Below are 69,200 nucleotides of genomic sequence, written 5' to 3' on the forward strand. Positions count from 1 at the left end.
CATTGAAATGACCTTGACTATAGCCTTTCAATATAATAAATAAAATTCACCCATTCAAAACATTCTGAATAGAGTAAAGAGCCACATATAACTCTTTATAATACATCCCTATCTTAATCACATGTAGATTCAAGTATTCAGGCCAATTTTCCAAAACATTAATGATCTCGATGGAACTGCAGATCTTAAGAACTTAATCACTAGCAGGAAATTGAAGATAATGAACAATATAGAAAATCCTTCTTTTAATTAACAAGAACTTGCAGGCTAACAAAGCCACCACCAGACTTGCTATATAGATCAGCAAACATGATATTAAAGTACAAATTTCGAAAATAATAATAAGGTGCATGAGGAAAAGGATAACTACCTCAAAGCGTTCATTGCATCTTTGAAGGCGAGAGAACAGTTTCTCAGCGAAACCCTAAAGCAGCACCAAAAGAAAAAATTGTCAAGGAAGCATAAGGATTTAATTTACTGAACTATCATGCAAGGACCAACCAACCTGTGCATCTTTTAAATGAGTAAGAGGTGAATAGTAACTGGAGCTGTTACTTTGTGATGTTATTCGTTGCTGCCTTTTCATGTTGCGTATCACACGCTGCAACTTTGCCTTCTTTTTTTTCTTGCTGGCAACCGTACCTTTATGATTTGCCTAGAAGTAAAATAAGAAATAGTCAATTGAACAAGTTCCTAACTTTTTTTTAAAAAAATTGCTATGGTCTCACCACTCAAAAGAAACACAATGTTTACATGATCTAGATTAAATTTCAGCTGATGAGTTGCATGTGATGGAAACCAATTTCCAGACATGCATACAAAGAAAATCACAATATATTAAAATGCAAGTGATATCCACAGTTGCATACTTAACTTTTCTAATGCATAACCAAATTTGCATAACTGAAACTTGTGTTATTTATTAACAAGAAGGGAGACAAAGTTTATCTTTTAAAGTAAAGGTGGGGTTCTGCACATGACTGCATTCCCTGAAATCAACTAATAACCCACCCAAATAACCACTTACCCTTTGCAAAACCAAAAAAAACTAATAACCCCCTCCCAAATAGGGTTTTCAGATTATCAACAAGCACCACAATATTTTGGGTATAACTTGACAAGCAAAAGTTAGATTCATTTTGAATAACTCCATGAATAGTGATTAATAATTCCAGAAGATTTATTTCTGTTATTTGTCTCAGTTCTTTAACATGGTTTACTTCAGGTTACCCTCGGTCAGCTTCAGTACTAAAATTTACAATCTAACCACTAGAACAATTTATTTTAATTGACTGTAGGAAACAGATACAGTGCTTCCATATGATCAAAAGAATAAAACCTGAACTACTTAAGCATGCAAGACCTTGTAAATAGCTTCTCGGCTAAGAGTAATAGGCTGTTGACTAGTTGTATCATCTTCACTGCTTGAGGCTTCACTGTCATCCTCCTCTTCAATTTGTTCATAACCAAGAAGAAATGAGAGAGCAGATATCATAATCCTGAACACATAAAAGCTCCCTATAAGTTAAAGATGTATAAGTGTAAAAAGAAGAAAAGAATAAGCTAAAATTGGCAACAAAGTGCACGAGGATTTTCCCAATGTAGAATCTGCGCTTAACTAAATGCACAAAGAAATATTTTTGTTGTGAAACAATAATGCTGAGGTTTAACAAAGCCAAGATTCGTCGAGGCTGTAAAGGCTCAAAGTGGATATGACTTAATTACAAGCCTAAAGATTATGTAGAATCTGATCAGACTCTTGTTGAAACTGATCAAGATTATGTCAAAGTTCAGACAACCAGAGTTAGGACTTACAAGAAGTTTTACAACCTAAAATCATGCCTATCTCAAGACTAACATGAGCCTTATTTGAAGCTTGATTAAATATACTTCAATTGATCTCAACTTTTAAACTTTACATATATCAATTTTTATTTAATTTATGCCATATATTTAAATCTTTTACCAGTTCATAGGTTATACATGAGTAATGACTCATGGATGCCAACAGATTGTGGAATTAAAAATTATTTTAATGAACACAAAACATCTCTTTGACACCCCATATCAAACTACATCAATCATTCATGAAATTTTATTTATTTAAAAAAATATGAAATATATATTTGAACAATTAGAGTCCAGTTTGACAGAACCCAACTAATTGCAAGCCCAGTTTGGCTTGAATTTGATTCAGGCCCGCACTTAGCTGTTTTGTTTCCGATGCTGGCTTAATTGAGCTCAATTCAGCTTGAATCAGAATGAGTTTGAGCTGTTTATCAACAGCTACATTAAATTAACAGTCCTATATAGCACCACAGGTGCAGACTTGACCAAACTACATACCTTGAAGATGAATGGAAACAGGCAGTGCAAATGGCATTAGCTGTACGATCATCAAACCACACCCTCCGTCTGTGCAGATCACAAAGAATAACAAGAGACCTTTTGGCCCTCTGTTCCTCGTCCCCCTACAAAAGGAAAACTTAATGATGTTGGTACAAGGTCATGATTATAGATCTCAACGGGAATAGAATAGAGAGAAGATTAAAGAATCAGAAGTCTAAAAGGCAGTTAACGGCATCCAATAAACCAAGATCATCACAAGCTAAAATATTTAAAAAATAAAATACATACCTGCAGCATCAAAAAAAGAGTATTCTGCAGTTTGCGATTCTTGGCTTCGTTCTTGTGTTTCTGGTTCATGCGTCGAATGTTATGTACTACATGTGAAAAGGCCAGTTTTCTTAAGGTCCGATCACCAAGAATCTGAAGGTCCATAAACAATTCGAGAGTTTCTTCAATATCAATGATCTGGAAACAAAAAAAAAAGTAACCAATGTGATGTTAAAGTCCGTCGAAGATTAAAACAAGAACAGAATTATTTCCAATCAAAACAAGAAAAATTCAAGATGTCATCAATTCTTCAAACAATCATTCACACAATTTGTAAATCCCATATTCCAAAAAGAAAAAGAATTCAGCGTTCCAACCTTTCTATTGACGAGGAGGATCAGGGCTTGCGCAAGATGGCACCTCAACGACGACGGAAGGCCCCGGGAGTCGACACGAAGGAGGTCGGCGATCTGTCGGGGGAAGTTTGCAAGCTTCTCTGGGTAGAAAGGGGTGACATGGGCGAGAAACATGGCAAAGTCCCCGAGATCCTTGGCTAGGGAGAGGTCGGAGGAGGGCCTGAGGGCGGACTGGTGGCGGAAGAGGTGGAGGGAGGACTCGAAGTGGCGGTAGAGGAGTTGGAGCTCCGCCTCGTACCCATCGGGATCGCACTTCATCTTGGACTGCAGCGCCGGGAGGCTCAGCTTGTCCGCTGTCCGACCGGCAGCCGAGAGGGACTCCGGCGAGAGGAGAATAGCGGAAGCGGCGGCCGGCGTCGACATCTTGGAAACCAAGGAGAGATCGAAGCAGCCCGCTCCGCCCCAAAAACCCTAAGCAGTTGACCGGTCACCTACCATTTAAAGCGGCCTTTCTCTCACAAAAATAAATATACTAAATAATATTTTTATCCATTAAAGCTATTTTTTTATGTATAATTAACTTATAAAAAGAAAATGATAAAAAATGTCCTATAAAAATTTATCAGATACTAATATATTTAATTTAAAAATAAATATAAAATTGTTTCAATTTTTTGAAAGATACTGACTATTAAGTGGTTAACACTTTTTTGAATTATTGAAATATTTTATTTCGATTATTTTTAAGTCATAAAGACTTACAGATTATTGGAATATTTTGCAATGCATTAGGTACTATTGATATGTATAGATGAAGATATCATGTTAATATATTTCGTACTCAAATTTTATCGATCCAAATCAGTCGATAACAATACAATCTTAAATAAAGTTTCAAATTTTTCTTTAATTAAAATATCAAACATGTTCAAAATGTATAATTTAAGTGTAATATTTCACTGATGATTAGTAAAATCTGAGTTGACCTAATATTTTGCAAAGTACAGTGACCTTTATCTTTGTTTATAAATAATCACATCGAATCTTCCTTATTTTTTTTGAGCATTCATCCCAAATGGATACTCTGTTTTCCTCTTCTCATTCTTATGCCGGTCGAGAAGTTTGATAGGGTGCTTAATTACTCATGCGATCACCTCTGACACAAAATTGACGAGTTGATATGACAGTTGAATGGAAACACTGCCATTGCTGAATGCTTACTTACATACTGGGAGAGAGAAGATGCTTATACCAAGAACTACAAAGCAGCAGACAACGTATGTGCATGCGTGGCTACCAACGATCCAGAACTATGATGTTGCTTCTCACGTTGCGGGTGCCATCCGACCACGTGATGTACCCAAGAACGTTGATGGGTTTCTGATTGGGTTTGTTCGGCTTCGCCTCCACGGTGTACGTCTTCTCCTCCCCGACGCTCTTGAACTCGAGGATCGACGGAGTCACCGACAGTGTGATCCCGACGGGCTGCGTGACCTGCACCTTGTACGTGCCAGGCGGGCCGACGTTCTTCACGGTGCGCGTCGCGGTCGCCGTCGTCGTGGGGTAGCGGATGGCTATCATGGGGTAGTTCAGGTTGTGCTCCTCGATCTTCTGCTTCGGGCACGCATAGGGCGGGTCGGTGAAGTGGGCGAGCTGAGTTGAGTTATATCCCATCGAGCACAGCAGGTCCAAGAAGTCGGTGGGCTTCAGGTCGTACACCAAACCCGGATCCATCGCACTGTTCGGCTGAATGTTCCCAGCTCCGAATCTCCATGGATCGGTTTGTGATCCCATAAAGTTCTTAATCGGATTCCCTGCGTCGTCCAGAATTGTTGCTGCCAAAGGAAGACTAACCATTCAGCATCAAAACTACAAACACAGAGAGAGAGTGAGTGAGAGTGAGAGAGAGAGAGAGAGTCATACCGGTAGTTAAAATTGCGGATTTAATGGCAGCAGGGCTCCAATCTGGATGGAGAGTTTTGAGGAGACCGACGACGCCGGCAACATGAGGGCACGCCATCGAAGTGCCAGATAACAGATGATAAGGAACGGAAGGATTGAGAAAATCCTTATCTTTCTTTGGAGCTTGACTGTAGGCAGCAAGAATGTTCACTCCCGGTGCAGCGACGTCGGGCTACGCAAGAAACTACGATGAGCAACGAGGGTTACGGACGAGATCAAACGAACAAGCAAAAAGCGACACCTTTGTGATCAGTGGGTTATGGTAATTGGGTCCAGGAGAAGAGAAGTAGGCCACCGCAGGCGCCTGCCGGCCCGTCTTTAGCTCCGTCGTCGGCCCGGAGATCGAAAGGTCATTTGATCTACAGTCATCCATCGACATGTTACGAGGACGTATACGGAAGAGATGATAAGAAGTCGAGTGTTCCTCTGTACTTGGAGTCACGGATGTTCGATTGAAGAGCTTGACCATCTTTTTCGGAGATCAGCAGATGCGCCTGGTCCATGAAGGCGGTCATCAGGAAGTTGTCGCCGCGTTTATTGTTGTCGATGACAATCGTTCCGGCGGCGCCAGGCACCTGAGGGAAGTCGTCTAGTAGAGGCGGCGGAGGACCACGCTGGCACAAGACGATCTTGCCCTCCACCTTTGCAGCATCGATGGAATGCGGCTCGCACAACGTGCTACAGATGATGACCAACAGTTCTCGCTTCAACTCTCGGAAACGGTACATGGAATGCATGAATTTAAGTGCTTACGCGTCATCCTCGGAAGCATTAGCAGCTATGACGTCGACAGCTCTGATCAATGTGTATTTCTTCCCTGTATCAAGAGATTTCAGCGTGAAGCTCCTCCCCTGAGAAGAAGATCCATTGATTAGAATTGTTTCCTACGTTTTCTGAGCTTAGATCAGCACGAGAAAGTAGAGGAAGGAAGGAGATGGAATCCGACCTGTATCTGCTTGTTGTTGGTGGAAGTAATGGTCTGTTTGAAGTCCCTGTCGATGGTGCTGGCGGCCACGGTGATCACCCAGGGGGCGGCGTTGTTCACGGCCCCTAAAAGGAAAGGACCGCTGTTGCCGGCTGAGCACGCCACGGTGATGCCTTTGGCAACAGCGTGAAACGCACCGATCGCGGAGCTGTCGCTGAAGTAATCCACGCTTCCCGCGCCGCCTCCGAGAGAGACGGAGATGACGTCGACGCCGTCTTGGATGGCGGCGTCGAAGGCCGCGAGCAAGTCGGCGCCGTTGCACTGACCACTGCAGCTGGCGGTGGGAGGCGCGTTGGGCTCGTCGCACAGGTTCCAGCACACTTTGTATGCCGCGACGCGGGCGTGCGAGGAGCCGCCCTTGGCCGTTCCCTTGGCGTTGCCGAGGACCTCAACGTCGGGGACGAAGTTGCCGGCGGCGGTGGAGAGGGTGTGGGTGCCGTGCCCGTTGTGGTCGCGCGGGGACGTCACATTGAGCGTCACGTTGTTTGCGGCCTCGAAGCCGTGATAGAATGACTTCGCTCCGATGAGTTTCCTGCATCAACCGGAAGAACACAACGTTGGATTCCCACCATACCATGAATCCCAAACTGATCTGAAAACTAAGATATCCTCTGATAGATTGCATTCACTTGTTGCAAGTAACTCCATCTGTCGGATCTTTTTGGCACTCTCCTTTCCACCTCGTTGGGACGTCGCCGAAGCCATCGTCTTTGAAGCTCGCCGACTCAGGCCACACACCTGAAGCATCAGGGATTAAGGAGATGAAGAAGGAGCAAACAAGATCACACTGCTCGAAAGGGTTAGGAAGCGCACCGGAGTCGATATTAGCGATGATGGAGTCGCTGCCATACTTCGCTGCGGTCCAAATGGACGAATTCGACACACTACCGTCGTCTCCTTCCACGTGAAGGAAGGCCCATGACCGTGTAGTCTGCAGCTCGTAGTTGATGCTCTCAAACACGGATAAAACACCAGGATGCTCTGCAAACAAGAAGTTGATTCATGAAAGCACTTGTTTCAGCATGAAAGAGATGGACAGGGTACTGACCTCTGATCAGAGTCGCTTCTTCTTCTTCCAGTGTTGCGGCAAACCCATTGATATGCTTGTTGTAGGAGTAGAAGATGGTTTCCCCAGCCTTCTCCTTGCTACAGAAAACTCGAGCATGAATATGAGACATCTACAAGATCAATATAAGGCAAATCTGCCTGCCTGTAACTCTTAGGTACCTTCCCAGCAGAGATCCCAGCAGCTCGTAGTGAGAGTCTGTGGCTCGAGCGTAATCTTCTACAGTAGCTTGGGGGCCATGAGAGTGTGCACCAAGGTACACAATATAAGGCTGCAATGGAGCAGAACACAAAATGAGGAGTTGCTTTACTGGAAATCACATTATGTAGCGAATTGCTGCACTGCACTGCTAACCTTCTTGCCGGCGACCACTGCATTCTGAAACAACGAGAGAACAAGAGTTGCAGAAAGAAGAAAGAGTGATCTGCTTGTTTGAATCCCCATGATTCTGTTCCTCGATCGACACTTGGTTCGCTGAAGGCCTAAGGCTCTTATAGCAGGAAGAATTTGTTACGCAACCTTAGAATGAGTTTTTGTTGTAATGGTATTATAGCCTCATCCTGGAATCTTATCCTATTGATTAAGGATGCAATTTTTAACAAAGAATATATTTGATAAGGAATATTCTAACAACTAATCTCATCCTTCGTTGACCCTTATAGATACCATACCCTTTGGACAAAACGTCAAAGTTTTACTATCATTACAGACTTGTTTTCCCTCATGATGGAACGCTAGATAGAAGGTATTATAATCATTGCAAATAATTCTCTCGATCCAACATGTATAAAAGCCGACCCACGGTGCCAGCCCAGAAGTTCAATCTCTTGAGAATAGTCCCTTTAGACTGTAAACTATCCCAAAGCTAACTTAAGCATCGAAGGAGTTGGGTAAAGAAACACCCTTCATGAACACATCAATGAGCCATAATCCACTTCGGCCCAGTCTCGAGCCCACCTCGGATGCTCGGACTTCACCTGACATTTGCCTCAGTGCCACCTCACACACCATAAGCCTCCATTAATCACCTCCTAATTATTAGGGAACCTTATCATATAGATATTTTGTTGTAATCGTGTTTTTGATGATAACCTTATCCTATAGATTAAGGATGCAATCTTCTCCAAAAATTTATGATAACTTTGGATTAAGGATGCAATCTTCTCTAGAAATTTCTAAACACAAAATCTATCTGATAGAAAATATTTTGATAACTAATCTAATTTTATCAGTTGGTTGTCATAGGGGTGCCAATGTAAAAAATGAGGGCCTAGTCACCTCCCATGAGGCCATGACATGGAGGCAGCTATAGCTTGCTGACCCTCGTGGATGATAGTTTATAGGGGCCATTTGGGTCGGCCCTATCGGCCTCTGTGGATAGCAATCTATGAGCGACTGTTCGGATCTACCCCCCTCGATCGACCCCCATGGATAAAATGCCAAAGGAAGGCATCATGTTACAGTCATTATAGGTATGCCACCCTCGTGGACAGAACATTAGAGGGATGACATTATAATCGTTATAGACCTATCACTAATGTGGATGGAATACTAAAGGGAAGGTGTTATGATCGTTACAAATGATTTACTCAATCAGACAAGTATAAAAGTTGACTCTTAATGCTAGCCGAAGGGTTGGATCTATTAGGAAACCTAAGGCAGCATCATATGTACAATGAAAGAATAAAAAATAAAAATATCATATTTCTCGTAGAAAAAAGTTTCTCATTATCTTGCGAAGATTTGTGTGTAAAAAAATTTGTAAAACTAAAAACTACGCATATATAAAAGATTCATTACCTAAGGAGATCATATATCCCTGAAAACTTATAGATTTATATGAGAGGAAAGGAGGTCAGATGTCCCCATCTCTAGCGGTGATGAACATGGTAGATGTATGAGATTTCTCTTAGAATTTTTCATGCCAAATCTTTTGACCATGGTATCTATGTACCTGGACTGAGACAAGCCAATCAACCACTTGGATATATCTCTATAAATCTGAATCTCTAAGATATAGGATGATTCTCCTAAGTCCTATATGGAGAAATGTCTAGATAGATAGACTTTACTATAAAGAGCATTCATTCATACATATAGTACCAAGAAGGTGATAGCGCTCCATCTTACCTTTCTGTATACACAAGGCTCATCTTCATTCTTAACGAAGTCATAAGATTTGATCATCTCATCAAATCTTATGTTCCAACTTCGGGAAGCTTACTTTAGTCCATAGATGAACTTAACAACCTGCATACCTTATCTAAACTTTCTTTAGACATAAATCCCTTAGGTTGTATCATATACACCTCTTCCTCGAGGTTGTCATTGAGGAACATAGTTTTCACGTCCATCTGTCAGATCTCATAATCATGGTGTGCTACAATAGCCAATATAATTTTGATGGATTTTAGCATAACTACGGATGATAAGATTTCGTCATAATCAACACCTTGCATTTGACAATACCCCTTAGCCACTAGCCTTGCTTTATAGGTCACACATTTCCATCTACTTCGATCTTCTTCTTGAAGAGTCACTTGAAACCAATGGGTACGATACTTTCAGGTGCATCAACTAGGTTCTAAACCTTATTAGAGTCCATGAAATCCAACTCAGAATCCATGGCTTCTTGCCACTTCCTAGAGTCTATACTTGTAATAGTCTTCTCATAAGTATGAGAATCAATATCCTAAACATCATCTCTTCTGATATGTCTCACATATCTCTCAGGAGGATGGAGTACTCTATCGAACATATGTAAAGTCAAAACTTAGTGTGCTAGATACTTGAACAAAGTCGGGTTGTGGAATGATGTTTGAGCTAGGTTCTCCAACTTCGTTCAACTCTATCATACTCCTATTGTCTCCACCAAGAATGTATTCCTTCTTAAGGAACACCACTTTCTTGGCTACAAAGATCTTTTGATCATCGTGGTGATAGAAATAACATCCACAAGTTTTCTTGGGATATCCCACGAACTTATACCATTCTATCATGGATTCCAACTTATAAGTATTGTGTCTCTTGTCGTGGGCGAGATAGCCTCAAATTTTAACGATATTGATATCAACATTTTTTCTTTTCCATATATTATATTATATAGACATTACCGACTTAGTTGAACTCTGTTCGGAAGATAAACTGCATACTTTATGGTGTATCCCCAGAATATGATAGGTAGGTTGGCGAAACTCATCATGGATCGCACCATGTCTAATAGCATGCGATTGCTCTTTTTCGATATAATATTTTAATTTTAATAAAATTTAATTTAAAAATTAAAATCATGAGAAAAAGTTGATAATTAGGTTACCTCAATCTTAGTTTTAGGTGGGGATGTTCAAATCTTAGTTTTAGGTAGGGGTGTTCAAATTGGTTCAAATCATTTTTTTAGCTCAAATTAAAACTGATTTGAATTAATTCAAAATTAATTAATCTGGTTCGATGAATCAATTAATCATTTTAACTTAATCAAATTAATATTTTATAAATTTAAAATGATTTAGTTTAGTTTAAATTGGTTAATCACATAAAAAAGATAGTTATAGCTTTCAAAATCAAACTATTGGTGAATAAGTTTAGATCGAATCAACTTTGAATTAGTTTAAATTTAGTTTCGATTTAATTTTATTTTCTAATTCAATTTGAACACTCCTAGTTTCAGTTTAGTTGTAGACTAGTATAAATAATTTCAACAAATTTTAAAATTAAAATTAAATTTAAAATCATAAGAATATAAAATGAGTGGGGTCTATAGGGTATATTTCTTAATTAATTATATTTTAATTTTAATAAAATTTAAATTGATAATTAGATTACTTTAATCTTAGTTTTTTTAAGGTGTGTTCAAATCAGTTCTAATTAATTTAAATCGATTAAAAATCAATTAATTTGGTTCAGTTAATCGGTTAATCAATTGAACTCAATCGAATTAATATCTTCTAAATTCAAATTGATTAATCAAATAAAAAAATTAAATTGAAATTAAAATCAATTAACTAGGTTACTTCAATATTAGTTTTAGGCAAGGGTGTTGGAATTCTTTCAAATCATTTTTTTAGTTTGAATCAAAACTGATTTAAATCGATTCAAAATTAATTAATCTAATTCAATTAATTAGTTAATCAGTTGATTTCAATCGAATTAATATATTCTAAATTAATCTAAAACTAATTAGTTTAACTTTAAAATCAAACTACTGGTGATTCAATTCAGTTTGGATTCAATTTAATTTTCTAATTCGATTTGAACACCCATAGTTTTAGATTAGTGATAGACCACATAAATAATTTTAATAAATTCATATTTTAAATTAATTTTAAATTTAACAATTAAAATAATAAGAAAACAAAATGAGTAGGGTTCGTAGCTTAGTGGTAGAGCATTCAGCTGTAGAAATCAACACCAACAATCCCTAAAATTAAAATTGAAGTAACCTAATTATAACCTTTTAATTACTTTTTTCTTATGATTTTAAATTTAAATTTAATATAAATTTAAAATTTATTAAAATTATTTATGCTGGTTTATCAGACCCAATTCGAATCAATTCGGATCCAATTTGAATTTTCTTGTCTTTGTTTTATGTTAGCATCTTTGCTTTAAGAGAATAATATTTTATAAAATATTTTTTATATGGTAATTTCATACATTTGAACGTGTGTTTTTATGGTAATCTCTTTTATTATGTTGATGATGCTAACATGCATATCATTGTCTTGCATTTACAAAAGCTTGGGCCCATTTATTAACTGCGTTCATCATACCGATATATGTCACCTCATAAAATTATTGTTCCATTTGTTAGATAAATCCAACGAAATTATTAAAATATTCATAAATAATTGCCTGTTTGATTTTTTCTTATTCTAGTTTACTAATATATATATATATATATATATAATTTTGGTAGATTTTTACGAAACTTATGAGAAGTCTTATCATATATGTTGGTGTAAACAACTTTAAGCCGTGGCCTCGGGGTCGATGTGGCCTGGTTCAGGTTCGAATGATGGGGGATTTCCCTGGGATGTTCCTCGAGACTGCTGAGGTGGCCGGTCACGGGGGTCGACCGGGACGGGGTCGTCGTTTCCTCGGGGAAGGGGACTCCCCGCTTGGGCATTCAGTGGGGACCCTCAGCTTCGCACCTGTACAAAGGTCGGGTCAGGGAGCTTGGCCCGACCCCTCCGACGATCAAGTTAGTGGTGAAGGGGGTTTCTTTAGCTGAGTTGTCTCTTTTTCTCCCCCCCCCCCCTCCTCGTTCCGTTTAGCATGCGAGGGTATTTATAGGGAAGCTTACTATGCCCGCTTGCAGGGGCAGGCTCATACTCCTGATAGCATCTGACACTGGCGTTGACGTGGTGTGAAGGACTGAGCCTGAACAAGTCATTAATGCACCTCGACCGGCGTTCCGGTTCGTTTGACTAGGTGTTGTCGGGTCGATCGAGGCGTGAGGCGTTATCTGGGGCAGCTGACATCAGTCCGAGTCATTATTATCCTCATCAATATACATTTTATTTATAAAATATTAATATAATGATAATATATCGTGTGTTTAGTTATCAAATATTTTTTTTTCTCATTATTAATATAACTTTATATCTGTGCTTTGGCAATACCGTCTTCGTCCTGATTCATTTGTACTTCACTGTCTCAGATGTTGAACACTCGTTTCCACCTCCCAAATTGGGCACCAAACTTGTCACGATTAGAGATTGAATACGCGTCACCACCAATCAAACCCCCTTCATCTCCAAATTGCTTGGCCACAGGAGGAGGACATAATAAACAATTTGACCTGCACAGTAGTCTATGAACCCTAAATTCCTGCGACCATTGGACCATCGAAAAGTGCATCATAAATGCATTGCAAAGACCTACAACTCAGGAGCAGCACTTCCCCTCTTTCGATCACCACTTCATCCTTCCCTGGCTTGCCCTGCTCCCCCAAACAGGTCTCTCGCTCTCTGTTTCTCTCCATTGGTCTCAGCACCATGTCCATCGTTCCCATTCTCACCTCTTTCCAGAATTCTAGAGATCCATGATATGTTGATGTCTTGCTTTCTCCACTCTGTGTCTTAAAGATCCCATTTTTATCATGCAGAACTGATCCAGATCCCTCACTTTTCTCTCCCCACTAAATCTAACCATCAAAACTGGAAATTTCTCCCCTTCTCCTCGATAAGTTTGGATTTTGATTTGGTTTTTATGTAAAAGATCAGATTTTGACCTGTGTTTTGCCTTGTTTCTTTTTTGGGTTCTGATCAGAGTGGATGGATCAACCGGGCCAGACCGCGCCGCCGATGATCGGCGTCGCCACCGGGGTTCCCTACGCCGCCGCTGCCGCAGCGTCCGCCGGCGGCCCCTACCAGGCCTACCAGCATCTCTACCAGCAGCAGCAGCAACAGCAGCAGCAGCAGCTCCAGATGTTCTGGGCCGACCAGTACCGCGAGATCGAGCAGACCACCGACTTCAAGAACCACAGCCTGCCGCTCGCGCGGATCAAGAAGATCATGAAGGCCGACGAGGACGTGCGCATGATCGCCGCCGAGGCCCCCGTGGTCTTCGCCAGGGCCTGCGAGATGTTCATCCTCGAGCTCACGCACCGGTCCTGGGCCCACGCCGAGGAGAACAAGCGCCGCACCCTGCAGAAGAATGACATAGCCGCCGCCGTCTCCCGCACCGACGTCTTCGACTTCCTCATCGATATCGTGCCGAGGGAGGAGGGTAAGGAAGACGTGGCACGCCCGCTCGGGGCCCCGCCGACCGACCCCATGTCCTACTACTATGTCCAGCAGTAGCAGCATCCACACCGTGAGCTCCCTGCCAGGCTCTCCTTCTCGTGTTCCTTGCCTCTATAATCTATCAGCTCTGGTTACTCTTATGGAGAGAGTGGCTGGTTCTGAGAAGGACTTGCTTGCCATGTTCTTTGTATGGTTTGCAACACTATATTCCATGTCAGGCACTGTTATTAAGCTTAATTGTGGTGTTAAAATGCTTAATTCCGATTGATTACATGTTCGATTTAGCGAGAAAGGGATCACGAGAGTTTCCATGCTTATGTTTGCGGAATTTACAGGGGGATTTCGAAGCCTCAGTGATTACTTAGCGAGCAATTCGCTTATCCGAGTTGTTGGAATTCGGCTTTTGCTTGATGTATATTTTTGTTTGTGTAGTGATTGTAATTAGTATTAGAACCAATAATCGATCAAATTGAATCTGAATATTCTGTAGTTTGTTTTGGTTGGAAAGTTTAGCTGTGGTTGTGAATTTGGTAGGACATATTGATGTCATAGTTAAATGATCCTTTAGTGACAAAAGAATGTAGCTTATGGAGACTAAGATGAAGAAAAGTTTCCAGTGCCAGTTGGTGAGGAAACAGGGACAAAACCTATAGCTAGTCAATCAAATCTGTATGTTTCTTCTCCTAGTTTTAGAACTTGTTTCTTTCCATCTGTTTCAGTTGGATGCTGATTTCTGCTGCCAAGAAATATTTTTCTGCAATTATGACTTGCCTTCTATGTTTGTCTCTACAATCCATTTGACTATCTTGGAATAGGAAGGAATACAAAGCAACCATTCCTGTGGAGCAGAATGATGATGGTTGAATGTTTCATATGAAGTTTCAGACTGATAAGCTTTTCTTTCCTTGTTAAGACATGGTAGTGATATTATCCTCCATAGATCCCAGTGGCAAGGAAAAGTTGCATGTTACTTGGGATCTCATGGCTTGTTGTGAAGGTAGGATTTTGGTTAGGGAGATGGTTCTATTGACAGTAACTTGATGTGGGGAAACCAGTAATCTAAGAGATGTAATTAGATGGTTAACATGATCTTTTTTTCATGTTACTTTGATCATGATTCAGGCTTCATTGGTTTTTCTGATAACATATCTTCAGCATCAAAGAAGTGTTCTGCATCTAGCAAACTAATGATGGAAAGTAGAGGTTGTCTGTTGTTTAGATAAGCAACAAATGATAGAAAACCTGCATTAATACAGGATTAAGGCAAGAAATTGGTTGATCAATTCAATCAAGAAGATAAACAACCTAACAGTCTGAATAGAAACCACAAAAGTCATCATCATGCATTGATGGAATTGATGAGTAGATCACACCAATAATTAGTGGTTAACAATAGAACTGCCCAACTCATCATGATGGATAGTTTTCATTGTGAAAATGACAGCCATTCTCAGTCAATCATTAGTTTCATGCTAATTTCTTTATGAGCACTTACCACCAAGTGAACCTGGAAGCAGGCTTAAAGATATGTTTCTAGCTTAATTTAGTATGAACAATTAGGTTTAGTCAAAGGATAGATTTTTACAATTATTCATCCAATGAAATTCATGAATATTTCACAAAAAAATATTTTGTGATTAATAAATCAAGTCGCCAAAACATTTTTTATTGTCGTTAAAAGACGATATACATTTATCCTCCTCAGATCCTGAATTTTAAGAAAAAAAAATCTCAAGTATTTATAACAAGTTCCAATGGAATCAACAAACAAAAATAATTCATCAAATATATATATATATATATATATATATATATATATATATATTTAATAAGATCAATGATGATCACAGAGTCCAAAACCTTCATATGCCTCACTTCAAGAAAGACAATAGATACACCTCCAGTGTACAGTTCCTCTTCAATTAACACATAGGAAACATGTAGAAGATAAGCCAAAAAAGTGTCTGATGAAGAATGCAAATGAAGTTGATGAGACTTCAATTTCTCTTCCTTTTCGTTTTATCCTTCTTCGGCTGAGCATAGTAGTCAACAGAGGAATAGGGAGAGCACTTCCTTCACATCTCTCGCCTCCCAATTTTTGGTCTTTACCAGCTCTTCTGAGGACACATCTCAATCAGTAGAAAGCTCCAAGCTTTCCTCTATTGGTCCAAAGCGTTAATGGGGACAAATCCCAATTCACATTGAGACACCGGAGACGATGGTGTAATAACCAGCACCAAAGAGCCAATAAGCACCCGCCTCCTCCTCCTCCTCCTCCTCCCTCTCTGCTTCCTACTGGGTTTGATCTTTCCGGGTTTCGCCTTTCCGCTGGAAAGGAGGATGTTTTCTGGCTTGATCCACGGATCGGAAGCTTCGATTCCACCGGAGGAGGCCCGCGGCCCGAGCCTAGTCCTGACGGCGGACCCTAAGCCGCGCCTCCGATGGACGGCCGACCTCCACGAGCGCTTCGTCGACGCCGTCGCCCAGCTCGGAGGTCCCGAAAGTTCGTACCTTTTTGCCCTTCGTTGCAAGCATTGAAGCGATTTCTGCGTCCTTTGTGATCGTTTCACGAACCCTTCTGCTTCCGCTGCTTGTTGCTTTTCCCCCCTCTTAAATCGCGTACCAAGTGTTTGTCTTTTTGTCTTTGTTGTTACTAGAATTCTGTTGGTACTCTCTCGTGAACAAGAATTAACTCCTGGTTTATTTGGTGATCCAATCAGGAGATATTTGGTGGTGTTGCCTCTTTGTCCCTCTAAAGACTGATCCTTCCAAATTACTCTCATATTTTGCCTCTACAATTGTCGTGTCCGTTGGAAGTTTCTCCCTTAAATGCTTAGTATCTTCCAAATGCTAACTTGTCGATCGTTGGGAACTCTTCAAGCTTTAAGTCGGTTTTGATTTTTTCGTGGGCATTCAATACCGGCTATAACTCATCTTTCAACAGTTTCTCTTTGCCACTTTCTTGTTGGCTTTACTACGGTTTACTTAACATGCTGAAAACTCTAATTGGATCTTTCATGATGTTTCTGGTTAGCTTGTTCCGATCATATGCATGCGGCCATTTTCTATCTGGAGTCCACTGTTTTTTCCCTCTACTCATTGGTGATCACTGCAGTATATGAATCATCAATAGATGACTTTTATGGATCATAAAGTGATTCCGGAACTACCAACTTTTATGGATCAAAATATTAGACAACTTAAATATAACATGCCAAAATAGTTTGAACTACTTGAGGAGAACTTCAATTTTGCTGTCTGATTGATTACCTTATTCACTTTTTGACATGTAGGTGTGCTTGTTATTATTGCAATGCTGTTTCTCTTATAGTAAGCTATGCATGTGCTTTTTTGCTTCAGCATTATCAGGTTTGATGAATGCTGATACATATCTTTAGATAAATTGGTATCTTTGGGCTGGTTTTAGACCACTTTCGGTTGTTGAAGATGTGCCTTAGATCTATGGCTTTTTTCCTTATATTAACTCTTCTATATGCTTCCGTGTAAATGGTCTTAATCACTTTGTATTATAGGTGTCGAGTATATATTATTTCTTTTTCTATTTTAGTATAAAATTGGCATTTTATGAAAATGGATAATTATTTTTTTCTTTTGTAGCATTTAATACTGATGCTATGACTAGGGAACAAAGGTAGAAGTAGAGCCCTAAATATCTCCCCAAGTTAGTCTCATATTTTAGGATTTTATTTTTTACGTAAATTGTTGGTTCTAAATACCATATGTATGTCACACGGTGCGTCGGTGCCTAATGCAGAGGCAACTCCAAAGGCTATCATGCGAACAATGGGTGTTAAAGGACTTACTCTTTTTCACTTGAAAAGTCACCTCCAGGTTAAACTTCATGTTATAGTACTCCCTTAAACTCTTTGTTGCTAAAATCTGAATGACATTTACACTGGAATAATTGCTTTTCCCTGTTAATGTTTCCAGAAATACCGACAAGGAAAGCAATCAGGCAAAGAATTAACTGAGCAGTCAAAGGATGGTGAGTTTATAGATTCAACTTCCTTTTTCTATTATCCGTGCTTAATCCATTGTATCAACATGTTATTTGAGCCTCCAAAAGTTTGTGAAAACTTGATAAAACTAATGTTATATTTAGACATTCCACATTCTATCTTCATAAGACAGAGGCTGTCTTCTAAAGAAAATTTTAGCTGGAGTCTGTCTAAGTTCATGCTTCATTATCTGGTCTTATTTTATCGGGCATCTTGGGTCATGGAGCTCTTCCTAGTTCTCTCTTAAACTCTCAATGTTGTCGATGAACCTTGTCATGAAAACTTCTTTTCTATAAGGTACTACATAAGACAATTGATAGTGAATACAAAGTGAAACTTATACTAAACTCTGGAGTGAGTTTTTTTCTTATTACAAAGAGGAATACATAAATTCTTGAGCAAGATCGTATTTTGTCTTCCTTTTGGCATTGCCCATCCTACAAGTAGATTTTGGCATGATTAATTTTTTACAAGATGAAGTTGTCATGATTTGACTTGATGAAATAACTAATCTGTAAATTTCATTGAGTGTGAACTACTAACCTAAATATTTGAGCCTAAATTAATGGTAGCAGACTCTAGTATGATGCATGTGAGGCTTGAGTGATGGCTTCATGCGGTGGCGCATCTTCTAGCCCCATCTACACTTAGTCTTTTCCTACTCAAGCCCGTCACTATGCCCAATATTAGGCCGTGCTTTTTGATGCCATCTCTTCTCTGTCATGACCTAACTTGATGAATAATTGATCCATTAACTTTGTCGAGCCTGAACTGCTTAAAATATTTGGGTCCAAACTTAATACCCCAAATTTAATTTGAGAACCTAGTTGTAAATATAGAATTTGCAGGGACTAAATTGCTTAAGTACATAAAAAATAATAAGTGTTTTCTTCTCACTGCCTCTCTTAACTGCCACTCCCTCATGAGGAAACAGAGGCTGCGTGGGAGCGGGTGGGAGAGAAAGAGGGAAACAGAGAGGGAATTGGAGGAGAAGAAGAAGAGAGGAAGAACAGAGGAGGGAGAAGAGGAAGGAAAGAGAAGGAGAAGGGAAAGAAAAGGGAGAAAGGAGAGAAAGAGGAAATAGGTCTCGGCTGCGAGAAGAAGCAAAAGGAGAAGAGGAGAGGGAAGAAGAAGAAGAGGGGAAAGAGAAGAAGAAGTGAAGAAGATTTTTTAAGAGGAGATACGCTTCTGCGGTGGGAGAAGAAAAGTGAGAGAGGATCGAAGGGAAGGAGAGAAAGAAAGAAAAAGGAATAAAAAATAGAAAAGAAAAAAATAAATGAGAGGAGATAGGCTTCTGTTGAAGGAGAGAAAAAAAAAAGAAAGAAAGAGAATAAGAAAAAGAAAAATAAAAGAAAAATCAAGGAAAATATATTGAGGACTCGTTTTGATGTCGAATGGATTCAGATCAAGCTTGGGAAAATAATATTAGCTATGGTTTTGAACTCTCTTGTATTCTCATTAATTAGATTTATGTTTTGGATTATAGATTGATGAACCATGATGTTCTTAGTTAATTGGATATTCATATTATAAAGTAAATAAAAAGGAAGAAAATGGTGATATTGGAAGAATAAGGAAATGAAAGATCATAATATGTTGTATCAAGGATATATGACCAGGGTAAGTGTCTGATAACTCGTCTGTTTTCGAAAGTATTAACGCATGTCTTTAGAAATTATAAATACATATGATTTACATGATTTAAAGGTTCTTTTATTATGTAAACGCCTTACAAAAGAACCTAGATGTTTACCATTTGGAAAAGCACATGATTTGAATAGTTATTTGTTATGTTATAAGCATTTGTTGATTTATGTTATTTGATTCCTATGAAATTGTCTGTTCAGCCATTATATTTGAAAAGCATTGAAAAATATATGAATATTATTAGTTTTGAAATGATGCATCAGTTTTAGAAAAATATGCAAAAGGATTTGCTAAAACACCTAGTTTTGTATGAAAGTAATTAATATATTATTTTTAGTAACATGATAGTTGTCTGGTCAGTATGGCTATAATCTGGACCCTACCAATAAGGGTTATACATTGGTATTTGTTCAGAAACTAGTTTCTTCTAGGCCCTAACACAGGGAGATATGTGTCACTTATATGAGTTAAACATGGTTCTAGGCATAAAACCTTGTGGGTTAAACATGATTTTGGGCCTTGTCAAGAGGATCTAACGTGACCGTAGCCGTTGATACTACTATGACTTCTGAACTGATTGTACACCTTAGCTATATTAATATTTGTGAACTCTTAGCTATATTTATATGAATGATATTCTTTGCACTACAATGTTTATGCTTTGATATGTGGCATTAGCTATACCTATGCTTACTTTATGAACATACATTTAAATGTATTTTGTTTTGAAAAGTATTATTAAGAAGACATGATTGAAACATATATGAAACCGATGTTTTGTAAACTTTATGAGCATGAAGAAAGTATTTGATGTTTATGTATATTTCGAAAGCACGTGTTAAATGTATAAAGAATTCATTTGTTTAAAAAAAAACTCATTTATGATAAGTTTTGACTAGCACGAGTCATAGTGTTTACTAAGCAGTGGTTTGCTCATAAGATTATCTCTAATTTTTTCAGAGTGCACAGTGAAAGCATGGTGGAATCGGTTATTGGTTGAATTATACTATCATTCTATGGAGATCACTGTACATTGAGATTACTCTGTATATATGTTATTTGGATTGAAATGTTATAAATTCTTAAGTCTTATGGGTGGATTGATTATTGATTGAATTATGTTATTAATGTCTTGTGAGTTTAATTATGAACTGGATTATGTAATAATTATTCTGAGAAAGCTATTTGTTCTGGTTCTGGCCTTGCATTCTTATAGGGAAACCTATAGGATTGTCGCATTATACCATTCTCAGTTTTCCATTGGGTTGGGGGCATTACAAAACTAATGGTTATAGGCCCATTTAGTTTTTCAACCCACTTCCGATGTGGGACTATATATGGTATTATAAAAGTAGTCGTAGCCAATTGTTGGAGCACTATTTTTCTAGTAGACCTTAAGAATGGTCTTGCATTAGCTAAAAATGTTTAAGATCTATACAAAATTTCCATTATCACTTGGTAATAACTTAATTTTAATAATTTAATTTTGTTACAACTTATCTGATCATTCTTTCTTCTTTTTAATTTTTTGAATCTCAAATTTCAGCTTCCTACGTTTTAGAGAATCCAAGCAGCAGTGCTTTATCTCCAAGAGTGCCTGCTCCTGACGTCAACGAGTATGATATCACTATCAAATCTTCCTTCTGGTCAAGTTTTAAGTTATTATACATGGATTAGTAGTTTTAATATTAGTATATATTATATGGTGCATGATATATACATATATGTTTCAGAAAACATTAACATGGTCAGTTTTTCTGCTTTTAGGGGTCAGGAAGTCAAAGAGGCATTGAGGGTACAGATGGAAGTGCAAAGAAGACTTCATGAACAACTTGAGGTGACTAAATCTTTGTCTCTTCAATTTTGTTTTGGTTCTTTAACCTCCTTCAACATGTTCTTTTTGGCATAACCTAACAATTTGTCATCTCCAATCTCCTGTTTGTATGATAACGCTGGGCCCTTTGAACTACATACTTTTTACTAAGCATACTGTTATCTGTAACAAATTTCTCCTGCTTTCTACCTATTATATGTATACATACCTATATGCATGGTTTAGAAAACAGTCCAGACCAGTAGTACCAAATGGTAAATCTGGTCCTACAAAGAATTGGTGGGATGCAGATCAGTCAATTTTGAGCGATTCAGGACTGATTCGCTCGGTACTTACCTAAAAATAGAGAGTAAGCCTTTTTTTAATCTATCATATGTAGGGTTTAGAATGATATAATCTATCGCTCTCCCTTTCTCGGAGAAAGTCCACACTCCCTATCCCCGTTCGCCACTGCAGGTTGCTTGCAGCTGCCGTCTGCTGTTCGTCATTTGGTACTTCTCTCCTCCTCTTCCTCCATGTTATTCTCCTTCTCATCCTTATCTTTCACCCTTCTCCTTGGCAACTGTAAGCAACATACTGTGTTTCTGCATACTGGTACGTATTGGACTCGTATAGGTCCAGCCAATGATTGGTATGGGTCCAAAATACCAATTTTTAAACCATGCCTATATCTTTGTTGCTTTAGTTATATGCATTATATGTGTGAGAAGATGCAATAGTGTCTGGGCATGTCTATGGTCATCTATCTTTCATAGATAAACTAGCATTTAATTCGGTCTTCAATCTAAATCCATTGCAAGAATTTTTCCATCTGCTGCTCGAACTCAATCTAATCCACCTCGAGCCTACATCGTGCTTCAACAAACAGTCATAAGCTCCCACTAAAAGTTGTTCTTTGCTGCTCGATCAGGTTCAGAAGCATGTGCAAATCCGAATGGACGCTTATCAGAGGTACGTCGATTCCCTAATCGCAATGGCATACAAGATAGCATCAGATCAAATTGCTTCAAGCAGTTTCGGCATGACCGAGCATGAGCTCACGGAAGGCACCTGAACTAAAAACCAGACCATGTTGAAAGATCAAGGGATTCATCCTCTCGTGTAAACCAACCTTGTTTACAAGAGATGTACTGGTTGATGATGTACCATGTTCCATGACTCAAAATTGCATGATTATGTGGTGTTTTGACTGAGGTTTATACCGAACTATACCGGTCATGGCTTAGACCAGTAATATACTGCCCTTATCAGAATACCAAGTGTTGCTTTGTGCTAGTTCTTATTTGATCACGTATAATGTTCTATGACTCAAAATTGCATTATTATGTTGTGTTGATTAGGTATGGAGTTTTAGAGAAAAATCTTAAAATATTGAAAAATAATATTATCAGAAGGACCAAACAGTGTAGATTCTGAGTATTGTCCGATCTCAAGAAATAATCCTATCAGATGTGCCAAAGATCCTAAGCATTGTCCTATCTATCCTGATTCACGTACTGAAATGAAATACTGGGCAGGATCGCAAACCTTAAGAAATTTCATCAATCACAAGGAATAATATAAACTGCATACAATAATCCAATATCGACTAATTTAGGTAATAAAGTTTCTAACATATTATGTTCCAATCCTACTTTCGTCCCTTACTCATTATAAGAAAATAAAAGTAAAAAAAATCATCCAGAAAAAAATAAAGAAAGAAAAAAGGGAAAAGATATCCAATAAGCTGCGATCAATGGTAAATATATATTTCCAGAAGAAAAAAGCCACCTGCAGCCAATAACAAGAACACTTCAACCAAAATAGTTCCAAGTTAAAAGTAGGCCAACAACAGAAACTGTTGAATAAGCCACGGGATTGCATCAACAAGGAAACGAAGATTTCAGATTGAGGTTTTCAGTAGAGCAAACAAACTTAGAAACTTCATGGATCCAATGGATCATGACAAGGAACAAACTTTTGGTTACACTGAGATAAGAATCAAAGGACTTCTAAATCAGAAGGCTACTGCCACAAACACAAACATGTTCCCTATGGTACAAGTGGTGAAAGAGGTCAGGTTGATCGATGTCGTCTGTGGTTGGCTCGCCCCAGGATGCAAAGACGCAACCGCTGACTTAGTGTTTCACCCTTCTCCAGCTTCTCACGCTTTGGTTTCTTGGATACCGCCGTGCCCTTTTTCTTATTCTTCGGCTTAGCAGAAGATTTCCGTTGTATCCGTCTCAGCGGTGTGGCTAGGGCTCTCAGTGTCATCTGAAACAAAAGAATAGATGCTCATACAGGTAGAATGGATCTAGTTGGACAAGCAAGTGTTTTATAACTTAGGCCACACTAGAACACGAAATTGCAATTAGACATCAGATTCAAAGCAGAGAATATGAAAAGTTTTAAGGTAAAACTTCTTATCACAGTTGACAGATGACAGATTGCTGTGGGACAAATCAAAGAACACTGGCCATGGGAAAGAGAAAAGGACCTGGTGTTTGCTGGTGGTACTTGCTGTGCACTCTGCAGAGGATGACCCATCACTATTGCCTCCCAAAGACGAGCACCTGCCCCAGCTCTCTCTATTGGAACTCGAATAGGAGCAGCATTCCTCATCTCGTCCAGTTCTTTTCTCCTGTAAAATGTCATCAACAATTATAACAGGAAAATTTACTATGCAATCCATTACTTTACAGAGCAACAAAAATCTCACATGGGCATAACTATTCAAAAAATTGGAGGTAAAAAAAAAAAAATCCAGGATGCTCCTCGGAGCTAGAAATTGTACATATACATGTAGAAAGAATATCCAAAAGATGTTCAAAAAATATCCAGGAGATATTCTTTTTATCCAAACCACCAAAAGGAGCAAATACAGAGAAAGAATGGAGCTGGAACCAGAGTAAAAGCGCTTAAGAATATACTTTGCAACAAAAATAGGATGTGGTACATATGTGAAAAACGAAATGTCCGCCTTGTGTCAAGCAAAGGTTAAAAGGGTCGGAAAAGCAATCCTGTATAGAAGCATATCCCAAAGTCAACTGTATACTAGATGTCCTTGAATTAGTGGACCAACTGACAGTTCAATAAGGTGCAAATAATAGACTGCATGACACGAGTGAACAACAGTATCTTAGAAACAGAAGCACAACTCTCAAACCGTTAGCCCTAATGAGTAATACAGGAATACAACTGATGATTTAGCAATAGATGAGCATCAGGAAACAGATGCAGCAATTCAGACTCAGAAGGTCCTGTCGTTCTTCCAAGAACTTTTGATCTTTAAAATACAAAGCTCAAGCCTTCAGATGAAACCATTCAATCCTAACAAAAGTCAATAATCAACTAGTGGTACAGAAACAGAACTAAAGGAACTAAACAGGTGTAACATTCAAAACAAAATTCCAGAAGTCAGATAAAACAATCACCAGATGTAAAAAGAAAAATATATTACCTGCATATTGGGTTCTTCGGCACTGTTACCTCCCATGTTGGTAGCCATATTATCTTTATCAACAACGAAATCCTGAGTATATCAAAATAAGTGGTTTAGTTTGTGTCACACAAAGGTTAAAAGGGTAAGGGTAGCATATCCTGTATAGAAGGATCCCAAAATCGACTGTATACTAGATATTCTCTTATTACTGGACCAACTAATAGTTCAATAGGAATTAATAAACGAGAATGAACAACAGTACTGCCATAATAGAAGCACAACTCTCTAACAGCTACTAGCCACAGGTAAGTTCTGTTGCTAATTGTAGAGAGTAGCAGAGCAATACAGCAGATAATTTAACAACAGATGAGCATCAAAGAACAGATACAATAATAATTCAGACTCTGTGTCCTGTCGTTCTTCCAAGAAATTTTGATCTTCAAAAAACAAAGTTCAAGCTTTCAAATAAGCTGCAAAATAGACAAAACCTTTCAATCCCAACAAAAGTCGATATCAACCAGTGGTACAGGAACAAAACCAAAGAAACTAAATAGGTATCACATGTGAAACAAAATTCCATTAATTTGATAAAACAATCAACAGCTGTAACTAACAAAATGAATTACCTGTAAATTAGATTCATTGACACTGTTACCTCCTATGTTGGTAATCATATTGTCTTCATCAACAAGGAAATCCTACATAAAGTAAAACTAAGAACTTAAGCCCCTACAGGCCTCAACCTCGCTTTTCTTTACGCAGAAGGAAAAATAATTTGGTGCAACAGGCATACCAAGTCATTATCGATGGATATATGAGCTACGCTTTCTGATAACAGTTCACTGACTGATTTTGCAGTTGAACCTATGATTCAGCCAAACAACTAATATAAAGACATAAGTTAACTACAAAGCAATGCTTGTGAGTACTACTGTTGATCCAACCTGCACCATTTGAATTCCCAGGAGCTGATGAGGAACATGCTGCATCGGTATTAACCGCACGGAGGCTAGTGATGATTTCGTACAGCAAACTCTGAACCCAGACACTTCAACATTAAAATATTGATAAATGATTTGTATTACAGGATCAAAGTAATGAAGTTATATAAAAGTTGAATGTTATTTTTCTGAGCAGTCCTCTTGCAGAATGACTGCATGCCATTGTTTTCTTTTCCCATTTTACCAATATTATCTCCTTCACTAAAATTTTCCTCTTTTTCCTTCAGTAGTTAGTTTAAAATAAAAAGATGCAGGAAATCACCTCATCTGTGCCTGCACCAGCCTTTAGTTCTCCTAGATCATAGTACCTCTGAAAGTTACTCGTGCAACTTGAAGGAATTTGCGGGGGTTGTAAGACATTATAGAAGAAAATAGAAACAGAATCATAATAGAACTGCGGTCTGGGTGAGTTGTGATCACCCTCAAATTTGATAATATTCTTGTCACCCTGCAAAGTAACCCAAAATTTGGATGTAATAATAGTCAGAATGGAATGCTTGCATCCAAAAACTGCAGTTCTATCAGATCGAGAAATTGAGTGAGATGCTCTCAACCCAATTTCAAGGTACATAGAAGATGATCACTTACCGCATATGCCTCGTATATCAGATCCGAGTGATGGGGCTGAATAAATATGTCATCAGAAGCATGTCCAAACAATGCTGGAATAAAGGTCTTCGGTGCAAACTGCAGACAAATGTATGAAGTCTAAATTTGAAGTTTCAAGGTGCCAACAAAGCTTTTACTTGCATGAACAAAGCATAAATTTAGACAATAGCAGTGTATCATGGAAGTCCAAGGAGCACTTAGTGAAGTTTTCTAAGGCATTCAACTGCATTAACATTTAACATGATATTGCTTAACATTAAACTCTAAGAAGATCTTTAGTAAGTCCCATTGCTTAGAACTCTAATAAAAGAACCTGAAAAGAATTTGACTCTAAAAAATGTTCAAATCCTATGTACACTTTACTAAATCGGATCAGTTCTATTCAATTGACAATAATTCGAAAAATCACAAGAACTGATGGACGGTTAAAGGAAGAAATGTAACACAAGTAAGTTCAACACCTGTACAGCATTTAGATCCATGATATCAAATTTAGCCCTCTTCTGAATAATCCGTCGCATGTACTGAACAGCCATTCTGATCTGTGTCAAATCATTCGATATAGTAAGTTAAAGCAGGCACCAAAAGACTTCATAAACAGCAGCAGCAGCAACAATAACAACAACAACAATTCCAAGTTACTAACAACAGTAGCTATTTGGAACAGCTACATGGACACTCCTACCACAGAGCAGCTCTAGTGACAGCAATGTTACTATATATTTCAAAAGCCATGTATTCTTTTGTGATTAGCCTTTCTCTACTTTACCTAGAAGCTTTAATCTGAATTGCCTCACAGCGCCCACTTCACTGTACCAGTGAACTTACAGGTCATCTTTAGTTATTTATACATCTCCCTAAAGAATCATAGATAAGCACCATTTTCCAAATGTGCAAAATGAATATAATTTCATTTTCAACTAACTTATATGGATGACATATTTGTTAATATTTGTTAATTAAGCTGTTACCATTATAATCAAATTGTCTGTGTTACAGACAGATGGTCCAGCAGCAAGGATGGAATTTTGGTGTCATTACCCAGAAGTCCTCACATTTTAGCAGTAATCCAGATTGATTGTTTGCAGATGCTTCAATTCCAGTTCCTTTCCATAAGTAGTTCAAATTTATCAATTAATGTAACTAGTCTTTTACAGAGCTTGATTTTCCTTTTCCCAATTGGTTCTGGATAACTTTGTTTAATTTCTGATGCCTTTTTTGTTCATCATGATCAGCATTTGCTAGTTCTTATTGTGATGGTGTTTAAGGTTCTATACCTTCGCAGCAATTTTTATTAGAATAATTTCAAATAAACAATTCATTGTTCGAGAAGGGTCATACCGTAAACTTAGGAAGCCGGATTTTATAAACATCTACAAGCTCCATCATAAGATCATATAAGTTGGAAAAGGCACTATCTAACACCATGCCAGCGATAGAGGGGTCTTCTGCTCCATAAAGAAGGCTGTTGTTAACAAAACCAATGAATCAAGATTAAGTGAAGGCCTTTTAAAATTCACTTTGGAAAAACTGATCTTATCTAGATAATCAACTAGATGTCCAAAATAAATAGGATGATGTTTATGATAATCAGACAAGACAAACTAGTGGCATCTGTAATAGCTTTATGAGAAGTTGTAGTTTCAGCAACAAGTAAAGCACATGCTTGAAATTTACATCACCACAAATATTCCTACACATAAGTTCAAATGCCATAATAGAAAAAGCAATCAGACAGAAAGGTGTTCCTTATTTGGAAACTTAAAAGGTAAAATTTGAAGGGCAACAAAAACTATTGGATGTGTATGACCTCTTTTCAGAGTTTCCAGTATAAATGGAGATAATTTATCATAACCTATTGCAGCCATATATCCTACAATAGCTGAAAGGCAATATGGCTATCACAAACACAACTGCCATAACCAGATTATACACAGAGATCCATATAGGGAGACAGATGCACCCATGCATGCCTGTACAAGCACGCATCAGAATGTGCACCTACAACATGCATTGACTGCAGATGATAAATCTACAGTAAAGACATACCTTGTAACAGCACCCATAGATCGCCCCCAAAGTCCAATACAAGAAACTTGTTTGTTGCTCCGAAGAAAAGAAACCGCAGTTTTAAGATCATCTTTCTGGCAGGTGCATCGATGAAATTCAATTGTTACAAAATTGGAAAATTAATTGATGGTAGCCAGTGAAAGAAATAGAATACTTTCAGACATCTAAGCCCATTACAAAGTCGAGTTATTATATTATACAGTTAGCAAACACTGCAGTCAGCAGAAACTATACTAAGTTACCTCATGCCAACCAAGGCTGACATAGTCACCCCCGGATAGACCTGAGCCTGAAAAGTCAAGAGTGAAGACAGTAATATTTGAAGGAAGAAGGATTACAGCGGCTTCATTTGCATCAGCTCTACATCCACTGCAATTTTCATGAAAAAGATGAACATAATTAAGGTTCCAGTGGGCCAAAACAATTACAAAAAGAATTGAATCAAATGGCTATAACTAACTGACAAGCATGACCATTATTGTTTTGAATAACTTGCTTGAGGCTAGCTCTGCTTCATCCCCTGAAGTGAGACCTCCCCAAAAAATGGCTTCACACTTATGCTCACAGAAAATTTTACTAGTCATAAAAAAGATCTTGAAAATTTTCATGACCTCATTAACATTGTGTTAGCGCATATTACAATCAAGATCAGATTGGAACCCCAATGTTGGTGGTTCCTTTCTAGCTAAAACCAAACTTCTAAGAAAAAAGCATAACAAATGTCTTCAATATTACAACAAAAGGCATGAACATATTGTAACAACTCAGATAATCTAAGAACTTACAGGAGACAAGCATAGAAGGATAAAGTCATACCTATTCCCATGGCAGTATATGACACAAGGAAGAGCAGTACTTTCTGGTACAAAAGAGGGAACATAGTGACTGCACTGCAAGGTGTGACCACGTCCATTTGTAAGCTGCCAGGTTACAAAGGCGTTAGCAAATAGTACAAATTAGATCTCCACAGAAGTCTCGTCATAAGATGCAGAAAAGACAGAAAAAACCTCGATAATTGATCTCCGTACTTGCCTCCAAGTCTAGGCGTTTGTATTTTCGGCCTGCAAGAGTGAATTCTGATTCCCATAGGTATTGATCTGGATTATACTCCGCCCTATTTAGCATTGTACCAGAAAATGCAAAAAAAAAGAGTTGAAAGACCATAATAAATAAATGCTGCTCAAAATCCTACAAAGTAAATGCTAAAGATATAATATAGGGTATTGAACGAGAACATTATCAAACTATATCTGCAGTAAGACATGGAAAAAAATGACACTAATATGAAAATTAGTCATATTAAAGAGTGGTAAAGGGAGGCCCCAGAAGAGTCTAAAGGTAGTTCTGTCACATCCAAGGAGAATTGGGGATCATGTGATAGAGTTTCAAACCATGTATTCTAAAAAAGAACATGTTAAGGACAAGGTTATAAATCTCACTCCGATACCAGATTCTGTCATCTCCAGGACCAAAATATGGTACCAGTGTACTCAATGGCACATCAACCTGTACTGTTTAGTCCCAATAAAGAAAACAATAAGAAAAACATTGACTGGTACCAGATTATATGATCCAAAACTGGTTCGTTTTCACACCGATAAACACTGGTTGGTGCAGGCTACCAACCAGTATTTGAAACTTTGTTCGAGGAGATGACAATAATATGTATGTGGCAGATATAAAAAGCAAGAAAACCAGCTAAAAACAGTATGCTGAGCAAAGCTTATATATAATAGCTTTTGGAGTAAGTTAAGGACTGCTTGATAAGGGAAAATAGGGCATTTATAATATTATGTGTCCAAGAGGTAAAACCAAGAGGTGATTGTAAAAGTTAGGGGAATTAATCTCACAACTATTTATAATGGGTAACGCAATTTTAGAACTAGAAAATTGTTTTACAGTAAGACTTTCAGGTATGTCCAACAAGTTAGTACAAGTGACTTAAAAAGCATTAAACGGACGGAAGATGCAATAGTGTAAAGCACATCGTTTAAGGTATGAAATGATCTAAGAGATTCTGAGGTAGCTAAGCAAATTTGTTTTTTAAACTTTTGAAATAAGCAAATATATGCTGAATGGAGAATAAGCACGTTAAAACTGATGTATGCAGGAGATATTCAAAACTGTACAAACTACAAACTGTCAACCCAAAACCATGCTAATAAAATCTTGCATATAAAAACCAACAAATTTGATGTCCCTGGAAGCCCCTTGAATAACTAGTGATAATGTCCTGAATGAAATTTAATAACAGGAAAGGATTGATGTAGCTGACTCAAATATAGATGATAAGTAAGACATGCTGTTATTGTGGTCTACCAAAGTAACAAAGATTTGAGATTTCATGCAAGTATGACAAGATATAGTAGTCTGATCATATAAGTAAGAAAAGATAATCCTGTTAATAAAGTCGAGAGAATTTGCTTAGATGCAAAATAGCTGGTATATAAGACATAATATATCTCCTTATTATCCTACTAAGCTTGTATGGACTACTTTTGCATAAGCAAAAGTGTAAATGATCTGTCACTGACATAGTAGTGCAAGGTAATTTTGGTAGAACCACAGTCCATGAACAAAGTTTTGAACAGGTTATATATCAATTAGCAGAAACATGATGGCATTCACTCAAAGTGTGACTGCTTCTTAAGATAAACACTTGGAATCACAACCAGAAAAACAAGTGGTACAAGAGCATCTTCAGTTCTCCAAGAAAGTAGAGAAATTATTTTAAGTTCCAATTAAAATTTTGAGATCAAAAGTATTTAACAAATAAGAACCAATAAGGAATGAATCTAAAGCTAAAAAAGGTGCATGTGCTTTCCCAAAGAGCAAAATATCAATAATTTATCATTTTGATGACATGATTTTAGAATAATTCAAGCTATAAAAATAAGCAAAAAAAAAGCCTAGAAAAGGATTCTGCTTCAAGAGGTTTTAATAATCAACTATTGGAATGACAGTATAAACTATGGTGGTATAATGGTAGAGCACCAATCCACAATCGAACTTTTCAACATATCACATATCAATTAACAGGAACAAGATGATATGTGCTCTCATTGAAAATCTGACTGCTAGTTAAGATCAAATTTTGGAGCCACAACAAAATATGGTAAAAAATTTCCAGATTTTACAAGAAAATAGTGCAACTACTAATGTGGTACTTCAATTTTTTGAGACCAAAGGTATAATTAAAAAAGAAATGTTTTTCAAAATTGCATACGTAAATTTCCAAATAGCAAAAGAGGAGTAAAATTTCATTTTCCAGGAGAGGTAGTCGTCTACTATCAGAAAGATTATGTAATGCCCCCTCAAAATTCATATGTAAATTTTTAAAAGAATAACTAATGTATGTAGAAATCAAAATATCTGATCTGAGCGATGCTAGCTGCATTAGCACAATGGGCATGGACAACGAGTCTTGGAATCATAAACGATTTATAAGTAACAAAAATAAAAAAGATCAAAAACTCGATAGAAATATTAACATACCTAGGAGGCCGTATCACAAAGTTGATGAATTGTTCAATCATCCCCTTCCCCACACACCTCTGAGCTACAACAAGTCAGGGTGTTACAGAAGAAGGAAGCCTCCGAGAACATTAACAATCCTATTAACTTCTCAACGTTCCTCTCCAGAAGGTCACTTGGATCTCAAGAATAATAACAGGATAACCAATTTCTCAGAGCAAAAAACAGAAGCAACCACACCAGCTGCTTCAAAACCAAAGGTTCCTGCTCTGCTGGTTCTGTCCTGCTCCAGCGTATAACACTAACTTGGTTCTTAAACCATTCAATACAACCACAAGCCAACCCTAGAATTTAAGCTAGAGATAATGCTTGAGAATTAGTTAAACGCAACGCCGACCTGCGTTCACCAAAATTTTAAATACAAGGGCACGAGATTCCAGTAACCCCGAGCCCTCCATCCAGGAGGAAACCCTAAGTTCGATCACGGGGTTTCCTCAAGCGTCATTTTCACCAAAAAGATCGTGTGGAACCTATCATCTGCTCGTTAAAACCACGCCTTTCCTAGATCCTCGACCTCGTGGGCTCCAAAAACAGTCGAACCCCCCCTCAAAAGCACCTCGTTACTCGATCCCCAGGACAAGGCCACACGGAATAAAGGGGAATTTGAGATCCGGACACCGTAGAACTCCTCCAGGCGGGCAATCGCAGCAGCAGAACCCTAAAGCTCAAAGCCGGTACCTCGAATCGGGAAGAAAGATCGGACGGCGTGGCTTGACGGCTCGATCCTTCACCGTTCCGCAGATCCGTCGGTCGCACCGCTCCGGGGTGGGAACGGGGCCCAAGATTCGATGGAACCGCAGGAAAACCCTAGCGATCTGGGAGCAAAGTAAGGATTCGCGGGGCCGGAAGCATCCAAGGCCGAAACCAAGATAAAAGGGAATCCGGAGGCGGAGGGCGAGCGAGATGCCGACAAGTCTTGGTTGCGTAGCGTGGGACTTGACTACGTTGTTTTCAACCCGTTGAGAGAGTGAGTGAGAGAGAGAGAGAGAGAGAGAGGTACCGAATAATAATAATAATAATAGTGGCAAAGAATGCGTTATTTATTCAGTTAAAAATAAAAAAATTATCGAGGTGGAGACCGAGGAGGACCGAAGTGCACATCACATGAATAAAACTTTGCCGCGTCCGTGCGTAACCCGACTCCCGTACCGGTCCCTCTATTGGAGCCACAGCTGGTAAAAACGAAACATGAGGTAAGCGTAGAAACGGGTTCCAAAAGGGTTATCGATTCTTTATTTTTCCTGAAAAGAGGACGCGACCGGGAAGTCATACGCATGCGTACGCGAGAGGTGGGCTCCACCCTGGCCTGTCCACACGCCATCGCCGTCCTGCAAAGCGGGAGGGGGTTTGGGGTGTCGGACTCTCGCTGCGATGGTTTCGCTTGACCCGCCCAGGGGAGTACAAAAAGCAGTAGAGGGCATTTTGGTCATCCCAGGAAAAAGCAGTTTCCGTGGGGCCTCGAGGCATCGAGTCGGTGTAGGATGCCAGCTCAGACTGATTTGGAAGACCATATCTTAATTAGCAACTGTTTCGGATCAACTAAACAATGGGTTGCCGTTTGCCTCTATCTCCTCCTAATCATGCACATCCCAGCTTCGACACCACGTCATCTGCCACGTCATAATATCACCCGTCCTTGCCTACTCGTTAAGTTTTAACTGGGGAAAATTCCCATAAAAAAATCGTATTTTTTGAAAAATTCTCACCCCTTTTTTTAAAATTATCATATAATGTATTTTTTTCAATATTGATATTGCTTAACTTCTACTTGTCCATCGAAGGTCTCTTCTTTTCTCTTTTTTTATTATTATCGATGAAATATAACAACAAGGATGAGAGTTATCAATGAAATATAACAACAAGGATGAGAGTCATAGCGACAACAAAATGGTCATAAGTCTTCATTAATAACGATTAAGGGGATTGAGGCGACCACTTAAAGGCTTGACGTCCTCGTCAAGACCCAACATAACTCAGATCAGACTCTAGCATAGTACATGTGAGGCGTAGCCCAATGGTGGCTCCACGCCGTGACGAGTGACTCCGTCTACGGGTAGCCTTTTCCTAATCGAGAGGGTTGGCTCTGATACCAAATATTATGACCTGAGCCTGATGGGCTAACTAACCTATTAACTTCGTTTGATCTAAATCACTGACCAAAATACTTAAACTGAAGTTGATAGTAGTTCACTCATCAGACCCTTATAAGTCAATCTTAATATTACCCACTTTCGATGTGAGACTAATCATGGGTATTACAAATAATATGCCAAATTGAAAACCCTTGTGCTGAATCCAAACTGAAATTTGGTTAATTTGATAATATAATCGAACACATGCATGATAATCAAAGATTATTTATGTAAAAAAAATGAATGGTTATGAATCTGATTGTTAAATGCATTAGTACTCAAATATTCTCAATTTGATCCATGAGATTGCACTAAATAAAGCTTAATTGTTGGGAAATACTCTACAATTTCATCTTATAGCGATCAACAAATACATATATGATACACTGTATTACTCCAATAATAAATCTTAAAACATATGTATTTATTCACTACAATTTCTTTGAATTCTTACCTTCAAGTAAACAAGAGCACCTAAACCAACCAATCAAGGGGCAAAAATATTGAGTGGCTAATGTATGTCATCTATCATTATTATTACAACAATGTCAGATTGATCTCTTTGGCAAATGTAGAGCTGTCATAAGATGATATCCACAAACATTTTACTTACAAGGGTATTTCCTTGTTAGAGATTGAGATTAAATCTAACAGAGCAGGAAGCAGTCAAGGCACCATTGCTGAGACTTGCTGCATCAACGAGGCAAACAACCCCTTTCCAACAGATGTACAAAGTCCACGATCAACAGGTTCAAAAGAATCACCACGCCATATTGCGTCGGAACCTCTGACGGAACTGTTTCTTTGAAATACACCATGCATTAGCGAAGGTGCTCACCTGTATCCAGGCCATGTGAAAAGTCAATACTATGGTATAAATCAGCCCATGACTTACTAATTTGTCATGACGGTGGGAAAGTTGGATACTAGAGAATGTTAATCTAACATAATTGCACTCATGTAGTTTTACTGAGCAGAGCAGATGATATAAAAGAGTAGAGAAAAACTAGGAAGTATCATGTGATTAATAAAATCACACTGTCAGCACTTATTCATTTGATTGGCTGCAGTCAGAACACCAAATTGATTCTTGTCATTTACAATCCAATCTCAGTTCCTGCCACATTGCAGTGGTTGTGGCAAACATTCAACATAATTTTAGCATTTTATTTGACACAGACAACACAAAAAAATTATTCCAGTGGCTGTGGCGAACACTAAATGTAAGTAATTTTAGGATTTTACTTGACACCATGGTAACATAAATTACTTCAATCAGCATGCTTCAGAATGACTGTTGGTGTTAATATGTCCAAAAACATGCCAATACATAAGCAAGGAAAAGGAGGATCAAGTGATGAGAGAATATATACACACATTGAGATAAAAGTAAGTGGTATTAAAAGGATAAAAGATCTAATCCTGAATTTGTTGATGTGATGCTTGATCCAATATTGGAAGCAGCCCGATGTGACAGTGAAGTTAGACAAACAATCCATTCTACAGAATATGGAAGTGAAATGGCTGCCTCAGCTGCCCAACCATCAAAATTTCTAGGAGTTGCTGCACTAGCTGCATGATCTCAACCCCAAATAGTGTCAGTTGCTACAACCACTCAGTACTTCTGTATATAGCCTAATCAGAATTTCTCTTTATCATCATTTTCGATGTCGTATGTCATGAATAATAATTGTTTTATTTTTAGGAGGAAAATAATTGCTGAAATAAAATAGCTATTGAGGATGTGGTTGCTTGTAACTTACATTGCTGATGATCTTTGCTCCATACCAAGCAGAATCAGCACCAAATGGTGGAGGCATGACCTTAACTCCTTCAGACATTGACGGTGAAAGAATTTTATGAAGCTCTTTCTCTAGCCTCTCTGAGAAGTACCATTTATAAAATATAAAACATATTCAAATTATTACATTCATAAAAGTACACTTCTAATTCATGCAGAACATGTAAATAACAAATAAATGACTCCATCACACCACTTATGGAGTGTGTGACCCAGAATATCCATTCAACGATATGAGTGCAACATACCTGGCAATCCAGGTAGACAAGCACTTCCACCAGCCAAAACCACAGTTTTAAACCATGTGTCATCACTGGCCACTTCTGCAGCCAAGCAATGATCCATACAGAGAGCTACAGCTCGATGCAAACCCATTGTGCGCCTGTAAGGACAGAGATAGCACATGGCGATGTGTTAGACTTGTGGCTCCTTGTCCATCTTCCACAATAAAAGGAAACAAATATATCTAACAACATTTTTCAAGCAAACTGGTGATCATTACATAAATATAAGAAATCTCATTACTGCCAGAGCTGTCTTTCTTACTAACCATTAAAAAAAATAACCACAACCATAATAAGTTATTTGCAATTCACAAGAATAGGAGAGCTCAGATAGTAACAATGTGCTTTTACAAAGTATGTTGAGAAAAATTGATGAATTCCATAATAAATCATTGTGTAGACAATTATGAACACCCACTGTTCATATTAGTTCCATCCATGGTATGCAATTTCGAATGGTACCGCCCGGTATGGACAGTACATACCAATCTAACGGCATACCGGTACGCGGACAGTGCTACAGTGCTACAGTGCTACAGTAATACACTATGATAGTGCTACAGTGTAAATGTTAGACTAGAAGTGAGAAGTAATCAGCAATGTTTCCAAAATTCTGATTTAAATACAAATTTCATTAAATATGTTAGTTATAGGATCTGCATAGAAACTATATTGAAATCTTTGAATCTTCTAGGATAAATGATCTTACCACGATTTTAAAAATTCATGTAAATTTTTCTATTGTTAAATGTTAGACTAGAAAGGAATAGATACCCATAGATAATCATGCAGACTAACCTGTAGTTACTCTTTTGCAACTCATTAGACTAATCATCTTTTAGTAGAATAAAATAGGATACAAAATCAGAATTTCAAGAGAAACAAAGATATTATGCCAAGTTAACAGCTAGTGAAGGAAAGAACTTACACCCCACCAATATGTGGTTGAAAAAGAATCTCTCCAGTTTGGAAGCGTTCCTTTGAAAGAGTGAACCAACCCTCACCAGCAACCTCGCATGAACCTTGAGTATTTTTACGTAACTCTGCATCATAATCAGCAGCTATGTAGCATAATTTCTGCATACTCAATAAAGAACTTTTCAGGCCATCATCACCATCAAGTGTTCAAAGCTGAAGAACATCTAAAAATAATCTGATCAATCAGGTCAATAAATATGCACATGAATGTCTAACGCATGTCAATGCATACTTATTCATCAAAGGAAGACCGCAAGTAATACATGTATAGTACAACCTTGAAGTTTACTCTGATCGAAACATCCTTCTTTTACAGTCCACATATTTGTATCCAAAGTTTTACAAAATTAAGGCACTATTACCTGTCTTGATTAAAATATCTGTAACATGTCAAAGTAGAATGTTTATGATGATTGCATAATCAATATTATACCAACCCACTCAAAAATAAATTACTACATTAAACATGTTAATAGGCGATATATAGTAGACTTATATGGAAGCTAAGGATTTAAATTTCAGTCTGTTACCAGTTTCAGTAACCTACAGGATTGGTCTAGTGCCAGTACGCAAACTGATATGCCAACTTGTACCAGCATCATCGAATAAAATAATAAAATATTTGAATAGTATTGTACTATTATAAAGCTGTACAGTACTTGGACCTGTAAATGTTGGTTCATACTTCATACCAACAGATACGGTTGAGATTTTTAACCCTGGTGGAAGCAACAAGCAGTTGTCACTATAGGCCAAATACTCCAACTACATAGATATAAGACATCCCCACACAATAGCAAACACTGAATATAGTGCACAAAGCACATGTAACACATACACAAAGATGCCTATATGCAACTGATGCCTGTATCTGTCAACCTATGCATGAGCATAATTAGAGAAGTTTTGGATATCATATAGCATATACTAAGTAAAACTTTCTAGTCTTCCTATATATGACAAAGGAATTTGTTTGACAATTGGAGGTATATCAAAGAGCTGAACAGAATGGGGCTGGTGTTCCACATTCAATGGCCACACACATGGGAAAAAGGGGTTCTGTGGTAAATGAAGCAATTATTTTTTATAGCCTAGGAGAACAAAATTGCATCAAGACAAGCTGATACACATGCCCAAGAGACTGAGGAATAGATAAAAAACCGAACTAAAAGGAATTATTAATTACCTTGGAAGAAAGCATGAAAAGAGTGACCACCATGAAATAGTATCAAATTATAGATATCATCTTGTATTTCGCTAGAACAATATTGGATCAATTTTCGCATGAAAAAGGCTGTTCTTGTGATCCAAAAAGATGTACAAAGACTTCCCAAGAGAATATTAAAATTTTAGATTTACAGTTGAAGTTCATGACAAAGAGTTCCAAACCAGGAAACACACAAAGAATATCAACATTAGTTGAACTTTCAGATATTTTAACACTTCAGCTTGTTCCTGTCCCCTTCCAAGTAGAATTTTGTCTCTACATGTCCGCATCAAGACATATGCTGCATGAATATGCATACAAGGATGCACCAAATACTGATGCAGTTTTCAGAACTATACACGAGGGATGCCTTTACAGGAATCCCTAGATGATGGAACAATTGATTTGCTTGGCAGATTGTGCAAATGCCCTACTCATCATAAGTCTCCATCAGTTGCTGAATGTGAACAGTAACTTATTACCTCTGGAGTGTCTATTCATACCTCCTTGATTGTTCTAACAGTGTATAGTGACTCAAAATTTATACTTCGTTGCTGCATTAATTCCCTGAGAAATCCAGTAAGCCTTAAAGCACCTTGTCCCAGAATTTCGATACCAACATCATGCATCACCTTACCTCTTAGAACTGTAAAATAAAATCCTCTATTAGAGAATTGAATGAAAAATTCAGGAAGCTTATGCAATTTATAGGTAGCATAGGCAAGTAAGCAACAAGGCCAGAATTTAACACAACTAGTCCATTAAAAGCCAGTTTTAAAACCATATTTTAATAGAATATGCTACTAATAAATAGATACAAGGAGAATCTGTAAATTGACTTGATAACTAAAAAACAAATGCAAAAGACATACATCAAAGAAATAACATATCAACAGTTGATGTGATCAATCACATATTGAACAGTAAAAGCAATGGCAGGGAGCATGTTACCTGAGTATCTTGGCACCTGGCTGATACATCATCACCAAGGTCACAAAGCCCCAGGCTTAAATGTGCTCTATGAAGTGGAATGTTAATATTTCATATAATTTAATTTTATATACTGTTATCGGAAGTGTTCATGATACTTAATCGACATTGAATTATTCATTAAATAAAGTGAAGAATAACAAGGATCTATAAAATACTCATAATCCTTATCAAGCCCTACTCCTCAAAGGAAAACAAAACCAGGTCAGTTTTCCCAATACTCAATTGCTGTATTCTTACAAAGTTTTGCATTTTCCACTGTTGCAAGCCGTTAAAGGAGCCTGTGCTAAAAGATCACACGACAAAACTTGTGTATCATGGAGTTCCCTGGCGAAGACATCCTTGATCTTTTAGTGCCCAACAGATACTAATGAAGTAATAAGATAAGACACAGGTGGTGATGAAAGGACCCTTAACATACAACTTGCACCTGAAAGCCGGGGGAAAAAACAATCATAAAACTACCATTGCACTCTAGTACTCACAAGGCACCATAATGCAGGGATAGAGCTAAGACTTTTAGACAGGTGAGACACCACAGGTATGGTCAATCAGAAATTTTAAACTTAAGGCTTCTGAAAGCTTATCATTTATGTTACATGTCATTTTTCTGTGCATATACATAAAGAATATATAAGTCAATATTTGAAAAATAAAATACTAGAAGAAGAAAATAAATATAAATGACATAATTTACCTAGACTAAGACTTGTATCATCGGTCAGATTTTTGAATTATAGTCTATTTTGCATATCAAAAGGTTCTCCTCACATTAAGGAAAGATGTCTACAAGGAAATACAGAAGAATTTCATCAAAGTTTTTGGGGAAAAATAAATACAAGAATCAGACTGTGGGTGCAGGTGTGCGTGCATGCATGCATGTGTGTACACATGTGTGCCTGTGTTTGCGGGTGCGTGTATGCGCACGTGCGTGCGTGCATGTGTGTGCGTGCGCAGGCATACACACCTTCCCTTCTAGAAGGGAGAACTTATACAAACAAAAGGATATAGATAAAAAGTTGCACAACAGGCTGTCAGATGGATCAATCCGGCAGATAAACTACTCTTTTGACCTTGTAGGTTAACAAGGTTGTTACAGCCTTACAGGTCACAATAGTAAAAACTAATAATCACAGTAGGAGATAGCAAAATATAACAGTATAATAAGTGACTCTAATTATTTTCTTCATAATAAAGACATTGTGGGTTTAACTCTCCATGCAGGCAGTTTCCATGTATTTGGCCCAGGTAATTTTCGAGGTGTAGCTAACTTACTCTGTCATTCACGGACTATGATTCTTGAGAACGCAAGGTTTAGCTTCCCCTAATTTGGAATGGAGGCTAGTTAATATCATAAAATATTCAGGGAAATGAATGGTGAACCTGAAATTATCAAAGAATCATACAACATCGAGGTTTAGCCTTGTTCAGCAGCATTATAGCAAACACAAGTTCTGATGTCCAAGACATAAACTTCCTGATTTTACCTAATGGCATTAACATGACCAACTTTCCAAATGCTAAATCCTAGATAATTAGCTAGTCTAATATATCCAAAAAATAAATGCATAATTAATGATAATCCAAGAGAACTTTACAGAAAGTCGGCTAGCAAACAGACAAAACATTACACCTAAAGCCTTGTGAAGCAAATTCAGAAAAAGCAAAAAAAAAAAAAAAAAGACAAATCAACAATCATGAAGTATCTTATTAAGGTCCATTAGCAAATCTTATGCCATAAATGACATACTAATGAGTTGAAATTCAGTTCATCGGGGGCTTTTATCAGTAACTGAGGACCCATATAAGTGCAAACTCTCATTCAAATTTTGATGACAATAGGAAACATAAACTTACTTGGAACTATTGAAGTTACATGGAAGCCAATGTTGACAACAATTCCAGAAGTTCGTCTTGCAGCATATAAAGCTAACACTGCCTGAAATTTTGTTACATAACATCAGGATACAGTGTAAATATGTTCAACCAAACTATCATAGAGGATATACCAAGGCATGCTAAGTTCAAATTTAAACCTGATATTAGAGATTATCGCATGACATAGAGGAGAATAATAATAAAAGATCTAAAATTCTTTGGTCCTCATTGAGTTTAGCAAAACAAAACATTAGATCAGTCTTCCTTATTAAATGATAGTGTCCTTTTACAGGAGCCTATAAGCTGAAACTGGAGTGGAATATGATTTGCTTTGAATCACATGAAAATTTAATAATAACATTCAGCAAGGCTTAAAGCGGCGGCAAAAGTTTCCAATGTAGATCAAACGCAAGAGTGAACCTTTTTTTTCCTTTGTAAAAAAGCATGACAAGTGTTAGAACCAACATTTTCTAGGCAGATATATTTTAAAAACAATGCTCACGTAGGGAAAAGTACTGATAAACTTGAAGTCTGAGCATTATAAATCAAGATCAAACACAGCACAAATTTGTAAGATTCAAGACTATGTACAAGGTGAAGTCAAAGGTGAGTTCCACGACCAAAGACAATTGCTCCAAGATAGGGATTCTTTGGTTCAGGGGGCTCTCATGTTGATATTGTGTCTCAAAAAATATACAGCAACAAGGTCAAATTTACTTGAGCACTGAGAAGGAGATGAAAATGAAGAGCAAAAGTAGAGTTGGGCATGGCCAGCACAGCTTGTAAAGATGAATCTTGATAGTGGGAGCTCTTAGCAATTCTTTCAAAAAGCCAGGGCAGCCCAACTTGAATTTCAGGACCAATTACAGTGGAACTGCAGTTCACACTTCTTCGAACTAAACATGTCAGTGATCCAATATAATGATGGCAGAAAAGAGGGAATCAATTAATCTGATCAAACTGATCAGGCAACATAGAAGCAAGCAGAAATTCGTTCATCTTCACAATGTAATAGATGCTGCTGATTTTAGTCAATTCTATATTATTACCTGATCAACGGCACAAACAGCAGGAGCATTCATATCAAAGAGGACCGAGTATATTGCCTCTCTTAATTGCTTTCTAGAAGCCCTAGCAGCTTCGGTATCTGAAAAGAAAGATTATGCCACATTTTTTATTTGATTTTTTAAAATATATGAATGAAGCAGATTTTCCTCTATTTCTAGCATTACAAGAACATCAGAAAGCAAAACAATTTTTTCAATCAGACAAAATGCTATCAGGAATATCTAACGTTAGAAATGAAAATTCTACAAAAAATCAGAAAATCTTCTTGAATAAAAATTCCTGCACAGTCATGACAATAGAACATGTGACTTTACTTTGAATTAAGTTTACAAATGTACTGACCATCAGTATGGCAGATTGGAAGGGAGACAATAATTGGCTGGGATGATGCCTTTACTTGCATTCTGTAATGTAATAGAACTTTTTAGACAGAAATAATTGTAGGACATAAAAATAATATATGAATTGCAATCCATAATCATGTTGTGTGCATCAACATTGTTTCTTATCCCCATGATGACCATATTAAGAAAATGAGAACCCAGAAAATTGTGAGGTAATGGATTAACTAGGAAACAGCAAAGTGTAAACACTTTCAACAAATACATTCCCCCAGATGCACCTAGTCGTTACTGCATTTTATCCTAGACTAACAATTTGAAGAAAACTGCAATGCCATATTTCTTGACTTAGCAATGGAGGTATAGTCGTCAGTGAAGTATAAGTACACCTGCTATAGATTGTCGAGAAAAAATAGCGAAGTCTGGCATGCATTGGAGACTCAAGGTTGCCAAATTCCTACAAATGAAAATAAACAAATTAAGTAACCAGTCACCATATATGTACTTTACTAACAGGAAATGAATACAAGAGTTAAACAATGATTAATGTCGAGAAACATTTTATATAGCATTTATAATACAAATTTACTTACTACTAACTGTTGGCATGATAAGAAGTGCTTACTAAGAAGGTAGCACAACGTCCAGATGGAGAAGCGTACTTGCTCCAACCATATTTGCAATAGCCAGATCCACCTTAACATAGTGCAAATGAGTAAGACAAATTGAGCTTTCAATTATCTGAAACAAAAAAAAATCCTGTATATTGAAGAAAATCTAACCATCCAAGTTATCAGAGTTCTGGCAGAGACAAGACTAGACCAGGCTGAAGGTAAAGAAGCTTGGAGATTCAACATATTCAAGTTCATATTGTCCTTACAAAATTCTCACATGGGCTACCAACCATCTGACTCCCCTCTCTCCCTGCTTAAGAGCTGGAACCAGCTACTAAAGGAAGTACAAAACATTGTTCTACAGATTAATGAGGCTACATCAGCTAAAACTAGCCAATATCCATCCATGACTTTTGACTTTCTTGAATTTAACTCCTTATAGGCTTTTCAATGTAGATTAAAAGATTAGTCATCTGGTAAACAACACAAGTAGGCTATCTAAGGAGCACAACAAATATTCCTCCCCCAAGAAAACAAATAGATGGATCGTCAAAAAGGAAAGCTAGACAACCATGTTTTTAAGAAAAAAGGAAACAAATTTAGTTAACTATACAACTCGAAGGTTGGCAACACGTACCATCAATAATAACAGAACCTGGAACTGTTGCAAGCTGCGCATAAACGTTCATAAACGATAACTGCGATGGGTGGTTAAAGTGCAACCTGCATTACAAGGGAAAATGAACTAGGAGTAAAGAACTCGAGCCCTAAGATCTCAGTAACAAAAATCCAATGCCAACTAATAAGGAATACACGAACGTACGATGGTCCATATCTTAATTGGGTCTCGGCGAACAGCAGAAAATCCCACGGCTCCTTCCCACTCTTAAGGAGGTGAAGCCAGAGCGCGTTATCCGACACCAAAGCCTTCCAGGACTTGCAGACCAAGCTTGACCGCGCGGCGCACCTGGGCTCGAGAAGCTGGAGGATCTGCATGAAGACGTCGGTGGGGAGGGTGTCGAGATCACCCAAGGGCGGGTGGTCGTCGGGGAACTCGGGCCAGGAGCGGTTGGAACCCGAGCCGGATCGGCTGAGGACGGAACCCCACACCTTCCGCAGCACGACCGCCATGGAGATCTCGATCAAAGCCGGGGGCCCGGGCTAGGGTTTCGCGAGGACGGCGGTCGGAGGAGACCGATCGAGATCACAAGAATTCGTCGCCGTGTTGATTGTCCCGAAGAAGATATCGGGATTTGGGGGATACGGTTGGGAAGGGGGTCGACTTGGTATGGGAATTTGAGGTGGAAAAACCGAGAGAGAACGAGAGAGAGTGGACGAAGAAGAACACGGTAAGGCGCCATCGTGCGCCGACAAAGCACGCGCGGGACCCGTGCGGGGGCCACGTGGTGTTACATGAGAAGGGCGAAACGGGGTGCCGCCTTTGCCTTCCGGTTTGACGTTTGTTACCCGTTGTCTCCCCAGCCGTCCAGGACCTAGCTATTTGTCCGTCGGATACAGACTTTCATGTGGGACCCATCTAATTTATGCTGTAACTTTGGCCAATCAAAATCGGTTAAGAAGCGGGTTTCCGAAAACGAGTAGAAAAACGTTTCTATTCTCCACCCTTGCCACGTTGGTCCCACTCTACCTTACACGGGTAGGCAGGTGAGTGTGACTGAACGGTGGAAAAATAGCAATAATAAGAAAATCCAATAATTGCGGTGTTGATAGTTATTGATGTATATACATGCGGATTTGCTGTACTTTCGGTAACGGGTTTGCCAACATCCGACCCGTTTGGGTCGCGAGTGAAGAGTTGGTTCGGAGAACGCGTGCGAGTGGCGTTCGCCGTTGCGGCGCATGTGGAAAGTAAGCCGTCTTAGCACTCTCTTCCCCCTTCGCGGCGGGGCGTGGAGGGCCGCCTCGGTCTGGAGCTTCGGGGACAACAGCAATGGCGCCTTGGGCCTCTCTGCGCCGCTCGCCGACGCCTACGAGCCCACCAGGGTGCCGTCCATCCCGTCCGACGTCGCCGCCGTCGCCGCGGGTCATTACCACTCCCTCGCCGTCACCGCTTCCGGGGAAGTCTGGGCGTGGGGTCGCAACGAGGAGGGTCAGATTGGAAGACACGCCACTGCCCCAAGGTTCAAACCTGCTCCCCTTTACCTCGATTAAATGCCCTTCTTTTAATGCCTTGGTTGCGATCTATTGGCGGTGGTTATTGTATGGGCCCTCATCTAATTCAAAGGTTTCTCCTTTGTCTTATTTGTAACCTTTTTTCTCCTATATTTGACGATAATATGATCTGGAAGATTCCTGACTTTCTAATGATTCATGAATGTTCGTAGATTTTATGTTACTGGTTATGTTCTTGCGGAGATTGATCACAAGCGTACTGCTTTTATATTATATGCATTTCGAATCTTGGAGACACTACATGAAGAATTAGACTTTTCGCCCCAATAACTTTAAACCTTCCGTTTGATTCCTATAGTATGGCCGATCAGATGTGGCAATTCTTGAACCAAACTTGTCAAGAATAAGTCGGGTTTTGAATGATCCAGTTTGATACTCAGGTAGGTCCTGGGTCACCAGAACTTGAAATAAATACTAATTGGTGAGGGCTTACCATCTGAACCAAACATGTCAATGTGATCGATATTGATTACAATTTGACCTCTGTTGTTTTAAAATGAAATTATTGATAAACTGAAGGCATGTGTGAAAATGACTGGATGAGAAAAAACGGAAGTGGGATTTCAGGTTTTAGAGGTTCCACTGTTTCTATTTCATGGATGTCTTGATGTCAGTGAAGCTCAACCCTTTCTGACTTACAGGAAATTCCTCTCTGATCATATTGTGTGGACCCTTCAACCATGTGACACAACAAGAATCCTACAGTAAATTTATTACAAGATTGTTGTGGTGCCACCTGTTGATGCCAAGCACCCTTTTTGTTGGCTCAATTCAGGTTGTTCATATGTTTTTTCTTTTTCACCTAATGATTGAAACTGTTTAATTTTAGTAATTGTGATTTATGTTGTAGTGACATGATTTCTGAGATTTTTTTAGAGGTTTACACTGTAGGTTATGCTATTACAATTTATGGTGCTTCATTATGTTTTACAAGTGGTTCTGGTTGATATTCAAAACATGTATCTCAGTTTTAACTACTATTTAAATGGGTTGAGTTAAACAAAGTGACTTTTCAGATAGCTTTTGGGGTTGTATATTCGACTCCATAACAAGTTTGACATTAATCCTGGTTTGTCCTTTTACCTCCGTAACAAGTTTGACGTTAATTCTGGATCTAATCCTAGATTTTACCAAAGAGACTTCACTAGGAACAATGAGAAAGAGATCTGAATGCTCTTATTTAACTAGAGATGTTGCCTGACATAGAGCTCAATGGCAGGAAAATATTATGCAACCGACCCATAGTTGGGACATAACGGCTTCTTGTTGTTGTTCTTAGGAGAAAAATGTTCCATGTACTTCTATCAAATAAGCAACCCGGAGATTCTTACAGCTAAGAGTATTTTTTTAGCTCAATAACAGGAGATTGTAATATAAAAAGTAAATAACCCAACTCTATTTAGTACATAAAATTCCAGTTCGATTGCTGTTTCTTTTTGAAAGTAGAAATAGTGTCACTTGTTCATGTTTATTTTTTTCTTTGAAATAGCTTTAGAGGAATTTCAAGGAAGTGATAACTAACAAGGCGTTGTTTCATCTTCGGTGTTCTTGTGACCTCGTGGATGGCAGAGCCACATGGAATAAACCAGAAAAGGTGATAGGCCTGGATCATGTGAGGGTTGAAGCTGCTTTTGCATCTGGTGTTACTTCTGCAGCCATTGATGATGATGGTTCTTTATGGGTGTGGGGAAGATCCAAGCGTGGCCAACTTGGTCTTGGCAACCGAGTGACAGAAGCTACCAAACCTACTAAGGTTCAAGCACTTGCAGATCATCAAATAGTGAAGGTGCTTAACTTTACAATTCAGAAATAAAGAGAAGCAAATGGACCAAACTAAATTAGAAATGCTATTGGCTAGAACCTGTTAAAAAATATTTTGTAAATAAGTTAATCAGATTATGAGATTATGTGGAACTTCAGAATCTGTCTTTTAATTTGAAATCACTTTAATAGAACTAAAAAAATTGTGGAATAGATACAAGGGTAACATCAGAAAATTGCAAACTTCCCCAAATTTCCTTTTCTCTTTAACATACTTTCTTGTTACTGGGTCTTGATAGATCACTAATTTGTCGTGTTTGCACAATTTATCACAGTACATCAAACTGACTGCTAGTATATCATAACATGCCGTCATCCTATAATACATAGTCTACATAATGTGAATTTCTGGCATGAACAAAAGCTCAACACTCTCTCCTTATTATGTAAGCATGTCTCTTTACTTTTTAGTTTTGCCACTTCTTTATTACATTATTTTTTCATTGCCACTAAACAGGTATCATTTGGATGGGGACATGCATTGGCGTTAACTAAAGATGGAAAACTATTTGGTTGGGGTTATGCAGCGGATGGAAGATTAGGTCAAATGGAACAAAAGCTAGATTCACCACAGACACAACCCTTGGAATTTGATAAATCATTGGAAAGTTTGACGCCTATGCTAGATGTAGTGGAAAAGCTAGTGGCAGAAAAAATTGAGAAAGAGAAGAATATGACCATTATCTGGGAGCCATGTGAAGTTCTGGAAGTCAGTTGTCTCAATGTCTCTGATATGGCTTGTGGACTTGACCATTCGTTAGTGCTCTGCAGTGAGTCCTTACTTTTTTGTTAGATGGTCCATCCAATTCTCATCAATTACCTTAAAAAGTAGTTCTCCTATATTTTATTCTTACTAGATGGTCTATTCAAGCCTCACCAACAACCTTAAAAACTAGTTCTCCTTCAATATTAAACTTGTTTGTGGTTATCCTTTTTCTTCTTGATATTGTCTCTTTTGTTACCTCGAACATATAACATATTCATGCAATTGCAGATAAAATAGGTCGTGTTAAAAAATCTGGAATTTTTGGGTTGATACATTAGGAGAGCAGTTGACATATTTATGTAACTTAATCAAAAGGAAAAAAATAATTGATAATCTAGATGTAAATATAGTGCCATCACTTGCTGGACTTGTTCCTTATTATATCATTTTTTGTCTCAGGCAGTGGCACTGTATTAAGCAGTGGAGACAATCTATATGGTCAGTTAGGGAGAAACACGTATGGATCTATGCTCCCGGTAGGCTTAAATGCCCATGCACTCTCTGTATCAGCAGGACTTGGTCACTCTCTTGTCCTGTGTCAGATTCCATCTGAGGACAGAGAAGAGGTGAACGCTGTGCTCTCATGGGGATGGAATCAGAGCCACCAGCTTGGGCGCGAAGGGCGAGAAGATATGCCTGGGATAGTTGAAGCTCTTAGTGGAGAAAAGCCAACATCACTTTCAGCTGGACGTGTGCATTCAATTGCTCTTACTTCAAAGAAGGAGCTATGGGCATGGGGCTCGGGCAGAAATGGCCGACTTGGATTGGGAAGCTCAATGGATGAGATGGAACCAGCACTTGTAGAGTCTTTGGTAGGTTTGGAAGTCTTACAAGCAGTGGCAGGCTTTGATCATAATCTTCTACTGGTTGTTGATTAGTCCTTACAGTAAGTATTCATTGCTTTATTCGTCCTGAACTGATATCCAGTGTGCTTTTATCATGCTCTCTTAGCTGGTAAAAAAGAAAACTAATTATAATGCTGGAATGACTGCTAAATAAATGTGTGCTTTAGATGTTCTATCAGACATTGAAACAAACTGTTTTATACATGTCTGGTAAAGATTTGTTAGAAGTTTAAAGTAATTTTGCAACAGAAATGGGATAGCTCAAAACAATCTGAAAAAGAAGGGAAAGGAAAAGATAGTTATTCTTACATGTGTCATAATAATCAAGGGAGGAAAAGATGGAACAATTTTCCAAACTCATAATCTTGAGGCATTTTTTTTAGAACAGTTTGATTGGCTTTGCAATCTCTTCTGCTATTACATGTGGAGAAGCTGGCCACTGGGTTGGTTGTTCTCATCTTTTGATTCTCGTGTACATTATGTAATTTACTTGGGGCTTCTTTCTTATGAGGCAGCTTAAAACATGATGAAGCAACAACTTAGTAGCTTCATGCAAGATTCCATCATGTGTGAATGTGCATCTATGGTTGAGGTGATGACCCGGTGCCTGCTCCCGGTATATAATGGGTGCAGGCATGGAGCTACAGACTAAAGGGTAAGTAATGCGTATCCAGAATCTTGTCAGCTGCATATTCAGTGATATGGAGGAGGAATTATTTGTCTGTTTTCCAGCATATATCCAGTCAGATTCAGAAGCCAAGTCAATACAATCCTTTTAGCAGCAATCTCCAGAAGGAGCAAGATGGATTGATCAACCAGTTAAGCAAACAAATATTTTATGTTTTATCACCTGCTTGTTTGTTGATTTCATGAATGTTTTAGACTATCAGCCTTCTTAGCAGATGAGATATGTTTATTAGTCCAAAGTGGTTGAAGGGATCATGTATTATTATAAGGACAAATCTGTAAGAACAATTTGATGTCATTAACTTGTTCCAATGCTATAACGGAAGCTAAACGATTATTTATTTCTCTATGTGCATGAAAGTGCTGCATTTGGTATGCTGGAGTAGGCCAAATTCTATATGGACAATATATGCCCCAAATTATGTAATCATACACCAGTCCCTGTTGCTTCGAATGCCCTGCATATATTGTCCATATAGATGCAGAATCATGCTTTTGCTTCATTCCTAGTGACAAAGACAGAATCATGCATTTTGTTGCCTTATAATTATTGAAATTCTGTTATGGATATGAAGCAAAAGCTAAATCTAGTCTTTAACTGACAATTACTTTTGTGTGGCCAATGCTTCAAGAGTAGGTAGACTAAGAAATACAGGAGTAATTAGGTGTAGTTTATACTGAGGGGATAATGAGGAAAAACCATTTATAGTTGGTTGAGATGGGAGAAAATGTCAGAAGAGATAAACTCTTCCCAAACAATAAAATAAGAAAATCTGGTAGCTCTTGGCTTGACTAATGATATTAACATCAATAGAAATCATTTTCCAGTGTAAGATCCATGTAGTTAACTCCAAGTTATTAAGCTGTTGTTGTAGTTAAAGTGTTTTCAATGTATGAATTGATTTGTAAAAGCTATTGTCATTCTCGGTGGTAATCATTTGCATTTTGTTTATAAAACTGCAGATTCCAGATACAAAATCAATAAATATGTTTGAGCATGAAAGATGCTTGATGGGGTGACTAATGCCAGTCCATGTGAGTTGAATTGCTTGTTGGTCTTATTGTATGATCCTCCTGTATTTTGTGCTTGAACATTTGCACACTGGTTTCGTTTTGATTTGTTACTTTTAAGGATTTTTACTGGTTGATAAACTCTGGCTTATGTAATTCTAGATGTTTGAAAATGACCATTTGGTAGACAGATTTTGGAGTTCATTGCTTGTTGACTTTGGTGTACTTTCATGTTTGGAGTTTGCACCATGCCTTGCCCTACATGTGTGGTTATGATTTTATGGTTGTGTAGGTGCTTTTGCTTTCTGCATGCAGTTCCCAGCAGAGGATATAGTTACTTATTAGCCCTGATAAGCTCAATTAGATTACAAGATGGCATCATGTGAATATAACACTTTAATAATGGTGAGAATGTTTGGATAATGCCAAGGGAACTTAGTGAGATATTTGTTGCACTGGGGAGGATCTCTGTATAAGGTGTGAAGAAACAGTTCTAGGAATAGAGAAATAATATATATACCATGAGTTTAGTATCAGAAACAAACCAGACAAGGAGATGACAGGTCCCAAGTGGGATTCTCGAGTGACAACTCTTATTCTTTGTGACTGAACTTTTATTCTTGACAACACTCTGGCAATGGGAATCCACTTGCAGATACTGCCACTTGTTAGTATAAACATTGATGTGAAACTTGCATCTCCATGATTCCAAGAACAGCTGTTCTTCTGTGTTGTTGGTTTTCTGCTTTGGCCTCTCACCTTAAAACATTGCATTCCTTTCCTTTCTGAAGATCTGTGTGTTTAGGTAACTTCTGTAGTTGATTCTGAATGCTGTAATCACTTCAATGATTCTGTATGAGTGTCACATGCTGCATGCTGCATTGCTTTTCCACAAGCAGCCAAGCTGCTACTTTTCTGTATATATTCAGTTCTTATAGTGCAAATTAGTTTGTACATGAATTAAATGACTGCCATCAATATTGTTTTAGTTTATAGCAATACCAACTGAAGTAGAAATCAAAATCTACAGCTAAAGCAGGGCAAAGAGCATGTCCATAGCTTTCTGTGTTTGAAGCTCTTCTAAGTCAATTAGTGCAGCTAATAACTTTGTGCCGATAATGATTACCACAACCTAAAACTTGTTATAAAATTTTTGCTTAATTTATTTCATAGAAAATAAAAAAATTTCTGCTTAATTACTTGCTATATTATCTCTTTTAGATTTCTTCTTGTTTAGTTGCGATTGCTTGGTTTAGTTTAGACTGTAATTGTTTGATTATTTTTGTGTGGTGATCAAAACATAGTAATTTTATTCAAAAATATTATAATTGCTTTGTTTTGACATTTGATACGATTGACTTGATGAAAAATTATATTTTAATATTTTAGGAAAAAATATGAGATTTTTTTCTAAAAAACCGGCCAATATTTGTTTCCCGTAATGAATCCATTGAGAGAGAGATGAGAGAGAGAGAGAGAGAGAGAAGGCGTGGCGTGGTAATGGAGTGCAGCGGTGTGTACGGGGCCCAGTAAATGAGGTGCTCACGTCTCCCATGTCTCCACGCAAGTGCACGTGCCGTGTCTCCTGCCAGCCTGCACACGTGTGCGACTTGTCACCGTCACATCCTCTATTCTCCCACGAGTCTCGTGCGGTGTGGGAATGTCCACGTACGCCACCACACAATTCAATCCATGTGAGACCACTACATAATACCCTCCACCATCACCCATATAACCTTGTTGTTACATCACACACAACCAATAGCAATTACCATTTGTTTATTTATTTTATGAAATTTTTATTTTGTAAATCATCTTAATCAAATATATCACTTAAACCTGAGTCAAAAACACACACACACTTTCATCATCAAAGAAAATGATTGCTTTCCTTGTACCACATTATCTTATCTATATTATCATCAAGTAAAGGCAAATGATCAACCAAAACAAAAAATTCAAATATAATTGTGCATCAAGGCTTCACAAGAAACCATGGCAGTCTTGAATGATGTGTCTTACAATCCATTGCATGCATATAGTGTGACCACTTTGTGTCGGAAGGCTCATCAAGTAGTCCTTTGGTGAAATGATTTTATTGTTAAACTTGTTTACATTGAATTGGTATATAAAGTTGTCTCATTTTTCAGATGTGACAAACCATGAAATGATAAATCATGTCAGAAAATATGAGTCATATTTAATATAATTGTTGATAGAAGAAAGGGGATCATACCCTGATTGTATGAATGAATTGAAGTAAAAAAAAAAAAAGAAAGAAGAATAAAAATAAATTCTTTTAGCTATAATATCTTCATTTTATAGTTCTCAATTTCATCTCTGTCTAAATTCATTAAGGTTTTCCTAGTTATAATGTATGTATGTATGTATGTAAATGTGTATATGGATTTGAGTCCTTTTGTCATATGATTTCTTAATTTGTGTCCAACATCTGCAAAATATTTTTACATTTTCTATATTCTTAGATTCTATGTGTTCATACTATCATCCTACATACTCAAGTTTACCATACATCATAACCATACTTAATGAAGATGATGTTTATACCTGTTAATTGACCTTCTACATTAAATACTAATTTATGCTTAGTATGCTTCTACAATCCAGGGTTTAAATTTATGTCTGGCAAAAGATCAGTGATTCAGCTTCTCCTCTTTATGTTAATGTTATTTCAATAGGTGATGATTTGTAATGACAGTGGATCCAATGGGTACTATATGTATTTAGGTGCTTGACATCTTAGCATGATGACTTTTCTAAAGAAATCAACATTATTATTTCTAACATTAGCCTCTATTAGTTTGCTTAATAAGATGTCAAGTGTCAGTATACATATTCCACCTTTTACCATTGATCAGATCATAGAATAAACACTACAGAAGCTGGAGGATTAACTTAATACAATAGATAACATCAGTGAAACCTTATTGCAATGACTTGATTCACTTAATTACCAGGGGAAAAATTTATTTTTCTGAAGTGCATATATCAGCATGTTTTGCCACATCAATGGGTTATAGACCTTGTATTACACAGAGGTAGATGAACATGGAATGAAGCCATTCATATTTTTCTCTCTCTAGATCATTTGATCAGGATCGTTTTGTGATGGTGCATGAACACTTCGGACCAAAGTGCCCAAAAAGTGAGGGCCTGTGCCTGCATTCTGTGGCACATCCTCTCTGATGCTTCACCTGCCAAACCCATACCCCCCCATCTTCTCATCTTCTCTCTCTCTCTCTCTCTCTCTCTCTCTCTCTCTCTCTTAACCCTATATCCCACCCCCCTACCACGCCTGTCGTCAACAAACCCCCATCCACGCTACCACAGCATCTCTCTCTCTCTCTCTCTCTCTCTCTCTCATATTGCACTTACTCATGTCAGAGACATTAAGCATTTCCCCTTCCATTACAAGTAGTTCCCTTCACAGACTTGTGCTTGCTCAGATTCCCTCCTAACAAAAGTTTGCAATACTCTCTCTCTCTCTCTCTGTCTCTCGCTCTCTCTGTGAAAAGATATCTTTTTTCTGCATTATAGCCTTCTACAATCGCCATGCAAATCTGCTATTAGATTTGGTCGTCTTTAGCTGGGAAGCAGGAAGTGTATATATTAATGCCTCACTAATACAGCCTGCTACGTACAAAAACCATGTAAATCCGCCATTATACATGGTCCTCTTCAGGCGGGAAACATCGAGTGTATGAGGGTAACATATCAAGACACAGAAAGACTTGAACCTGCATATAAGCACACTGATTGGTTTGTTCCATCCGCTGCCAGCAGCTGTGGGATGGTGACATGGTTCCCAGGGAGCTACTGCTTACCTAAGAGCCTAAGGCCTGTTGACAGAGCTACTATATGGCTATCAAGCTACTTCACTTCGAACAACAATGATATATATGAGATCACATGGCTTCGAAAGAGTCCATGGTACCCCTGACATGAGATGCATTGGTCTCCATGTTATTGTTTGTCCTTGCTGAGCTCAATGCATGCTCCATGGTTTTCACTTGGATCCTCTCAATGATCACCCGTTCGTGTACTGTCCCAAGTTAGAGAGAGAGAGAGAGAGAGGAAGATTAGGGTTTTCTTCTTGAACAAGGAAAGGTTGGGTGTGTGATTGATCTCTTGCTGGTATATGCCCAAAGACATTGATGAAAGAATTACCTGAGGCACAAAAGGAATGCTACTCTATTTTCTACTTGGAGAAAGGAACTCAGATGTGCAGTTCAGATCAGCAGATGATCTCACACATCTATCCTTCCTCAGCTTTCAATCATTAAGCAAACAAATGCAGAATCTCTTTGACAGATTCTGCTCGATGACGTATCACATTCCACCCTCTATCATTGCAGTAAATGCAATTTGTACCATTCTACCTGCTTGCTTCACCAACACTCATACAAATGGACAGCACATGCAAATGATACATAGCAAGCATTGTGTGCAGTGGAGACAGTGTTAAGTACTCTGCATTAACAACGATCCACACACAAACCTCTCCATATGGAAGTTGATATCATCGACTGCAGTTGCTCTGAATGGCAAGACAGAAGTGGGTCTCCTTCCGCTGTGTCATATCTTTTCTGCAGGTGTCATGTCATGGATGCAAGGCAAAGCAGAAGAACACAAGGGATACCAACCAACCTGCTTCGATTCACTCTCTCCTTTGTTCCAGTGGCTCTTGGGATTGGATCGAAATGATAGGAGTGTCATACGCTAATGCAGAAGCAGGGAAAAAGGAATTAGATCAAGAGATGCAAAAGCACACATTTGTCACAACCACACTAGTGTTGTTTCACAAAAAAGAAAAGCATAAAGCCAACTTATCATCATGTCTAAGACAGAGGGTTCAAACGATTGACCTGGTGGCGCTGATGCTAGAAATGAAAGTATGAGTGCTGTTTCATCAATCGGATGATTCTAATCTTAGCCTGCTCCTGTATGTTACACAGATTTACTGGAAGGTGGGGGAAACATTGATGGCTGAGCTAGGAAACCAGGTTGCAGGATCCCAAGGGAGGGAGGAGGCAAGAGTTGCCATAGAAAGCTTGGGTTTGAGCAAACCCATAAGCTTGTTTGAGGGGACATGAGGCAGGATCTAAGGTTGTAGGAACGCAGGAATGAGTCCCAAGAGACAATAGTCTGGGACAGCAGCACAGGAAACAAGAACTAAACACCCCTTGCAGGAGGCAGAAGACAGAAGCAACAACTATTCTGAACACAAAAGTGGGTGGCCTTTTGCAGCATAGAAGGGTCTTCTACTTCATGATCACTCTCATATCCCCATAGAATTAGATTGTAGTTAGTGGTGGTAAATCAAACATGCTCGATAATGAAATAATGCAACCATGTCATGCAAGCATGCAGGCAACAATGAAATAATGCGAGTGTGGGTGAGTCATCTGTGAGCATAAAATATGCAAAAGAAACACACCACACCAGCACAATGCCTGTGACTTCCCCTCTCATGGCAGGAAACAATTCTATAACCCAAAGGGGGCAATCCATTGCAGGACTACAAGAAGCACTATGATCATCATACATTATAATAAAATAAAAAAATGTGAGGGAGATTATAATGGTGCAACAACCTTGGATATAGTTTATAAGCATAAGCAACACAGGGAAAAGGAAGAGCCTCAAGGAAAAGGGATGTGGGGCTTTGCCTTGGGAAGGAAGAAGGGTACAAGGAGAGAGAGGGAGAGGGAGAGGGAGAGAGAGAGAGGAATGGTGAGGGTTATAACCATTTCTTTTGGCTCACAGCTTCCGAAATCCCATGCAACGTGCACCACCTCCACATTCTCCTCCTTCCAATAGACAGGAGCAGAAACTAGGGTTAGGGTTCCTAGCCAAGATGATATAGGAGTATATGCTAACCTATATTACCTGCACTGCACTTCCCCTCCCTCTTCTCCAACTCAGGTCTTACAATTAAGAACAAAAACCCTACTTAGATCCACAGACAACAGGAACGAGGGAGAGGGAAAGAGAGAGCTAATTGAGTAGGTTATGAGCACTTTGGTATGGTAGGGTTGTTGCACTAGTGCCAAGAAGAGACGGAGAAGAGGGACTTCTTCTGCCACCCCAAGAAGAAGGAATCCCTCACCATCTGCAGCTGATACCCTTCGGATGGGTAGTGCAGGCGGAGCAGGAGGCGGGCCTGCGACAGCGCGAAGGGGCTGAGGGGCAGATTGGTGAATCCGGCGCGGCGCATCAGAGCCTCCCACCACTCGAACCGCTCGTGCCGCTCCCTCCTCCCATCGCCCTCGCGGCTGACGACGTCCTCGATCTCTTTGCTGAGCCACACCTGCTCCACCGCCACCCGCTCCCGGCTGGTCGGTGGCAGCGTCGCCTCCAGCGACTCGAACACAGCCGTGTAGTAGTCCAGTGCCTCCGTGAACCTCTGCAGGAAGATGGGCGAGTTGTGGCTTGCCTCCCTCTCGGCCACCGTCACCACCGCCGGGTTCATCGCTCGAACAGCTTGAAGAAATGCCCGTAGGTCATGGGAGCCGTCACTGCCGCCGCCATCTTTCAGTAGCTTGTGCAAGAACAGCACGCAGTTCACCGCGAGGATCTCGCCCGGGTGGAGTTGGAAGGAAGAAGAGGTCAGGTCGGCACTGGTGCTAGAGAGAGGGTTGCTGGAGGTGGAGGGGAGGAGGAGGGGATGGAACTGAAAGTGTAGGTTCAAGGAATCGGCGAAGGTCTGAAGCCGATCGCCAGTGCGGCGGAGGACTTCGAGGTTGCTCCCGGTGCCGGTGACGCGAATGGAAGGGGGATCTTTGGGGTCGGAGCGCTCCGCTATAGCTTGGAGCAGGGGCGGCCATTGCAGCCCGTGGGAAGTGTCGAAATCGAGGATGTGGACCTGGCGGCGGCCATCGACCGCCTCAAGGATGGCCTGGTTGGCGGTAAGGTGCGCGAACCGGAGGAAGGGGGTGATCTGGTTGAAGGAGAGGTAGGACGACTGGAGGGCCTCCGGGGACGCAGCGTCGACGACTGGGGGGAGGAGACGCTCGACGCGGAGGGAGAGGGCGCGGGCGAATTGGTGGACGAGGCGGTCGGTGGAGTCGCCATAGGGAGAGGCAGTGGCCAAGAGGAGAGAGGCAGTGCGTTGCGCCGCGGGGAGGTCGCCGCGGTGGGCGAGCTCGGCGCAGCTGAGCAGGAGCTGGCGCGCGTGGGCGGAGGGAGAGATCTGGCCATGCTGGGGGTTGGGGTGGAGGGGATTGGAGTGGCGGTGGTGTTCTTGATCGCCCTCTTCATGGGACTTGAGTGAACTGAGCATATCTAAGGCCTCCTCAGCAGGCGGTGGGAGGAGGGGGAGGAGGAGCGGGAGGCGTGAGAGGTAGAGGAGAAGTACCTGATGGAGTGTGGAGGAGAGGAGAGCAGCGGCAGTGGCAGTAGCAGTTGCGGAGAGAGAGAGATTGGTGGGCTTGGCATCGCTCTGCTTTAAAAGGACATCTGCGAAGGCAGCAGCTTCCTTGACAGGACATGATCTGCAAAGAAAACACAGATGTGGGGAGTGATAGTTGTAGTAGTTTAGTGGTAGTAGTAATAGTAGTCGTAGGAGATAGATTGAAGTAGGGAGTGGCAGCTGCTCTGTGCTGTCTCACTGTTTCACCAAGCCCCATCTCTCTCTCTCTCTCTCTCTCTAAGTGTGGGGTAATGTGGCAGGGGTGGGGGAAAGGTCATGCTCTTCTTGTCTTCTTTTACATGGACTTGGGCGGATTGAGATGGGGGCAGATTTGTTGTCAGCTTAGGAATGATGAAGGGATTAAATGAGGAGAGTAGGAATCTAAAACATTCTAAAGGTTGGGTGGGGGACTGCCACGATAAGGACTAAAATAAACAAGATGAAGGCACCAAAGAAGAGAGAGAGAGAGAGAGAGAGAGAGGGGTTGATGATGATGGGTGTGTGTGTGTGTGCATGGAAAGTAGGAGGTCTAACTTGAAGAGTCGAAGCACTAAAAGATGCTCTTAGATCATGAATGAGAACAAGGGGAGGGGGAGCATGCAGCATTCGCTAACAGTATCAAGAGTTCTTTCTCCCTCTATTATCTCTCTCTCTGTGTTTGTGATTTCTTGCGGCTCTCTCACTTATTGTGGATCTTGGACACGCAAAGCTTTTAATGGAGGAATAGATATCACACACAACCAACTCCAACCATCTCTTGTTTTGTCTCCTTGTGGGATCTCCATCGATGGCTGCCGCATAGCTTCTTTGCAGCCCCTCTCTTGCAGTCAGTACAATGTAAGACTGTTGCAACAAGCAATATCCTCCACATCTATCCATCTCCCTCCCTTGTAATCTAATCCTCTCTCTCTCTCTCTCTCTGCATGTGATGTGTGTGTGTGTGTTCGCATACACTAGCAGAAAGGGCACACCTAAAGGTCCATCCTTCATGACTGCTACTCCCAGTGAGTTCTCACATCACAAGCAAACCAAGGCGGCATCTTGGTACCAACTCATTAGCAAACAAATGGTATATTGCAGGCCCAAGAGAGAGAGAGAGAGAGAGAGAGAGAGAGAGATCATATGACAAAATGGATGGAATGTTTCAGAATCAGACCCCCAGATAAGGCAATTCATCAACCTCTGCACATCATCATGAAGCCATCCTCTTAATCTTCACACTCATTAAGATGCCTCACTTGCCGCATGCAGACTCTCTTCCTTCTTCATCTTTTATCTTACCTGAATAATACGGCAAAGAAGATGAAAAAGGAGGAGGAAAAGATCTCTGTGAATCTAAATACTCTTAGAACAAAGAGGAGATAATTAAGGGCCCAGAAATAAAGAAGCAGAAGAAATCTTAATCTTACTGGTGGAAGCTGAAGAGCTCTCATCCCAACACAGAAAGAGAACCTGCAGCTCATCCCTTTGCCTTGAACTGCATCAGGAGTAGGAAGGGGAAAATGAGAAGCTAATGGGAACAAACAAATCCAAAGCAGAAAAAGAATACCCCATAAAACAAGCAAGCAAACAAACAAACACAACTTGTTCTTTGCTAAATTTTACCTCTGCTTGGGTGCACTGATCTGACATGCTTAAAAAGTCCACCTTTTCCTCTACTTTCGACTCTCTCTTTCTACAATATATAACCAGTACTCCTTCCTCACCCTACTTCCTCCAGCATCCATTCCTTCTCTCAGCTCCCCACACCTTTGCCCCCACCCATGCCAAAACCTCAGATCAGCAAAGGATATTGTGCCAAAGAATTATATAATAGTTCCAGAGAGAGAGAGAGAGAGAGAGAGAGGGGTTGTAGTTTTGAGTGGAGTTCAAGGCAGGAAAAGGCAACACACTCAAGAACACATGGGGACCAAAGGATGGCACTCTATTACGAGAAGCCATGGGTGGAATTAGTTCCATGAAAAGAGAAGCACCAAAATATACGCAATAAAAAGAGCCCACTTGCTGTACTGTTCCCTCACTCTCTCATCTCGATCTCTAACATGGTAATGGTAACACCAGAGCAGAAGCACTTCAGTAGGACTGGTGAAGTGATATCAGCCTCCTCTTAGGGTTCTCTGATGCCATCTTCCTGAGTGCTACATAACCCATGCATGCAATCTTGCACCAAAAGAGAACAAAAGAGAAGTTGCAGGGTACTTTGCATTAACCATTAACCCTCCTGGTTGCAGAATACCAAGGAATTGAGTACTGATAATTCTGGTAAGTAAGTTTAGAGTGAGAGAAACAAGGAACAGATCACATCACAATCACTTGCGCTCAGATACATGATCAACGTTATTACTTGGAAGGCCTCATCCGTGCTCTCCTAAGGTTCTTAGGAGTTGAAAGGTGATCAGAGTGACAGTCCTCTTAGGGTTCTTAGGATTCATCTATGAGATGCTTCTTCCTGTGAGAGCTCTTCTTACATATATTCATCGGCGTATGTCACATTTCTCTCTCTCTCTCACACACACATATATATATATATATTTATATAGTCCACACGATCGGTACAATGTAGGCAGAAGGAGGTGACAACCGATTGATTGTTGTCGCCATGTAGTGTAATTATTAGGGTTAGTGTTCTGACATCCTCCTTTTCTTCATCTTGTTCCTCACACTCCTTGTCTGCTTATGGTCTTCGAGGGTTTGCGCCATGCATGTTCCCCACTGCCTTCCTCACCTAACTCCGCTTGCCAAACCAGCAAAGTCAAACCATTTTGGGGAATCGAAGATGACAAGAAGCGAAAACAAGGCAGCAGCTAATTCCCATTACAATATCATCAATTACATGCAAACATTCTTACTCTGTTATATATGGAGTGCAGTATGACTTTCTATCCTCCTCTCCTTTAGCATGCAAAATTAATGCTTCCTATATACATTGAATAATTCGATATGAATTTTTTTCTTTTTATTCAGATTGTTCTTTTGTCTTCACCATGTAATGTTTTTGGACTTGCAACAAAAAACACTTGGAAAGCACATGATGAAGAAAAACGAATTAAAATGGAGAATTTTTACAAACACATGAGGTCAGATTTGGCGGTCTTGTTAATTTAGATCATAAGAGCAAATTGGAACCTTTTGCTTTGCTATAAATCACAGTATGGAACATGCAGATGTTCAGAAGAATTGAAACAATTATTAATAGGTAAACAAATTTTATCATATATTATAAATAAAATTTATATATTCTTAATCGACTAACCTAACTAAGAATGAATTTTTACATAGGGTCCACATAATTGGCATTTGTTGTGTGATGATCTACCATCATCGTTGCCCCTGCCACTATTACCTCTTCTTCTTTTCTCTCATTTTTCTTCTTTTATAAAATATTAGTATATATCAATGTACCATATATCAGTATATCTGATCGATACGTATCGATCTAGAAGATCATTCAGACGGATCTAGTATCTAAAATGATAAACCTTGGTATTAACTCTTAAAAATAAATAAATATTAAAAATTTTTGACTATTCATAATGAGGTCTTGAGTTCAATCTAATCTTGACAACTTACTTTGTGAGGGGAAAAAAAAAAGAAAACGATATCCGCGTGTCATCTTAGATCTTGTCCATACTCTCGCATCAAATATTAATCCAAATAAATAAAGAAATACTTCATAGGGAAAGAATAAAAAAAAAAAGAAAATTCTTGAAAGGAAAGGAACAAACAAAAGAAATAAGAAAGAGGAAACATTAGAGTGGCTTTCAGGATTCTTTCTTCATTGCCATGGGAGCTAGAGCTAAATGCTCTCTCGAACCACAATAAGATCCTCATCCTACTAAAGAGACAGTAATATATTCGCCTTCCACTAAATGACAAGCCCTTGGGAGTTCATGTGTCTCTCTCCTAAGGGATGCTAGACTTCTTCTCCATGGCTAGGCTTCATCTTAAAGTTCTCTTCCCATCTTGTCTGCTTTACTCGGATACCGGTCATATATCCCATTAATGAATGAAAAAGAGTTGATTAAAGATATGCAACTCCACGAGAATCCATTCTCCCCTACTCATACATCTACGATGTCAACTCTAGAAATTCTCTTTATCATCATCTATATGATGAGGTTCTATTCGATCCTTCGTCCAAGGTGGAAGATCTGATTCTTTTTACAATAGAAGAAGTTTATCACAATCCAAGGTTAGATATTTTATCATTTAAAATAAATAAAAGAGACACGAATAATTCACCGAAGGCATCTTTCTTCAATGTCAAAGCGTGTCGATAATAGCTGCATCAGTTCATTCTTTTTTCTCTTAAAAATAAATATTTTTATTAGATCCTTAAAGATCTACAAAAGGATTTTTGAAGGTCAAACTGTAAAATAAAGACTAATTCAGGATGAAAGGTATCTAACTATCTATCTTTACTAGGCAATGGGTTGCTTGATTGCATTGATGAAAGCAATGAAGAATTGTGTGGGCTGTCAACTGATATAAAAGAGCTTTGATGTCAGTTATTAGTATTTGAATTCACCATGGGGGTGTCAAGTCTTTGGTTAACATGTCACACAAGGAGTCAGATTCAATTTGCATTACCAAGAGCCTGTGTGTTCTTGTAGCTTGAAGGTCAAGCTTGATCGCCAATGCTTCATAGTGGATTGGTGATCTATTTTATAAATAATTTTTATCCCACCATTTTACAAAAGTCATTCTGGTCACAGTTCTGCAATGAAATAAAAACATCAGTGTTTAACTTAACCCAACTAAGGATAATTTATTTTATTTGATCCATATGAAATTATTCATTCTATTACCCTCGGGATAGGTGGATCTAGCATAATGGCTAAAAAAGGCAACTAGCCATTATGCTAGATCCTTGATATAGTGGATAGTTTTCCTGTAAATAGAGATAAATTTTGTACATTTCAGACAACTCAAAGTTGGTTTGTAATGATAGACTGAATTAACTTGTCAAAATCAAGAGAGGATCCCGCTGCTTGCCAATCACCCATATTCTTATATTCTTTGAGGAGAAATTAGGTTGGAAAATTTTGAAACCATTTATTCCTAACTTGAATTGAGTAGAGACATTCGAAAAACAAGTGTGAAATAATTTCAAGGGTATTGTAATATAATGGGAAAATAGTGTGGTTGCATTTGTAGCCGGTGGGGTCTATCATAAATATCATAAATATAGACAATCACTTTTGGAGCAATTTCCAACAAAATAAGTAGATTTTAGGAGCAATACAAAATTTTCATAAAGTGTGTCAGCCATACCAATTTAAATCTATAGCATAATTTCTTTGTTTTAGAAAATAATAAGTATATTTAGCTATAGCCTTACATTACATATGAGCAATCCAAATCTATAAATCATACAAATGAGTAATTTTAATAGAGTTAATATGAGCAATCAATTCCTGATCGAACCTTTCTGATAACAATTGGGTGTCCCAGTTACCGGATCAGATAAAAGAGTTCATACTAATAACCTCTGATAAAATCGAGATATAAAAAAAAATAGTTTTTAAGACAATTATAAATAAAAAATCTAAGGATAATGGAAAACGGTCCCTTTAAGATAAATAATGAGATGCAAGCTTAGTTTTAATTTTGTGAAAAATATCATCGTATGCATGAGGTGGGGGATGCTTGGGGGCAATAGATGCACTAAGATATTTAAAGGAGAAGCATCGTTCCTTGAAATCTAAAATAAATATATTTTAAATCTCTTATGCCCCAAGATAAATCTAGGGAAGTAAATTTCTGATTTGGATAAATTGATGCATTGGTTGGTGAGCAACTTATAAGCAAGAATTTTTCTTAACTTTAAAATATAAAAAGATGTTGCCATCTATATGATATGGCTAATGCTACGATTAGGACCAAACTTAAGAGGAGAAGATGCTTAGAATAAATAACTTGAGCAAAGAGCTAAGTTCAATTTTGCACAACCATGATATATGGATAAAGAGATAGCGAGTTCCTTATCTAGTGCCATGTTGACTAGTGAAAGGCAAGAAAATATGTCTTGAGACAAGCAAAAGTTGAAGATTAAGAAACACAAGCTTTTATTCGGTTTTGAAATTCATATGAAAAATTCAGAATAAAAGGGAACACAAAGAATAATAGACCAAGCAAGGTGATAAAAAACTTTTCAAAGTCAATTTTAACCATGACCGAAGGATTTTTGTTCTTTGAGGAGTAAATGGTATGAGTAATCTCCTACGCAATTATAATGTTATCATAGATACTTCGATTAGGAAGAAAGGTTGGCTAATAGAGACTAATCTGAAGATAAGGTTTAATGTGATTATAAAGAACCTTAGCTAAAATATGATAGCTAATATTGGATAAAGCAATAGGCTGATAATAAGCAACCATAGTTGGGTTTTTAATATTAGGGGTAAAATTGAAGAAGGTTTTGGTTCAACTATGAGGGATAAAAATATGTTGGTGGAATCATTTAAAAATATTAAAGAGGGAGGGGGCAATGACGTCTCAATATGCTAAGTAGAGCTCACAAATAAAGCTATTAGGGCTAAGGCGTTTTTTCAACCCTAAGGATCTACAGAGTAAATCTCATCTATAGTGAATAGTTTGATTACATATGAGTCATCATAGTGAGAGCTAGGAGAGAAGGCATGGAGGGTGGAACAAAATTGAGGTGTAGGAAGGAGATTGCCATAAATCAATATAATGCTAATGAAAAAGGGAGTTGATATTGTTAGTGTCTAGAATCAACTCCTGATTAGGTTCAAAATACCTATAATAAAATTATGAAAATATTTAATTTTACGATTATGATCATTAATCCAAGAATATTTCATTTTGGCCCACCACTTAATATTGATTTGCTTAATAAGGACAAGCTGAAAGTTATATAGAGAATTAACCATAAAAGATTAGAATTAGAGGAGGTACTCTTCAATTTAAGATTCAAAAGTCATGACAGTGTTACGAAGAGTCTCTAAGTTACTCCAAATTACGAAGAGAGCATTTGTTATAATACAAAAAATCACCTCTCAACTTACAAAGGTTCATATGGAAATGTGCAAGATGGTTAGTGTCATCTAAGGGTGGGTCCAATTGGATTTAACCAAATTAATTATTTTATATTATTTAAATTAAAAATTTTGAAATTAAAAAGAATAAGTAATAATAATATCTATATATTTTATATGAAACTTGAGCGAAACATGATATGTTATAAAAAGGTGGTAAACAGAATAGTCATTAAACAACTGAAGCTAGAAATGATTAGCCAAACCCCTCTCAAGACGAACAAAGATGCATGCATGGCTCTTTTGGTTATTACACCAAGTGTACTTAGGGCCAAATAAATCCAAGTTTATTAAACCATAATATTTATAAAATCTTGGAAAGTTCCAATAGATAAGTTAGCTCGGAAAGGATGACCATCAAATTTGTCAAACCCATGTAAAATGTAATTGAAGTTGTCTAAAATACACTAAGGAATATCAAAAAAGTTAAGCTCTGAAAGATTATTCAAGAGATTATTTAAAAAAAACTTTGAGTTACTATGATAGATGCCAATAAGAAGCTAAAATCGATCGTTTTACAATTGAAAAACATGAATGAACTGCAATTGTGTAAATATCACTTGTACTTCTATTAATTGAATTCCAAGCAAGGAGAATACTCCCTAAAGTGCCTATGATCGGTTGCACGACATCTCTCCAATTCCTACTGAAATTATGAATTATTCTATTGGATTGCTCCTCCAAAGTATGAGTTTCCTACAAAAAGATTAGTACAGATCTATGCATTCTAAAGGCATATGAGAGGAAATATTTAACCGTTTTACTTCATGTGTCTCTATAATTCTATAATACAAAGATCATAATTCTTTATTAAGGGGAATAGAAATTAATTTATTTACCAAACAAATAATAGCATATAGTAGTGTATCTTCAGATATAGAGGGAGCTAAATCATTGATCCCATGCTCCAAAAAGTCATACAAGAGGTTAGAATCATTAACATGGTGAACAACGTTCGAATGGTTCATCATGTCGAGGGAGGTAACATATCATATTGATCTTTTGCATTACATGGTTGGCTATGTCTTGCGCTTTAAGTGAATTGTCAATCGTTGAGTCTCCTATCGAAGGAATAGATGAAAGAAGTGTCAGTAGCATAGAGGGGTTTGGGTGAAGAATAGATGAGTTTGAGTGGAATATCACATGTACAGATGAGGGATTTAAAGTTGGCAGTCGTTCAACATTCATGTGATTTGTTTCTATGTGCACGATATTCTTAGTGTGATTTGGTTTTATGTCTAAAGGCTTAGATGAAGCAGTGGCAACTAAGATAGGATAAATTGGATTTTGGTGAAGAATCAGATCCATAATCATATTGGGATTAGCTAACTCGTCTCCTTTCATTAAAACCATAGCTTATCTATCGAAGCCATAGCCATGTTCTCTAAATCACAACTGGTAGCAAAATTATTCGTAAAAGATATGGGATATTTGATAGTGAAATTATGAACCAAATCACGACTGATAGTAGGATTAGTGACAACAGGTACAGGATTATTGACAATGAGATTATGAATCAAATAACTAATTTATGGATTTTCAATCATTAAAATATGAGTGACAGTAGAATCTTGGGATTATTATTGGCAACGACACTAAACAAGAAAACAAATGATGTTTTGGAATCATTCGTAGTTGTTATAGATGAATTAATATGTGAGGGATTAGAGGTAAGATAGCTATTAGATTTAACATAATCATTACTCATAAGAGTGTTTATGGAAGGAGAAGCGCATGACGGCATTAGGAGGGTGTTAGAATCCTTCGTTAAATTTTCCTTCATGTGAATGACACGTGTTGAACTGCTCGGTTGAGGCTTCATCATCATTGTCACCGATAGGTCCTCCGATGCTTCCATTAGTACTCTTCTATGATGAGATCAACACTAACTCTCACTTATGGGTCGAATATGAAATTACCATTCATTGTCTCACCAGTTGAATACAATTGAGTCTCCTATACCTGGGTAGTAAGAGCTACATCCAAATATTCTGATGACATGATTAAGGTGGTAGAGGAAGAATTTAGCTTGATAGCATAGGCATTAGTTCGATGTCCTAATCGACTATAATGATAACAAAGGGAAGGAATATTTTCATAAGAGATAATTTGAAATAAATCATCGTGAAGTTCACCGATCTAGATTTCTTATTTAGAGGTTAGGTGATACCAATCTCAATACAAACATAAGTGAAACAACTATACTCAATTTTGAGAAAATGAGGATTGATCATAATGGGACAATCTAATAGAAAAGTAATTTGGAATAGAGACTCTTCATTCCAATACTCTAAGGGCGAAGGTGAACCCAGATGGAAGCAATGTCAATTCGAGTGGTCATTGGTTGAAGTTGGGATACCAATAGATAAATTAAAGTACATCACCATGGAGATGCTAGGGTCCTTTAGTGAGGACCTAAACAATATCGGCCTCTATGTGAAAACAAAAGAGAAAAAAAAAAATCAAATTCTAGATTCAAGACCAAGGGGGGATTAGTTAGTGCTATAGTCTAGGAATAACATATTTGAAGATAATAAGAGAGGGTGGACGATAGAGAAAATTACCTATGAAACAAGAAGACCGGCAATGCCATACTTGGAAGTTTCTCTTCTTCGAATATAACCAAGTTAGTAGAAGAGGCTTTAATATACTTTAAGTGGGAGCGGTGTAGGAAGCATCCAATTTTTACAGGGGAGAATGAGAGAGAAGCAGATAGAACATATGCCCAAGAGGTGAGACGAGGAGAGACCCAAGCATTCTTCTTTGGATTCTTTCCGAGATCTAAAGATTTAGGTAGAACATCGAAGCGAAGGGGAACAGAGAGGTAGAGGGAGGTTAGGAGTATGATAAAGTATTCTCAGTTTAATTTGGTTGAGATCTAATTGATTTACTTTGGATATAATTGAAAGGACTTTGAATGAATAATTTGGTATTGATTTACAAAAAGTTTATGATACGATCCGTCGGACATGCAAATTGTGTGAGAGAGACATTTTTTGATTGACCTTTTATAGTCAATTTTTATTAGAGAAAATATCTCATGCAGAGAGCAAAATATTTTTTTAGCATTACTAATGTGTCCAACCGAATGCCTTGGTCTATTTGTGCTAGTTCAATCATCATATATCAAGCCCTAATTAATATAAGATAAATATTTCTCCTATCATATATATATATATATATATATATATATATATATATATATATATATATATATATATATATATATATATATATATATCGTAAAGCCTCAATTATTTGAGATCAAACGGCTACATAGATCTTTTATTATCATTAACCTCTATAAAAGTCATATTATTAGTTACTTAAGAGTATTTAAATATATATATATTTATAATTTTTAATATTTTTTATAAAAATTATATAAATACATCTATTTATCATATATTTTAATTTTTAAATATATATTTAAATATATATTTAGTTACATAGATCTTTTATATTTATAATTATTTCACGCTACCGGTCTCCCTAGCATATGTTCGTACCCAAGTAAATTTTTCTCATTTACAAGTTATACATGTTTATTAACAAATGATTTAAAAAAATTATAATAACTCCATATATTCATGCCAATATTTTCATCTCATCAATAACATACTGTTAAATAAACATTCAGATGATGGATCGATGAAGCTGTTGTAATAGAAATTATTAACCGATTTTAATCGCATATTCAAAGTATCATTTGATCCACGTAACACTTCATGATTCGTGTAGCTAATGATGCCTGTCTATCCATCTGCTACTTGGCAATCCATGCTACTACTGATCACCATATACATCCCACCAATAGGGGCAAAACAGCTATGAACACTCCTCCAACAGTGGATTAAAGCAGGTGTGCAACTCAAGAAGATTCCCTTATCCCCTGATCATGCATTAACAAAGTCAAGCTGCCTCATCTTTTCCTCCTCCAATTCCATTCCATATGGATTATTATTATTATATTGAGAGGCTAAGGTGCAATTGGTGGTTGCAAGGCTAGTCCAGTGAGGGAGCAGCATGCTTGAGACTGCCATGGATCTAAGTTGACTATGACAGCTGAAAGGGAAGGGTTGAAAGGAGGAGCTCGAAGTGACATGAGTGCCCATAACCTCCACTTTGGATTACATTAAGATCAGATTTAGTGTCGAGTGAGTGCATGCAGTATGTGGCATCCAAGTGGAGAAGATGGGTTTGGCTGTGGATGAAAGAATGGATG

The 69,200-nt window shown here is 38.3% G+C and overlaps 8 protein-coding genes across 15 annotated transcripts in view; 3 read left to right on the top strand and 5 right to left on the bottom strand.

The window, feature by feature from the left end:
- LOC135598679 (uncharacterized) overlaps positions 1-3,453 on the bottom strand; it is a 7,587-nt gene extending 4,134 nt beyond the window's left edge. The window contains exons 1-6 of one of the 2 annotated variants that reach the window (XM_065092866.1): positions 2,994-3,453; positions 2,638-2,769; positions 2,347-2,471; positions 1,364-1,499; positions 506-655; positions 371-424 (exon numbers count right to left, since the gene is read on the bottom strand). In XM_065092866.1, the coding sequence (XP_064948938.1) occupies positions 371-424; positions 506-655; positions 1,364-1,499; positions 2,347-2,471; positions 2,638-2,769; positions 2,994-3,395 (999 nt within the window). In that variant the 5' untranslated portion in view covers positions 3,396-3,453. Of the gene's footprint in view, positions 1-370; positions 425-505; positions 656-1,363; positions 1,500-2,346; positions 2,472-2,637; positions 2,815-2,993 lie in introns of both variants that reach the window. The other variant, XM_065092865.1, reaches the window with a different exon arrangement.
- A 740-nt stretch (positions 3,454-4,193) lies between these two features.
- LOC103995425 (subtilisin-like protease SBT5.3) lies at positions 4,194-9,339 on the bottom strand. Its single transcript, XM_065091453.1, has 12 exons — positions 9,244-9,339; positions 7,340-7,363; positions 7,137-7,256; positions 6,968-7,061; positions 6,733-6,900; positions 6,549-6,657; positions 5,881-6,451; positions 5,688-5,785; positions 5,367-5,612; positions 5,176-5,293; positions 4,896-5,106; positions 4,194-4,807 (listed from the first exon to the last, which is right to left on the bottom strand). Exons 1-12 carry the CDS (start codon positions 9,337-9,339, stop codon positions 4,266-4,268), a joined length of 2,397 nt encoding a protein of 798 aa, XP_064947525.1. The 3' UTR covers positions 4,194-4,265.
- A 3,468-nt stretch (positions 9,340-12,807) lies between these two features.
- LOC135598681 (nuclear transcription factor Y subunit C-6-like) lies at positions 12,808-14,002 on the top strand. Its single transcript, XM_065092867.1, has 2 exons — positions 12,808-12,942; positions 13,256-14,002. Exon 2 carries the CDS (start codon positions 13,261-13,263, stop codon positions 13,786-13,788), a length of 528 nt encoding a protein of 175 aa, XP_064948939.1. The 5' UTR covers positions 12,808-12,942; positions 13,256-13,260; the 3' UTR covers positions 13,789-14,002.
- A 1,650-nt stretch (positions 14,003-15,652) lies between these two features.
- LOC103993588 (protein PHR1-LIKE 2) lies at positions 15,653-22,484 on the top strand. Of its 3 annotated transcripts, none has more exons than XM_009413711.3 (6): positions 15,653-16,234; positions 17,507-17,583; positions 17,683-17,737; positions 20,944-21,013; positions 21,165-21,234; positions 22,142-22,484. In XM_009413711.3, exons 1-6 carry the CDS (start codon positions 16,072-16,074, stop codon positions 22,283-22,285), a joined length of 579 nt encoding a protein of 192 aa, XP_009411986.1. In that variant the 5' UTR covers positions 15,653-16,071; the 3' UTR covers positions 22,286-22,484. The 3 variants fall into 3 exon arrangements, with proteins under 3 accessions (XP_009411986.1, XP_064948942.1, XP_064948943.1); XM_065092870.1 differs by having other exon boundaries at positions 15,933-16,225; XM_065092871.1 differs by lacking the exon at positions 15,653-16,234 and adding an exon at positions 17,366-17,413.
- A 604-nt stretch (positions 22,485-23,088) lies between these two features.
- On the bottom strand, positions 23,089-32,444 carry LOC135598682 (uncharacterized). Its single transcript, XM_065092868.1, has 15 exons — positions 31,828-32,444; positions 29,372-29,446; positions 29,149-29,259; positions 28,575-28,701; positions 28,312-28,406; positions 27,604-27,727; positions 26,724-26,804; positions 26,242-26,340; positions 25,916-26,101; positions 25,597-25,687; positions 25,446-25,516; positions 25,279-25,350; positions 24,671-24,742; positions 23,708-23,851; positions 23,089-23,484 (listed from the first exon to the last, which is right to left on the bottom strand). The coding sequence occupies exons 1-15, from the start codon at positions 31,866-31,868 to the stop codon at positions 23,287-23,289; spliced, it is 1,587 nt and encodes a 528-aa protein (XP_064948940.1). The 5' UTR covers positions 31,869-32,444; the 3' UTR covers positions 23,089-23,286.
- Positions 32,445-34,501: 2,057 nt separating this feature from the next.
- LOC135598683 (actin-related protein 8-like) lies at positions 34,502-44,475 on the bottom strand. Of its 2 annotated transcripts, XM_065092872.1 has the most exons (12): positions 43,983-44,475; positions 43,797-43,882; positions 43,171-43,241; positions 42,935-43,002; positions 42,547-42,608; positions 42,186-42,283; positions 41,116-41,197; positions 38,772-38,914; positions 37,012-37,160; positions 36,048-36,181; positions 35,762-35,880; positions 34,502-34,836 (listed from the first exon to the last, which is right to left on the bottom strand). In XM_065092872.1, exons 1-12 carry the CDS (start codon positions 44,288-44,290, stop codon positions 34,759-34,761), a joined length of 1,398 nt encoding a protein of 465 aa, XP_064948944.1. In that variant the 5' UTR covers positions 44,291-44,475; the 3' UTR covers positions 34,502-34,758. The 2 variants fall into 2 exon arrangements, with proteins under 2 accessions (XP_064948944.1, XP_064948945.1); XM_065092873.1 differs by lacking the exons at positions 43,797-43,882; positions 43,983-44,475 and having other exon boundaries at positions 43,139-43,218.
- Positions 44,476-44,987: 512 nt separating this feature from the next.
- LOC135598684 (ultraviolet-B receptor UVR8-like) lies at positions 44,988-50,707 on the top strand. Of its 3 annotated transcripts, XM_065092876.1 has the most exons (7): positions 44,988-45,300; positions 46,922-47,138; positions 47,631-47,943; positions 48,339-48,825; positions 49,300-49,439; positions 49,517-49,602; positions 50,435-50,707. In XM_065092876.1, exons 1-4 carry the CDS (start codon positions 45,020-45,022, stop codon positions 48,815-48,817), a joined length of 1,290 nt encoding a protein of 429 aa, XP_064948948.1. In that variant the 5' UTR covers positions 44,988-45,019; the 3' UTR covers positions 48,818-48,825; positions 49,300-49,439; positions 49,517-49,602; positions 50,435-50,707. The 3 variants fall into 3 exon arrangements, with proteins under 3 accessions (XP_064948948.1, XP_064948947.1, XP_064948946.1); XM_065092875.1 differs by having other exon boundaries at positions 49,296-49,602; XM_065092874.1 differs by having other exon boundaries at positions 49,300-49,602.
- Positions 50,708-54,677: 3,970 nt separating this feature from the next.
- Positions 54,678-59,734, bottom strand: LOC135584453 (protein MONOCULM 1-like). Of its 2 annotated transcripts, XM_065092878.1 has the most exons (5): positions 59,520-59,734; positions 59,324-59,391; positions 59,071-59,195; positions 56,613-57,996; positions 54,678-55,222 (listed from the first exon to the last, which is right to left on the bottom strand). In XM_065092878.1, the coding sequence occupies exons 3-5, from the start codon at positions 59,088-59,090 to the stop codon at positions 55,079-55,081; spliced, it is 1,548 nt and encodes a 515-aa protein (XP_064948950.1). In that variant the 5' UTR covers positions 59,091-59,195; positions 59,324-59,391; positions 59,520-59,734; the 3' UTR covers positions 54,678-55,078. The 2 variants fall into 2 exon arrangements, with proteins under 2 accessions (XP_064948950.1, XP_064948951.1); XM_065092879.1 differs by lacking the exon at positions 54,678-55,222 and having other exon boundaries at positions 55,970-57,996; positions 59,520-59,730.
- Positions 59,735-69,200: the final 9,466 nt, after the last annotated feature.

Source organism: Musa acuminata, chromosome BXJ2-1, assembly GCF_036884655.1.
Source record: "Musa acuminata AAA Group cultivar baxijiao chromosome BXJ2-1, Cavendish_Baxijiao_AAA, whole genome shotgun sequence".
Classification (NCBI taxonomy): Eukaryota; Viridiplantae; Streptophyta; class Magnoliopsida; order Zingiberales; family Musaceae; genus Musa; species Musa acuminata.

Excerpts from the sequence above, each read along its gene's own strand:
- LOC103995425 (XM_065091453.1), bottom strand. The coding sequence starts at position 9,339 with ATGGACGTGAAAACTATGTTCCTCAATGACAACCTCGAGGAAGAGGTG. Across the intron at positions 5,613-5,687 it reads AATGCTTCCGAGGATGACGC|CACGTTGTGCGAGCCGCATT; the intron begins GTAAGCACTTAA and ends CATCATCTGTAG. Across the intron at positions 4,808-4,895 it reads ATCCGCAATTTTAACTACCG|CAACAATTCTGGACGACGCA; the intron begins GTATGACTCTCT and ends TTCCTTTGGCAG.
- LOC135598681 (XM_065092867.1), top strand. The coding sequence starts at position 13,261 with ATGGATCAACCGGGCCAGACCGCGCCGCCGATGATCGGCGTCGCCACC.
- LOC103993588 (XM_009413711.3), top strand. The coding sequence starts at position 16,072 with ATGTTTTCTGGCTTGATCCACGGATCGGAAGCTTCGATTCCACCGGAG. Across the intron at positions 16,235-17,506 it reads CCAGCTCGGAGGTCCCGAAA|AGGCAACTCCAAAGGCTATC; the intron begins GTTCGTACCTTT and ends TGCCTAATGCAG. Across the intron at positions 17,584-17,682 it reads ACTTGAAAAGTCACCTCCAG|AAATACCGACAAGGAAAGCA; the intron begins GTTAAACTTCAT and ends TAATGTTTCCAG.
- LOC135598682 (XM_065092868.1), bottom strand. The coding sequence starts at position 31,868 with ATGATTGAACAATTCATCAACTTTGTGATACGGCCTCCTAG. Across the intron at positions 26,341-26,723 it reads TGGATCTAAATGCTGTACAG|TTTGCACCGAAGACCTTTAT; the intron begins GTGTTGAACTTA and ends ATTTGTCTGCAG. Across the intron at positions 24,743-25,278 it reads TCAATGAATCTAATTTACAG|GATTTCGTTGTTGATAAAGA; the intron begins GTAATTCATTTT and ends TGATATACTCAG.
- LOC135598683 (XM_065092872.1), bottom strand. The coding sequence starts at position 44,290 with ATGGCGGTCGTGCTGCGGAAGGTGTGGGGTTCCGTCCTCAGCCGATCC. Across the intron at positions 42,609-42,934 it reads TTCTCGACAATCTATAGCAG|AATGCAAGTAAAGGCATCAT; the intron begins GTGTACTTATAC and ends ATTACATTACAG. Across the intron at positions 34,837-35,761 it reads GAGCAAAGATCATCAGCAAT|GTGAGCACCTTCGCTAATGC; the intron begins GTAAGTTACAAG and ends GCCTGGATACAG.
- LOC135598684 (XM_065092875.1), top strand. The coding sequence starts at position 45,020 with ATGTGGAAAGTAAGCCGTCTTAGCACTCTCTTCCCCCTTCGCGGCGGG. Across the intron at positions 45,301-46,921 it reads AGACACGCCACTGCCCCAAG|AGCCACATGGAATAAACCAG; the intron begins GTTCAAACCTGC and ends CGTGGATGGCAG. Across the intron at positions 47,944-48,338 it reads CCATTCGTTAGTGCTCTGCA|GCAGTGGCACTGTATTAAGC; the intron begins GTGAGTCCTTAC and ends TTTTTGTCTCAG.
- LOC135584453 (XM_065092878.1), bottom strand. The coding sequence starts at position 59,090 with ATGAATTGCCTTATCTGGGG. Across the intron at positions 57,997-59,070 it reads ATGAATTGCCTTATCTGGGG|ATCATGTCCTGTCAAGGAAG; the intron begins GTCTGATTCTGA and ends TTTTCTTTGCAG. Across the intron at positions 55,223-56,612 it reads AAGGGTATCAGCTGCAGATG|CGTATGACACTCCTATCATT; the intron begins GTGAGGGATTCC and ends CTTCTGCATTAG.